Raw genomic sequence first — 72,089 nt, 5'->3', positions numbered from 1 at the left:
AGCAGCTCGAGGTAATGAGCTTTCTCTCCATCCTGAAGGCAGCCACTCCCAGTGGGCTTCTATAAACATTAGCCTGGTTTCTCCCATGAATGTCTGGAGGGATATGCAGAGACCAGTGGTTCGCATTTTCTTGCAAGGAAAAGGAAACAAACTCTTGACAGGTTCTGTTCCTGTCCAGAACAAGTCACTGGGAAAACCATTTTTTTTCCATCCCGCCCCAGCCTTCCAATCCATCTGATGGAAGCATTCTGTGTCCAAATGTTCTGGCTTGTTAAAGCGGGGGACAACCTGTCACATGGGGTCTCAAGTAAATGAATGGGTATAGATATCAGAGCACAGGATCAGTGAATGTAATTTTGGGAACAGCAACTACAACTCATGCATATATTTTATAGTTTGGGTGACACGAAGCACTTTCAGGACTTCTAAGCTAATCCCATGTGTGTCCTACCATGCACCTCCCAGGAAAACCCAACACTTTGCTTCTCTGGGAAGATTTCTCAACTTTCTATCCTACTTTGCATGGCAAAGGAAGTCTTAATCCCAGGTCAAAAACCCTATTTGGAAAACCAAGGCCCAGTGTCTCCTGAAGTGAATAAAAGAAGTACAAATATGGTAAGCCTGAGTTATATTTTATCAAAACTGAAATTAGGAGGTCTGTGGATGGAAACAGGTGCATGGACATGCGTGCAGCACAGGTGCATGTGATGATCAGTTATCATAGAGAAACTGCACCCAGATTTCCTACAATGCACCAAGGAGAACCAGAGAGGAAGAAGAGCAAGAGGAGAGATGGATTGAAAAATCGGTTTCCAGGCTCTTAGCAGTGGAACAGGATCCAACCTCAGTGAACAGGATCCAACCTTCATGCCTTCAGCATGAAACCCTGAGCAATCTGCCTTATTTGACCACACAAACAACTGTGTAGGGCAGGAAGAGCACCCCCATGTTACAGATAAGGAAACTGAGGAACTCAGAGAGGAAGTAACTGTATAATCCAGAGAGGTGATATGAGTTGCTGGGGGTTCAGTATTGGGTTAGGGGCCCAAGTGGACTCCAACCCAGGTCTTCTGACGCTGTTGAAGGGGCACTAGGCTCAATCGCATGCCAGGAGGACAAACATCCACCGCCTACTGATAGAGGTGAATGAGGAGGGGTGGAGGAGCCACCGTGGACTGACCACCTACTATGTGCTGAGGCCTTACATGATTTTAAGCAACAGCTCAAAGAGGGGGGCACGGACATTCCCCAGTTATTCAAGAGAAATGAGGAAAAGGAGGCTAGAGAAACTCCACTGAGAGCATGACGCATCACAGTCTGAAGCCGGATCTGGTCAAAGAGCAAGGCAGAAATAGCCGCCTGGAATCTCTGGGGGCTGAGCAAAACTGCCTTGGGACATATGTGCATGCACCCCCCCACACACAGCTTCACACTTACACAGACTCACCCATACACTCACACGCAGACACATTCACATAGCTTCACTCAGATTCACCCAGACACACCTACATGCACTCACATAGCTTCACACTCACACAGACTCACCCATACACTCACATGCAGACACATTCACAGCTTCACATTCACAGAACTTCTTCACATTCAGACTCACCTAGACACACATTCACACACACACACAGCTCACAGACTCACCCACACACACTCACACTCACCCACACACTCACACCCACACACAGACTCACCCAGACTCACACCCACACCCACATACACCCACACAGACTCACCCAGACACCCACACACACCCACACACACAGACTCACCCAGACACACACACACTCTCACACCCACTCACACACACACTCAGACACCCACTCACACCCACAGCCACTCACAGACTCACCCCCACACTCACACCCACATACACTCACACCCAGACTCTCACACACACCCACATACACACTCACAGACTCACCCATACACACTCACACTCACCCATACACCCACACACAGACTCACCCACTCACACCCAGAAACACACACTCAGACTCACACCCACACACAGACTCACCCAGACACACTCACACTCACCCATACACCCACAGACTCACCCACTCACACCCAGATACACACACTCAGACTCACACCCACACACTCACTCACCCAGACACCCACACACATAGACTCACCCACACACTCATATAGCTTCACACAGACTCCCACACACACTCACAGACTCACCCACACACAACACACAGACTCACCCACACACTCACATAGCTTCACACTTGCACAGCTTCATTCATGCAGACTCAGAGACATACATATACCCAGACACACTCATCACAGCTTCAGTCATACACTCACACACATCCAGATACTTGCACAGCTTCCCACTCACACAGCTTCACACTCACACAGACCTACACACACACAGACTCACACTCATACACACACAACCACACATTCATACACTCAGGCATACACTCACACAGACCTACACTCATATACACCCGCGCACACATACTCTGTCGCACTTCCACATACCCGTGTGTATACATAATTCACACAAGTACTCAAGCTCCCACACATCCACAAACACATTCACACCTCTGCACACACACATTCACAAACACATATACACCCCCACACACAGGCTCACTCACAATCCCCACACCTTTTCTCTCCTAGGTGTCTCTTAGCTCTGTCCTCAGGGTTTAAACTTTCTTAAGATCCCAGCACATCTCCACATGCATATTTTGGGGGGTAAGCAGTGAACAAATGCACCCTCTCTGGCGTTTGGGAAGCTGACCCCATGATGCTGCACATTGCCTGCCGACAAGATTTGCAAACACAGCCACTGCAGCACCCTGTCACCCCCATCCCCGGGGGGAAAAGCTCCGCCACCTGGCTTCACAGCTCCTTGACGAGGAACAGCCACGCCCAGCGCGGCAGGGAAGCTGGCAGGAAGCTGGCAGGAGGAGCCGGTGAGCAGCAGAGATCCGAAAATCATGAGACCAGACTGGGGATTGCCTGCAGCACATCAGGCCCCCATCGGGTCCAACTGACTGCCCAAGCCAACGCCGCAGTCCAGGCCTCCCCTCCCCTGTGTCTCACGCAGACCCGTCTACTTGGAGGCCTGCTGCCTGGGCTGCCCACATCCCCCCGCAGTCCTGCTCACCCACGCCGGCTCCTGTGACAGCCCTTCTGCCCCAGTGCCTCGCCAGGTCCCAGAGTCTCCTCTAGCTGTTCCCTCCGTGGTGCTCCACAGCCTTCCGCCTGTGCCTTGGCTAAAGCGCTTATCACCCAGGAGTTTTCAACCAGGTAAGATTCACCTGGGATGGTTTTAAAACATATTGAGACCCGGCCTCCCCTACCCTAGACCAGTTAAATCAGAATTCCTGGGAGGGGTCCAGGTCTTTAGGAGTTTTAAAAGCCACCCCAAATTTCTGAACCATGGGCCTCCAGATTTTGGGACCGAGAAGACCCATTTATTTAGTAAGTCGGAGGGATGAGGTTTGTGAAAGGCATTGAAGCCTAATGGTAGAGAGGAGTGACAGGGGCCCACAGACCTGGGCTCAGACTCCAGTCCTGCCCACTATGTGACGCTGGATAGGTTACTTACAGCTCCCACACGCTACCTCACTTTTTTCATCTGTAACAATGGGTTTAATTAACAAGCATATGTAAAGCACTTAATAATAAAGAGCCTCCCATGTGATAGCCATTCAACAAATAACAGCTGTCACTCATGGAACAGCTGTAGCGATGGGAATACTAGCAGTCTCAGTGGCTTTATGCCTCACAGCACCCTCTGCAGGTTATAAAAAAGGAGTATTTTTGAAAAATGACTCCATTCTGTACAAAGAGCAAGAGACGCCTGCCTAAAGCAGGATTCTGGCCTCTCAAGTTTTACATTTTCAACTTACGTAAAGACTTTTAGTTTCTCGTTATAGAAAGCTTCATCCTCAACCACACGTTCCCATGGACCTTCAGTAGACCGACGATTTACTACCTCTGTCTAGGCTGCACACAACCTCAGAGGGGAATAACAAATTGGCTGTGGGGTTCATTATTCAGCTTTTTTTTTTTTTTTTTTAATAGGAAGACAGTTCATAAACTGATTCCATGAAAAAGTTCTGAAAGCCAGAGGTTGAAATTGCTCACTCAGAATAAATGGGGGTGCTCTCGTCACCCGCCAATCCAAACCATGGCACACCCTCCTCACTATGTGGCTCTCACTTTGTGCATCTGCCTCATGTGTCCTTGAAGATTCTGTAGGTGTCTAGCCCCGCTAAAACTTGTTTCTGAGCACCCAGTATGTGCATGAGACTGGGCTAGGCACAGCCAGGAAAGGTAAAGGTGCTGCCCCAATAGAGCCCACAGTCCCTGGGAAGAAAACACTCTTTAGAGAGGGCTGGATGGGACCACAATGAACTACAGCCTAACCCTTCATTTTATGGTCAAGAAAACTGGGGTCCAGAGAGTAACATGACTTTTCAAAGGCACATGTAGAGCTAGTGGCAGAACTGTCCCCAGCACCCAGGGTTCCTGACATCTAGACTGTTTTCATAAATGTCTGCAAAAATGCCAGTTCTGACTGTCAAGTGCCAGAGGAGCATAAACATGGAGCTGGGAACCCGATTAAGGGGGAGATGAATCCCAGCCATGGGGAAAAGGTAAAGCTGGCTTCACAGGGAAGGTGCCATCGGCAATGGCCACAAAGACTAAAGAGGAGGAGAGTGTTTGATAGTCTGGAGGAAAGGGACAGATTAGGTACTCCAGGCAGAGGGCAGAAGGCATGAAGGTACAGGGCAGCAGGGAAGAGTCTGTGTGTCTGGTAGGGATGGAGAGAAGGAGGTGGAGCTGGACAAACAGTTAGAATTTAGATAGGGAGTGCTATGGTTTGATTGTGTCCCTTTAAGATTCAGGTGTTGCCAATGTGATAGTTTCAAGAAGTGGGAGCTTTAAGATCCCCTCCCAGGAATTCTGATTTAATTGGTCTAAGGTGGGGGAGGCCAGGTCTCAATATGTTTTAAAACCATCCCAGGTGATTGTGATTAGGCCATAAGGACTCCTCCCTCGTGAATGGGATTCATGCCCTTATAAAATGAGGCTTTGTGCAGTACTCTGCTAACTTGCCGTTTTGCTATGTGAGGATGCAGCAAAAATGCCCTCACCAGATACATCAGAAACTGGCACCTCGATCTTGGACTTCCCAGCCTCCAGAACCATGAGAATTAAATTTATGTTCCTTATAAATTACCTAGTCTCATGTATTCTGTTATAGCAGCACAAACATACTAAGATAGGGCAGTACACTAAACTCTGGGCTGGGAGTCTGAACTCAATTCTGTAGTAAATAAGAGCTGGGAACTGACAAAGTGGGTGTTAGAGCAGAGCAAGCCTGCGGTTAAGATGAGCACTGCAACCTACAGAATACACTGATGGGGATCCGCATTGTCTTAGCCCCTTTCAAAACCTCCTACCCATACACAGCGAGGGGAAGAACTCCAGGCTCCTCTAATTCCTAACCCATGGGTATTTCCACTAGAAATAGAAAGCTATAATAGTCTGTAGCTTTGGGAAAGGCCAGAACCAGATGCCTGATTTTTCTTCCCATTACCCTATGGCACCTTGTTCATTTCTCATGCCACATTCCAGACATGATAAATGTTATTGCTGTCCAGTCTACCGACCTAAAATGAATACCCACCCTTTCACAATCTTACGCATATTCAACTGCTCACACTCTTGGCATCTAATGTTAATCAAAGCAGAGCAAAAAGAGAGAGAGATGATTTAGGGATATAGTTTGTAGTATTGCTGCTTGAATCTTTGGACAAAAGACAAGCTCTCTGAATTTCATTTCCGCCAACTCCCTTAGAAATGTAATCTTCCCTTCTGCTACCAACAACCCCCAAATGAATGACATATACCTTGAACTGGATTAGCAAAACCCAGTTGTAAAGTATTCTTATTAAACCTTTCTAGTACACCAAAATACATTGATCTTTCAAAAACTGAAATAAAGTGCAGAGATATAACAGCCACAATGTTCTCATTTCACGCTCACGAAAAGCCCACTGCAAGAGAATTCATCTGCAGTATTCATGTAATTTCTGCCTTGGTGTTGTTGGCCTGCTTGTTTTGAATTTTGTCTTGTTTTTATTTTAGGATGGTGGTTGCTACTGTGATTTGGTAAAGCTCTAAAAAGAAGGTATCAATTTAGGAATCTAAAATTTGTGTTTAAGAATTTCTACATTGTTTGTGTCACCTCTAATAAAATTTCAAACTTAAGGAGGAACACTTTCTCTCCCAGAGATAGCCGTCTTCTACAAAAAAATTGCTAAAGAGGGCAGCAAGGAGTTGGGAAGGGGTTATACTTCTGTTTCTCAAGACGTATACCTGCAGAGCTCAACCCTAGTGCAAAGCCCTTGATTAAGAAGTCAAGTGATTATGAAGCAATTTCCAGATCTGGCAAGAAAGTAAGCTTAGAGAATATGAAAAACTCCCATTATGAACACCTCGAAATGCTGGATAAAATGCAATTTTTTTTCTTAACGTGCATAACTAAACTTGCGAGAGCAAGCTAAATGCCCAGATTCCAGAAATAGAGAAGAGATTGAAAATCACAGAAGTAGACAGGAGAGCTGGCACTGTGGCTGCCCTAAGAGTAAAGGGGATGTCCTTCTAAGGTAGAGTAGGATAGGCCTTCCATGAGATGGAGAGTAGAAACACAGATGTCTGCATAAAGCTGGGACCCTTGAAGGACTATCCTCTAGCTTTATGTCAAAGGATGAAAAAAAATCTGGTGCACAGTAAACAAGGACACTTGTCAGCCTCTGCCTAGGGTCTGGATTAAATAAAGAAAAAAATTAACCCTTTGAAATGGAAAACAAGGCCAATGTCTTAAATATTTGGGGGCCCAAATGTATGTTATCACAGTGTGCAAGAACTCTTGAGCTAAGAAATTAATGTAAAAAATCAGTTCCATGCTGATAATGTCCACGGGTGCAAGCAGAAACAAGAGTGAAAGTACTCAAGACAATCAAAGGTACATAGGAGCACCACAGAAAAAGGAATCCACACTAAGGTTGAATTATATTTTTAAAAATTACAACACACAGAAAATACTACTCAATGAGTAAGAATCAGCAGACACAAAATCACCAGCAGGATTAGAACTTCAAGAACTTAATAAAATGAATCCACAATCTTAAAGAAGATAGAAATACACTTAAAATAAGTAAAGGCTTAAAATTAATAGAAAATCCAAATAAAAGAAGACACTATGAAAAAAGAACATACAGATCTGGAAAAAAACTAAGTCGTACTTCTAGAAAAAGAATCATTAAAGTACAAAACATAATGGCATTAAATAGCCATTAAATAGCACATTAGATCTAAATGAAGAGAAAGTCTATGAACTGGAAGATAGGTCTAAAGGAATTTAGCTGAATGCAGCACAAAGAGACACAAAGATAAAAGACATGAAACCAGCCGGGCCTGGTGGCTCACATCTGTAATCTCAGAGCTTTGGAAGGCAGAGGTAGGTGGATCCTTTGAGGTCAGGAGTTCAAGACCAGCCTGGCCAACATGGTGAAACCCTGTCTCTACTAAAAATACAAAAAGTTAGCTGGGCATGGTGGCATGCACCTGTAATACCAGCTACTCGGGAGGCTGCAGCATAAGAATCTCTTGAACCCAGGAGGCAAAGGTTGTAGTGAGCTGAGATTGCATCACCATACTCTAGCCTGAGTGATAGAGTGAGACTGTCTCAAAAACCAAAACAGCAACAATGACAACAACAACAAAAACCATTAAATCAAGCTTAAGAGAAATGAGCATAGAAGGATAAGTTTCAGCAAATATCCATTTGAAATTCTAGGAGAGAGAAAAGAGAATGGCAGAAAGATGATAAAAGTGATAATATATAAGAATGTTCCAGAATTAGAAGCATGAATCTTCTAACTCAAGGAGTGATATAAATACTAAATATGACATATAAGTAATGAATTCACCCTTAGATACCTAAACACATCATATTGAAACTAAAGAATACCAGAAATGAAAAGAAACACTTGCCTAAAGAATTGAATTACCTAAAAAAGAATAAACTTAAAAGCAGATTTTTAAGAATACAGTTGTAGACTAAAAAATGGAAATAAAAACATTAAAATACCAAAGAAAAATAAGATACAGATCATAATTTTATCACCATGTAAACTATTATTCAGAAGTAAAGAAACAGTTTCAGAGTTTATAACTCATATTCCTTATTGTAAAAACTATAAAGAAGCTCCTTCAGAGGGAAAGAAAGTGCATCCAGAGGAAATAAGGTGATAAACATATAGTTAATTCTAATCATGTATCAACTCTATAAAACTATGTTAATAATTTAATGGGAGAGGGAGTGATGAGAATTAAAACTTTTAAAGTATTATATTATCTGGAAGAGGAAAGAGATGTTAAATAAATTTAAATGTTAAGTCAAATATGCATGTTAGAAAAAAATTATGAGTAATTATTAAAAGAGCAGGAAGGATTTGTACAAATTAATGCAGGACTTTTAAACCAGTGTAGAAAAAACAAGGGAACAAATAAAACCCAGTCAATTAAGATAAGGTAGGAAATAAGATAAATAAAGAAGCAAAGTATAACTAATTAATATCACAAATAAAATGACAGAAATATTTCAAAATACATCATATTATAATAAATGTAAATAGCTTAAACTTACCAGTTAAAAGACTATGACTCCCAAGCTGGATTTTTAAAAATTAAAGTAAAATGCAGTCAAAGACTACCTATAGGAGATATAGCTAAAAATACTGTCACAGGCCAGGCGCAGTGGCTCATGCCTGTAATCCCAGCACTTTGGGAGGCCAAGGTGGGTGGATCACCTGAGGTTGGGATTTCGAGACCAGCCTGACCAACATGGAGAAACCCTGTCTCTAGCAAAAAATACAAAATTACTTGGGGGGGGGGGGGGGTGCATGCCTGTAATCCCAGCTACTTAGGAGGCTGAGGCAGGAGAACTGCCTGAACCTGGGAGGCAGAGGTTGCAGTGAGCCGAGATCATGCCATTGCACTCCAGCCTGGGCAACAAGAGCAAAACTCTGTCTAAAAAAAAAAAAAAAAAAAAAAAAAAAAAAATACTGTCACAGAAAGATTGAAAGTATAAGGATGAGATAAGATTTATCAATCAAAACTGAATCAGAATATTGTTAGTGTTTGTTACAGGCAGAATGGCATCACAGTTAAAGATTCTAAACTCTGGAGCCAAATTGCCCAAATTTAAATACAAGTTCTTCTATTTATAAGCTATGTGATTTATTAGTTATTAGTTGGAGCACTTTTTACCCTGGGGCACATTATAGGTCTCTCTGTACTTTAGCTTCCTTATCTGCAAAATGGGTATGATAATAGTATCTACTTTACATGATTTGTTTTATGTAATAGTCCCTTACATACAATAAGCACTCTGTAAGTGTAAGCTATAACATTATTATTATTATATTAACATAAATAAGAAAGATATTAAGGTTAAAAAACATTATAAGGGAAACAAATAATTATTATAAAAATGATAAATAAAAACAACTCACCAGGAAAATAATCCTGAACATATGGACACCCAACAAACATATCCTTAAAAATACATGAAGCAAAAATTAACAAAATTTCTAGGAAACATATGAAACTCACAATAATGTACAGAGATTTTAACATATCTCTCAAGAAACTGAGTGATCAAAGAAAATAATATGTTTGATAGAAAAATACTAAAACAACACAATTAACAAACTTGATCTATACAGATAGAGAACCTGGACCCAAGAATACACATTCTTTTCAAGTAATGCTGGCCACGTATTATGATACAAATTTTTAAAAAATGAATTTATATCCTACAGTGAATTTTTTTTACTATAAAGTAATAAAATTAACCAATGTATACCCAAAGATATCACCTAAACACATGGAAATTTAAACATACAGGTCTCAATAATCCATAGGTCAAAAAATTAATCATAGTAAAAATTAGAATATGGTTGTAATGAAATGTAAAGAAAATATGACATGTCAAAACTGTAAACTATAGCTAAAGCTATCATTAGAGGAAAGTTTACAGTAATAAATACAAATATTGGAATAAAAGGTTGAAAATCAATGAGCTAAGCATCCTGCTCTAGAAGCAGGAAAAAAAATCAATATAGTAAATACAAAGGAAAACAGAAGAAGCAACTAATGTTATGAGAAAAATTAGTGAAGTAGAAAACAAATAAACATTACCATCAACAAAACCTAAATGATTTCTTTGAAATCATTGGAAATAAATAAAATTATAATCTCTTTACAAATTGGAAATAAATAAATAAAATTGGAAATCTCTGGTAAGAATGATAAAGAAATAAAGAAAAGAGACATGAATAAATAATGGAACAACATTATCATAGGTAACATTTATGGAGAACTTTACTATGTGCCAGAAAGTTTCTAAACACTTTATAATGATTAACTTATTTAATCCTCAAAATCACTTTACAAAATCGGAACTAATATGATCCTAATTTTATGGCTGAATTTTCTCCAGCATAGAGCAGGTCAGTAGCTTGTCAAAGGCCACACAGCCTAAGACATGTGTGAACCAGGGCCTGAACCATACACCCTAAGTCTAGAGCTCACGTTACACATCACATTATACAGTACTTCACAAAATTAGGGATGAAAACAGGGATAAAGCCACAAATTCAAGAGACAATTTTTTGGAAGTTTTATTTAATATAACACCAAGGATTGCTGAATATGCAGGCAAACAGTTTTCATATGCTACTGGTGGGGATGAATAATGGGAGAACCACTTTAGAGGGCAATTTGGCAATATAGAGAAAGCTCAAGATAATCAAAAACTATGGCCCCCAGATCCACCTTGAGGTATTTACCCTAGATAAACATGCACATAGGTTCACAAGGAGGCAAAACTGTTATCAAACACTTTTGAATAGTAAAATAATGTGGGGGAATAAATTAGTTTATCCACATAGTTTATATTATACAACAGCTAATATTAATGAATTTACTTACAATAAATTTGAAGATAAACCTCAAAAACTTAAGAACGCATGGAAAAAGTTGCAAATGGATCTATCATATCATTGATGTAATTGGGAAAAAAACCCTCAAATAGATTGTTTAGGGATGTATACATAAAAAGGAGAATGCAAAAATCTATATGGAAATGAAATATACCAGGTTTGGGATAGTGGTTTCTGGGAGGGGCAGGAAAGATGTGGTGTAGGGCCTATATTTAAGGCCCAATATGATGTGCTGCCGTGTCACCTGGTGAAACCAGGAGGACCTTGAATGGCCAAACTGCAAGTTTCTCTACTCCTGCAGATAAGGTACCCTAGCCAAACCACTCTTCTTATCAAGGGACCAGGCACAGATTCTACCTACCCCAAGTGGCAGCTTCTGCTTCCCTGCTAGCCCTCAGAAATATTCAAACAAATCCATCACATCCTCTTGTGGGAATCAGGGGTCACCTCACCATTTTGATAAAGCAAAGGCTGCCTCCCACAGCTCCTGCTTGTTCCCTCTGTTCCTAAGTGCAGCCCCCTGTGTGGCCCTGTGTGGCTCTGTGTGGCCTGTGGTGTCCTCCCCCTGCCTTCCTGTGAGTACAGGCAATTAATAAATCACTGTTCATCTCATCTGCTCAGTGTTAGTGTCAAGTGTTCGGTAGAAATCTCCTTAGAGTAGAAACCTTAGAGTAGAAATCCTCTCTCACCAATGTGAGGAGTAGCAGGTGATTAAAACAAAAGAAGTAGCACCTGGGACTTGGACTATATCATATTCTTTTCCTTAAAGACAAAAAACAAACACTGAAGCAAAAATAACAAAACATTAACATCCATTTAATTTCATTGGTATATGGAATGTCTACTGCGTTATTTTATGTACTTTTTAAAATTTTTTAAAATAAGTACTAATTTTAAAATAAGGTAAAAACACTAAACAAGTTCCAACTTATCTGCTTTTACCGAGACCTGCCAAAAAGAGAGCTAAAAGAAAATTTATATAAGTAAGGCTCTAAATGGGCAGTAACCACAAAGAAAATTCACAAGGCAGTTTTTTGCTATTGTTTATGTTTTGTTGGAAGTTTTTTTTTTTCATTTTTATGGGACAAGGCCATGCATGTTAAAGGTAACACTATGTAATTATTTGCTTTAAGTTAATTATCTAAGAATTCTGGTCAAAATAAAAATCTATTTGGATAGCCAAATATGAAAACTTACTACAAAGCTCCTATTATCATAGTTTGACAGATAAATCAATGGAACAGAATAGAAAGACAAGAAGCAGACCCAAATATAGATAAACAGTCAATATATTATAGAGGTGGCCTTTCAACTCAATGAGAAATAATGGTTTATTCAATAAACATAAATGTGTTACTTTATTAGTTAAATACTACTGGAATGATTGGTTAATCAACTGGTAAAAAGTTAGCCCCACTTCTTGCCATTTACAAAAGTAAATTACTAATTAAATATAAAGTAGAAAATCTGAGTCAAGATTTAGATAATTTGTGAAAGGGTTTTCCACACAAGATCCCAAAAGTTGAAGTAATTAAGATGAAGAGTGATAGGTTTGGATGGATAAAAATAGCTTACCATGTCAGTAAACATAAAAAACATAAACAGTAAAAAAAAAAAAAAGTAAAAAAAACTTGAAAAAACAGAATGCAGAAAATTCTTGCATCTCATTGAAAGCTCTTAAAAATGAATAAGAAATAATGAACGACTCAAAGAAAAAAACGGTTAATTTACAAAGAAAGGAAGGCAAAGAAAAATGTGCAACATCATAATAAATAAAGCAAAGTAAAACAGCAATTTGTTTGACCACTAAATTATTTATAAATCTAAAGAAAATAAAAATGTTTTCTTTCTAAGTGAAAAAGTACTAAAGACTAAGGGTTTTGACCATTATTAAGGGTTTTAAATATTATTTATAACCAATGTATAGTATATTTGTTATGGTATCTATAATCAGTATACCACTGTTGGGGAGAATGCGGGAAAATAGGCACTCCCATGTATTGCTGGAGAACTATATGACTTAGAGGAAGTAATCAACAATAAAACTTGAAAAATACGCATACCCTTTAAATGAAGCAAATCCACACTTCTAAGTATTTATCTAAAGAAAATAATCAGATATATGTAAACAAAGTTTATGAATATATTCTCTTTAATGTTGCTTAAAATAAGAAAAAATTAGCAATAATCTTTGTAGCCAACAATGGGTTCTATAAATTGCAGTGCATCTGTATGATAGAATACCATGTAGCCATTAGTAAGTCACGGTGCAGAAATACATTTATTGGCATGTTTAATTTTTAATGATGTATTCTTAAGTGAAAGAGTATACCACTAAATGGTGGGTTGTATCATGACAACATTTTCTACATACACTCACCCTTTGTATATATTAATACTAAAATGTTAATCATAATTGTCTCTGCGTGGTTTTCTCTTCCTTTCATTTCAGGGCTGTTTTACTTAAATGTTCTAAATATGTGATTTTATAATAAGAAATAAAGAAGAAAGGATTTGCAAGCAAATCCTGGCAAGGGGAATTTGAGGAAGTAAATTATCATCTCTAATCTTTGGTTTTCTTATCTATAAAAGGAAGATATCAATTCCTCCTCCTGGGATTACTAACAAGGTCAAATGAGGCATCCATATTATTCATTCAGAAATGTTTCTTTTGTAACTGGCATGTGTCAGGCACTGTCTTAGCTGGTGGCAATACAGCAGGGTATAAGCAGACAATAAAAAAAAACCCTGCCCTCATGTGCTTATAATCTAGTGGGGGAGACAGACAATAAGCAAAACAGAAAAGTAAAATTTATAGTGTATTAGATGGTAGGAAGTGCTATGGAGAAAAGCAGAAAAGGGGAGAACAAGGGGAGGTATTACAAATGTAAACAAGATGGTCAGAGGAGGCTTGGGGGAAAGATGCTTTTGAATGAGGTCCTGAAGGAGGCAATGGAGCAAACCACGTGCCTGCCTGGGTGGTGGGGAGGAGCGGGGTAAGGGGGAGGCAAAGCCCAGGCTGAGGGAACAGCAAGAGCAGATTTTATAAAGTACTTTTATGGCCAACCAAACATGCCAGTCCTGCTTCCAGCCCAGGGCCTTTGCTCTTGCCTGTCTGGGCATGATGGCTACTAAGACAGGGAACACACACAATTTCCCAAGGCAGCCTCTTCCACAGTTGCACCCCACTGGTCCTCATCCTGCCCCAAGGACATGCAGAAGCCAAATCTTTCGAAGGGCAGCTTTTCAAGTATTTAAGGATGGGTCTTACATCCCATTTCTCCCATTTGCTTCAGGACCTGGCTGCAGCTCCCTGCATCTTTTGGGTTGATGGAGAGGAAGCTACCAGGTACAGTCTCTGACTCAGAAAATCAAGTCAAAACCCAGATCTTCTCCTTATGCGGGAAACTCCCAACAGCCTTGTAAAATGTGGGGGATAAACCAAGTCGCTGGCCTCACCCCAGAGATTCTGACTCAGCAGATGAGGCCTGGAAATATGCATTTATAAGGTCCCCTAGAGGTTCTGGTATAGTGGATGCACTGATGGCTGCTGGGAAATTCTGGACTAGACACACCTTGGGGCCAATGATCCATGGTTCTTTAAATAATTTCCAATTGGCTCATGCACTTCTCACATTGTGTCTCCTTCTCTTAAAGCGCAGAAAAGTACAGGAGTCCCATTCCTCATTCTAGACACCATTATTTCAGCTAAGGATCTTTTTGGTGGCCATACTATACTGTTGACTCAGGCTGAGGTTATGGAAGACTAACTAATCGAATACTTTCTCCTTCCTGCTGCGACTACAGAGTCAGGCCTCTCCCATCCCTGCTGAGCATCTTCAGAATTACCCTGTTCTTTCCTTCTTTCACCCAGTAGCTCTAGGGAACACCCAACCTGAGCCAGACACTGTGCTCCTCACCAGGACAAAACTATAAATGAGACCCTGGCCATACCTGCAAGGGCAACAGGCTAGAGGAAGGGGAGCACCAGTAAACCATCTGTCATAGCACAGGGTGGTCAGCATTCCCAGGGCGTTGGCACAAACAGCGAGAGCCGACAGCCAACCACCCAGCCCACAGACTACCTACCTTAATCCACATCCAACACTACCTACCCACGTCTCAGTCCCACACAACACAGAGAACATTCCCTCACTGACTGCCACCATATCCAACATAGTCATGGCCTACTCTACCCACATCTCATCACTACCCACACATACTCACACACACACTGCCTACCCCAACCACATCTCATCACTATCCACACACAACCCCCCACACATGGCTTACCCTAACCACATCTCATCACTACCCCCCCACACACACACTGCCTACCCCAACCACATCTCATCACTACCCCCCCCCACACACACGGCCTACCCCAACCACATCTTATCACTACCCCCCCCCACACACACACACACACTGCCTACCCCAACCACATCTCATCACTACCCCCCCCACACACACACTGCCTACCCCAACCACATCTCATCACTACCCACACACACACACACACTGCCTACCCCAACCACATCTCATCACTACCCACACACACACACACACACACTGCCTACCCCAACCACATCTCATCACTACCCACACACACACACACACTGCCTACCCCAACCACATCTCATCACTACCCCCCCCACACACACACACTGCCTACCCCAACCACATCTCATCACTACCCACACACACACACACACACATACTGCCTACCCCACTCACATCTAATCACTACCCACCCCCCCACACACACATACTGCCTACCCCAACCACACACCACACACTACTCACACACACACTACCCACCGCACCCACACCCCACACACTACCCACCCCACCCCACTCACACCCCACACACTACCCACCCCACCCACACCCCACACACTATGCACCCCACCCCACACACTCACTACCCACCCCACCCACACCCCACACACTACCCACCCCACACACACCCCACACACTACCCACCCCACACACACCCCACACACTACCCACCCCACACACTACCCACCCCGCTCACACCCCACACACTACCCACCCCACACACACCCCACACACTACCCACCCCGCTCACACCCCACACACTCACTACCCACCCCCCCACACCCCACACACTACCCACCCCACCCCACTCACACCCCACACACTCACTACCCACCCCACCCACACCCCACACACTACCCACCCACACACACACCCCACACACTATGCACCCCACCCCACACACTCACTACCCACCCCGCCCACACCCCACACACTACCCACCCCACCCCACTCACACCCCACACACTCACTACCCACCCCACCCACACCCCACACACTACCCACCCACACACACACCCCACACACTACGCACCCCACCCCACACACTCACTACCCACCCTGCCCACACCCCACACACTACCCACCCACACCCCACACCCCACACACTACCCACCCCACCCACACCCCACACACTACACACCCCACCCACACCCCACACACTACCCACCCACACCACACACACTCACTCATTACCTATCCACACCTATACCCACTCACACCTACTCACTACCCACCCACACCCACTCACCAACCACTTATACCCACACTCACTTCCCACCCAAGTTCACACCCAGTCACTATCCACCCAAACCCACCCCCAATCATTGCCCACCCACATCCACTCAGTATCTATCCCACCCACACTCAACCACTACTCACACCCAATCACTACCCACTTATACCCACACCTACTCACTCCTCCCCATTTTGCACCCACGTAGCCAAAAGACTTCCATCTTTTTCAATTTCCATGCCTGAGATAGGCCTTCTTTTGTTGTTTCCCAAGATTTGCCTCCTCACCACTGTTCAGTCTTTTAGGCTACCAGGATACGCTAAAGCTTTCAGTTCCTAGTGACTGGTTGATCTTTGTTTGTTTTCTTAGTTACTTGAAGCCTCCTCTAGTAACCCTAAAACTTGCATGTTTAGCTTCCTGAATAAAACTTTTTCTCCTTAAGATCCCAGTGTTATCGAAGAGGGATCAATGGCGTAATCACATGAGCTACTGAAGGTCAAAATCGCTCACTAGGACACAAAGTAAATGGCAGGAAAAAGGGTGCAGGGAATTGGACACATATTGAGAAAGACACTGAAGTTGGGAACAGTGGAGGGTTCACTGGCTAAGAACTTTCACAGTATGAAGTTCTCACAGGCCACGTCAGTAGAAAACTCTGTTATGTGAGCTCCCATTGGCTAAGGGCATGGAACAATGCTCAGAGCATCAGAAAAATCGTACAGTTGTGTTTGATAAATCATGCTTTAAGGATAGTATTAAATGACATGCATGCATATGCATGGAGTCTATTGAGCAAGTAGTTCTCTAACTTGGACAATGAAGGATATGTTGGCATGTCACAGTCATATGACACAGTCATTCAATTCATTCCACTAACTCTCCTGGCTCTCATTCTTGGCTCACAAAGCACCTTCTGTTTATTATCTGGCTTTTAATGGATAATTCTCTCCGATCACTGAACACATTTATCAGATTCACTTGCTTCTCCCTAAACTATGAAATCAGCATATTATAGCTAGTGCATCAGGCTTTTGATTTTCATGTTCCTTCTCTAAAAGACTAACCTGAGTATATTACCAAATGAGCTCTCCGACCAGGCAAAATGACAGCCACATGCCACAATGTGGTGCTCATATACAGGTCCTGATCCGCATGAAGCCCTGTCTCAGCAAGGACTGGCCTTCCCGGATAACACTGCTATCCTGATCAGCAGCCAGTATGATCTCAAGTTCTTTACATGTTGCATCAGTCACAATATGCTTGGTTACGCTGCAGCAACAAATAATCCCCAGATTTCAGGGGTTTAAAGCACCAATCAGTTTGTTTATTATCAATGGTAAGAAGCTCTGCTCCACATCATCCTCAATCACAGACCCAGGCTGGGGGAGGAGCAGCCACTTTCTGGAGACTTAACTACCACTGAAACAGAGGAAAACGGAGAACATGGTGAGGCACCTACTGACTCTTAAAGGTTCATGTACTTTCTGGCCAAACAAGTCGCATGGCCATACCTAATTTCAAATTAACAGGAAAATGCAATCTTACCATGTGTCCAGAAGCAGAGAGAGCCAGAATATTTATGAACAAAATTAATAGCCACCATATATGTGTTTCTATCCCCTCTTGGAGCAATCCACTCCCAGTATTAACTTTAATTATTTTGAAGGACTTCCTACAATAAGCCAAAATCTGCCTGTGTCAGGCACTAGAGATATAGCAACAAACAAATCAAAGTCCCTGCTCTCCTAAGATTTCCACCATAGTGTATCATCCACCAGTCTTTGGTCTGCCAGAATAACTTTACTCCCTCTTCACTTCTTAATCCATTCAATAAGCATTTACTAAGCATTTACTTACATGCCAGGTACTGTGTTAGACCCAGAAGGTCCAGGGCTGAAAAAGTTATGGTCCTCCCAGAGCTCTCATTGTAGGGGTTTAACTAGCCATCCAGGAGGATCAGTTACAGGTACGTGACAATTTATTTATAACACTGAGCTAAGTGACCACAACATTTCATTGGAAACACTCAGAGAGGGAATATGCCATACTGCAGAGAGAAGCTTCCAGTGATTCTCAAACTGAATTCTGAAGAGCCCGTAGGGGTTCCAAAGGGTGCTTCAGACACCACACTGAGAGTGAACTGGCTATGTCCCTCCCTTGCTCTTAAATCTGTTTTGCACATTTAACTTTTTCTGTTTTGTTTTGAGATGGAGCTTTGTTCTTGTTGCCCAGGCTGGAGTGCAATGGAGTGATCTCGGCTCACTGCAACCTATGCCTCCCAGGTTCAAGTGATTCTCCTACCTCAGCCTCCCAAGTACCTGGGATTAGAGGCATGCGCCACCACACCTGGCTAACTTTTTTGTATTTTTAGTAAAGACAGGGTTTCTCCATGTTGGTCAGGCTGGTCTCAAACTCCCGACCTCAGGTGAGCCACCTGCTTTGGCCTCCCAAAGTGCTGGGATTACAAGCGTGGGCCACTGTGCCCGGCCACTTAACTTTTACAAAATATTTAATTTAAAGGATTCTACTCTTACGGAGAGAAGGGGGAAAAGGGGGAAAAATCCATGATCTAGTCTGATACTCTCTCATTTTATACACATGAAAACAAGCATGCATTAAAGTTAAATAATTTACCAAGGTCATACAGTGAGTTCGAAGCATGCCTAGGTAGGAAGCCAACTGTCTCTGCCTGTCTTAAGCTTCATAGCCTTCTTTTCTTTTTTTGAAATTTACACCAAGTCTGCAGAGGAAGCTCCAAAAATAAGGATTTGAATGTCTGTCAGTGGGAAAAGCTAATCAGTGGGATTAAACGACATATTCACAGAGGAATCTAGAACCTTTTCCTAGCTAGTTTAAGAATGTACATTACCACCTGGCTGGAGCAGAGAGCAGGGTCTTCCCCTGCCTTCCCCTGCCTTCCCCTGGCTATTAAATCCCTGGCCAGCAGGCACACAGCCATAACTGCAACAATGGCTTCTGCTGCACGTTTGTCAAGGTTTGAGAAAGGGCTCATTTTGGGAATCCTGAGTGAGAAAATTCCCAGACCAGGTCTGTGCGTCTGCTGTGAACAGAGGCAGGAGAGGGATTTCAACCTCAGAGGAGCATGACTGTTTCAGACAGAGTATCAGAGAGTTCATAAATATGATGGGTTTTAGAAACTGGAAGGCCATCAATTTTGCCTGGAGCATTGGCCAGAAAATAATGGCATCATGTATCTAAAATTCAAAAGGAACATAACACCAACAACAAAACCTTTTGTCTGCCTTCCAAATATTAAGTGCTATACACTTCCTCACCAAACTCATCAGAAATGCAAATAAACTGTTTGATCTATTCTTTCTCTGGCAACTGACATTTATTTTCACATACTCCCTGATCTATACAAGTCTCTCAGACACACACAATAAAAATCAGACTTTATTTACCAGACATTTAAGGTTTTCCCTCCAGGCTCCAGTAGCCTAAGAAAATCTCTAAGTTTGCTCTCTCTGCAGACTCACCACCCTCTCCTGCTCTACCCTCCTCTGATACACAAAAGGAAAGCCCATTAAAGGGTGTTGTACAACTCCAGGCATCCCACTCTCTCTAATCCACTTCTCTTATTTCAACAACACCCAATATATTGCTGCCGGTCTCTCAATGAGGCTCACTTCAAAAGACATCCTGTGACCACAGCAGTGGGCTAGCTTCCACCTGCAGGACAGGCCCAGTGATGCTGGTGTCTGAGAAATGACAAGGAAGGGCCATTAACCGACCCTCTCCATCAGAGAGAGAGAGCAGTGGCAGCTTGTTTGCTGGAATAAAGGGTGCATAACTGGCCACATAAGCTGCTGCCACACTCCTCCTAGCAACTCTTCATGCCATGCATAATATCACAGAGCATAAAATTGCAGAGCCCAGAAATGAAGCCTCCAACCACAGCCGCAGGGGTGGCTGCATGGCTCTACCACCTCCCAACCCAATGGCTCCATCCACAACAGAAATGCGTGAGCAGTCTTTAAGATAGGTGTATATTGTTTATAGCAGAAACTCTGGATTCCTTAGGTCTTCACCAAACGTAACTTAATTCCCACTGAAAAGAGCAGCTGAACACAATCTTACCTTACCCGCTGTATTATATACAGCCGCTTAACACAGTAACAATCTCCCAGCAAAACAATGCTGGAGTGCGCGCTATGAGAGTTAGGCTACTCAAATGTTACGCTCCCCGCACCGCCGGCGAGGAGACAAATGACTACTCTGATGGATTCGGTAGCCCAGGGAAATGATCGCTTTCCTAGGGATGGCGGCAGAGCAGGTCGGGCATGCTGCATTTGCCTGAGTTGGACGGCGTGTGAGCGAGCGTACACTCCCCACAGGCCAGGCCTGGCTCCAGTGCTTTCTGACCGGTGAAGTTGAGCATCCTTATCCCCTCGGGAAGAACAACGATCCCATTCCACGTCAACGTGACTGGAAATCTCAATTTAAGAACTGGATGCACTGGTCGGTCCATCTGAGGTTTGTCCAGCTTTCCATCTTACTTCGCGCCTCTGATGTGTCAGGCTTTTTGTACGGATAGCTAACATATTTAACCCTCAAAACACCGTTTCCTGAAGCGATTCTCAACCAGGAAAACTTGCCCAAACTGCATGATCTTCTTCTGTGGCTTCTCTTCCCGAATCCCTGCTCTGTCCACCAGGTGCGGCCCAGCCCGGCATTCGCACACACCTTTTCTGCCGCTGCCCTGAGCGCAGCAAAAAGGGCCCCCACGCCTCCGCGGCCCGCAATGCTGCCGGGCCAAGCCGAGGCAAGGAGGCGCGCCCGCAGCTCCTGACTTTACAACCTGCGCGCGTGTGCACCGAGCCGCGGGCACACAGCGAACGAACACACACACACACACACACACACACACACACACGCGGGCACACAGCGAACGAACACACACACACACACACACACACACACACACACACACACACACTTGCGCTCCCGCCCCCCGCCCGGCCCGGGCTCTCCGAAGTTACCTCCGAGGCGCCCCGGGCGCAGGGCCGACGCCTCTCTGTGGGTCTGGAGCGGCTGTTCGGCAGTGGTCGGCACGGCTTCCGATGCCGCGCCTCCGGGAGGCTCCAGAGTCAGCTGGTCACTGTCACCCGGCAGCCCAGATTCCGCGACGGGGTTGCACCCCGGGGATGTGGAGGCTTTTGCCTCCGCCGCCCGGGTCCGGGTCTGCGCTTACTTGCGCGGCGCCCACCTGGCTGCAGCCCGGGTCAGGGCCGGCGCGCCGCGACTGAGGCGGGCGCTCGGACTCCTCTGGGGCGGCGCGCAGCCGGGACAGGCTCGCATGTCGCCTGCGCTCCAGCGGCCCCGGGACGCGGCCTCACCCTCAACGCCTGGAGGTCTCAGCCTCGGTCTTTGTGTCTTAGCCGGCGTCGCCACGTCACGGGCTTGGAGGCTGGGAGCAGCGCGGGCCGGGGACGCGGCTGGGGAAAGCCGGGCTGGGTTTTCTCCACCGCCGCCCGCCCTGGGCACTCAAGCTGGCTGGGCGCACGGGCAGCAACTGCGCGCACCCTGGGGGACGAGGGGGCGGTCCCGGGGAGGGGCGCGGCGTCGCGCCAAGGGGGTCCCCTGCCAGAGGCTGCGGTGGAGGAAAGTGGGAGTCGGAGCGCCGCCGGGGCCCCGGAAAGGCGGTGTCCGTTCGGTCCCAGGTTGCGGCTGCAGCGCGGAGGGGAAAGCGAGCCGAAGCCGCGCGTTGGAGGGAGCCCAGCAGCCGGAGCCACCCGCGGGGTTCGAGTCTTCCCACTCCCCTATGCTGAAGGTTACTGCGGCCCCCAGTGGCAAGCAGGGGCGAACGGTGTCCTCGGCTCTCCTCTTCCCAGGGAGCACTGGGCTCACCCTGCTGGGGCTTCGGACTCTGCAGTGCTTTGCAAGGCCAGGGCCAAGTGGTCACTTCACTCATAGATTTCTTCTCTTGGCTGGTGTCGGCTTAATTGAGATCCAGATTGGAAAGACTGTCACGTGACCACCCCTCACCCCCACACCCCCACACGCACTCACTCATTCACACACCCCCAAACCCACGAAACCGGGATGGGTTTCCAAAAGTCTTACTGGATACATGGATCAGAAATGGAGGCCTTCCGTGTCACCCCCTGTGCTGCAGTGGGGCCAAAACGCAGCAGCTGCCTCTGGTGGCCCCATCTAGACAGATCCTGTCCCTGTGGCTGGGAAAGCTCACATTAACAGCACGTTGCATCCCCACAAGAACAACACAAACAAAAAGGGTAAGGGAGGGAAATATAGTTTCAAGTCCATGGAATCTCATTTCAAAAGGAAAGCAACACCCCCCCCCCCCCACCACCACCACCCCACCTCCTTCCCTGCCACCGAGTTACCCAGTTACCGAACACAGCTGCTAAGGAGCATACCTCCTCAGGGACAGAGCCCTCTCCGGGGGCTGTGGCGGCTTTTCCCTGGCCAGCTCCTCTCTGACATTTGCTACCTGTGATCAAAGCACAGATCTGATCAGGGGACGCAGATCTCAGTGTCAGCCTCCCTCAGCTGTCTGGATGTGGGTGGCAACAACACTTAAAAGTGAACTTGTTAATAAATGGATACTTTAAATAAATGCCCTATCAGGGTGATATGTGTTGACAACTAGATTTTCCCAGAGCTCCTCTATGCCCAAGTTTTTAAAATCCATTTGCCTTTATTAAGTTATTGTGAGGCGGGTTCAAATTGATTCTAGTAAGGGCAAATGGATTTGAAAATGTAAAGTAGGAGTGAAGTTTGTTTGATTCACTGTAACTTGCCTAGTGATTTTAAATTTGTAAGTAGTGCTGGCTCTGTCTTTGGGTCCCAATATTGTTTGTGGCAAAAGGGGGCATAAGCTTAAGGAGTAAAGAGGGTGCCCAGGGTAAGAAGCCTGTTTGGTGATAGCTAAAGGCTGTTCGGGGGCCTCATTGCCCTTTGAGTTCAGGGGCAGATTATTTGAGACCTGAAAAAATCTATATTTCTCCCAAAACTGAGAACAGTTGAATCCACATGGAACAATTAACACAGGAAATTGTGTGGGATCTGCCTTTTCTTTGGCTTTGAGTTCTTCTTTCTTGTTTTTTTCCTCCTATTTCTTCATGAAATACCACCACAGAGACCACATTCTAGAAGGAAAAACCATAGCTTCCTGAAACTCAGATTCAGTAAAAATCTACTTTTCACTACCTTGGTTCAGCTGAGGTCAGCTAGAGGTTTATTTAATTTCTTTCTGAAATAACCCTTTTGGAAAACAACTTTTAAAATTTGAAACAGCATAAAAGGAAAATGCAGAGTAGAATTCTCTGATCCTACAGTTACTCAGTTCTAGCCAGAATTTGGCTAGTGGTGTTTATAGACACAAAGGATTCAAGTGGTTACCGTTTTCCCCTCCTGGCTACTGATTTCTGTAAGCCTGCCCCAGAAGCCCTCATTCAAGCCTTGGGAGGTATTCCTCTCACTTGTCGCCACTTACCCCTCCCCAAGTGGACACAGATACAGTAATACCTCAGCCAGGTGCTCTCTCCGGTGCCCACCTCTCTGGGAAGAGGCTGGAACTCCGACTCTCTCTTCCGCTGTGCACACACACAGTGAACATCCTTATGTACACCCCATCTTGCCCACCTGGGGAAAAGTGAAGGTTATTTGTCTGCACTACTCACTCCACCAGAGTGATACTAAATTATATTCACCATTTATCTATGGACCCAAGGCATTCAGTTTGCAGGGGCTGGGGGATGATGGGAATTCATGGTACCACACCCCCAGGATAAGTAGTTTAAAAAAATGTTTTGGTCTGGGCAATAGAAATAGAGCGAAGATGAGATGGGAGACTGTGTACCAGGTCATGAAGACAAGAATAGAATCAGCATCCAGAAACTATCCAGCCTCCACATTTTCCTTTGTTTCTAGTGATGTCCCACTCAGATCCGAAATTTCACTTCATAATATCATTGGCAATGATGTGAAAACCCCATGTGGTGTAAAAGAAACAGCTTTGAATTTGGAATGTGAAGACATGGTTTTAGACATTTGTTAAGTGATATAAACCACCTATGTGAACTTGGACAAATCACTTGACCTGGTTTTGGTCCTCTAGCACTTTAAATAGAGGGTTCTACTTAAATTTAATATCTGAACCCAGAAACATGGATGGCTTCCATCTTGCAGGATCAGAGGTTGATTATGAAACCTAATAAATTGATGAGGTCCATGTGATCCAGTCTCAATAAGTGTCCTATTCAATGAAATATAGCCCAGCAGCCAAGAGAAATGTATCATTAATCAAATCCCTTATTTGAACTTCTCAGAGACTAACATCCTCCTCTCTCTCATCTCAGCTGCCTCAAAGCTCCTCTTTCTCCAGTGCCCCCCAAATTCTCTCTATATACATAACACATATCTTCATCTCTCCTCTCCTACCTCCTCTCTACTTTTCTGTATTATGTAGAGCTATGCATTTTCTCTCTCCTGTCTTTAGGGGAGGGAAGGGGAAAGGAAAACTGTGGGCAAAATCAGAATTCTCTTTAGTGATAGAGGTAGGGGAGAAGACTGTGGCCATTGACACATTAATACTTTTTAATCCATCATAATTAGATCTCCTTTGGTACATTTTAGATGTATTGAACTATTAGAAAGGGCACTGGATATAACATCATTATATAAAGATTTTGTCTCCAGCTCACCTACTGACTATCTAGGTAAACTTGAGATATTTTCTTAACCTCTCTTGAGCTTCAGTTTTATCATCTATAAAAGTGTAATAAGAAGTTTCATAGCGTTTTTGGGGAGATGAGATAAATGCAAAGTGGAAGCCTCATAATAGGTAATCAGCAAAAGTTTGTGACTCTGAAAATGGCAGGCTGAAAGAAAAAAACAAAAGGAAGTAAGAAAAGCGGGGAGGGAGGGAGGAAGGAGGGAGGGAGGGGGAGGAAAGGAAGGAAAGAGGGAAGCAAGGAGGGAAGGAAGGAGGGAGGTAGAGAGGGAGAGCAGGGAGGGGGAAGAAAGAAGAAAAGAAGGAGGCAAGGAGGGAGGGAGAGGGAGAGGAGAGAGGAAGGAAGGAAGGAAGGAAGGAAGGAAGGAAGGAAGGAAGGAAGGAAGGAAGGAAGGAAGGAAGGAAGGAAGGAAGGAAGGAAAAGGACTTTCATCTTGGCATCTAGGCATAAGCTTGGCTGTTCCAGTGAACAAGGAATTGGGCACAGAAAAACTGTTTCCTCCTCTAGGCTGAAAGGCTGAGCTGTAATCGCCTTTTGGATCCTGAGAGAAGACATTGCTTTGCTGGCTGACAAAATGGCAAGAAGTACAAATTTTTTAAATCATGTCATTGGCATGGGTACCCCGTGATTAGTGCTTAGCAGCTCACTCTGATTCTCCTCTGAGCTGCCCAAGAATCCTGTATCCTTATTTCTCCTGAGTAATCCAGGGTTGTCACCTGCCAGGACAGCACTTAATGACTTTACCCTGAACCCAGAGTTTTTTAGATCTCATTCTATTAAGCCTCACTTGTCCTGTGTCTTATATAAGCACTTAAAAGGATATACATCATGCAGAAATAAATCTCACAGATCATTTAAGACACCAATTTTCAGGCAGTAGAACAGTAGCTTCTAACCTCTACTTCACTTCCTAGGGAAAAACTTTTTGATATATTTGTTCCTAGAGGAATTTTACTAGTGGCAGGACTTTAGCTATAACAATAGGTTTATGAGATGCAAATTTGGAGTGAAGTGGAATATAGAGCCACTCACCAACTCTAACCCTTTGGTGTGAGTTAAATGGGTAGAGATTGATACTAGCAGATTGCCAATCATAAAAATGAGATCCAGAATGAATGGTAAACTTGTTTTTTAACTTTTATTTTAGGTTCAGGGGTACATATGCAGGTTTGTTATATAGGTAAACTCGTGTCATGAGGGTATTTTGTCATCCAGGTATTAGGCCTAGTACCCATTATTCTTCCTGATCCTCTCCCTCCTCCCATCCTCCACCCTCCAGTAGGCCCCAGTCTCTATTGTTCCCTTCTTTGTGTCCATGAGTTCTCATCACTTAGCTCCCATTTATAAGTGAGAACATGCAGTATTTGGTTTTCTGTTCCTGCATTAATTTGATAAGGATAATGACCTTCAGCTCCATCCATGTTCCTGCAAAGGACATGATCTTGTTTTTTCATGGCTGCATAGTATTCCACGGTGCATATGTACCACTTTTTTTTATATCCAGTCTACTATTGATGGGCATTTAGGTTGATTCCATTTCTTTGCTATCGTGAATAGTGCTGCATTGAACATATACACGCATGTGTCTTTATGGTAGAACTATTCATTTGCCTTCGGGTATATATCCAATAATGGGTTTGCTGGGTCAAATGGTAGGAATTGTAAACTTCTAAGTGATGCTGTGAATTATAAATGAATCTGAAACTAGAACTGAGTTCTTCTGAATGCAGTCCAGTGCTCCCAATGGGTTACTTCCTAAATTTCCTAAAATACAGCCTGGGGTTCAGAGCATCTCTATGCTGTCTAGGAGCTTCCCTGAGTCAGGTTGGAGACTAGGGGCCTCTCTAGACCAAGGTGAGTATAGCAGTACCCATGGTCCCTTTCAGAAGGCTGGGCCCAGGGAGCCAGGCTGAGCATACTACAGCTTGAGTTAATCCACGCTCCACTGAATTCTACTCTCCTGCTTTGCAAATGGCCTTTCCAAGCAGAGGCTGCTGTGGTGGCCTGTTTGGCGGGTGCAGAGGATATTTGTTTTTAGTTTTTGGCTGCCCAGATTCCAAATTCTCTCCCTATTTCAATGGAAGCTGCCATAATGAAATGTCAAGAGCCTCTCTTCTCCTGAGCCTTGACAGCACAGGCACGGGCAAGTGGCCCGAGCTTGGCCAACCCAGTGCTTTTGCCTGAGGCTGTGAATCTGAAGCCAGGGACGATGTGAAAGAATCTGGTGACAGTCTGAAAATCGTCCCACCTCTAATGGTAGTGGCATCCAGGGTACAATGGTCTGAGTCCAGTGGTGGGAGCAACAGAGCCTAAACAGCCTCTTCCTGTGGCACGAGCTTGGCAGTGATTCCAGCCCCCCAACTCTCGCAGTTTCCTTCAGTTCCTGCATGCATATTTTCCAATACTGATTATCTGGCCCCACCACTGATTCTGTCAGTTCCTGATATCCTTCCAATAGATTCCTTCACTTCCCAAGCACACCTGAGTCAGTGTCTGATATTGGCAACCCAGAGTCCTGACTGGTGCATGAGAGGTTGGCTTTCGACTCTTGGAAATAATCATGCCCTGGAAGTCCCAGACAGGACAGCTGCATTGAGATCCAGCTCCGAGTGTCCAGCCATGATGAAACAGAACTCACCAGACCACAAGAGCTTCCTGATGCTTCCCTCTCCTCTGCAGGATACAGGGCCATGTTGTTTAACACAGGGGCTAAAGTGTGTTGTACTGACCAAGGAGGCAGGAGGCTTGGGTTCCAGGCCCGGCTCTCTCATGTCTCACTCTGGTACCTTGGCCAAGGCTCTGCAGTCTCTGGACTTCTGTTTCCTCAGCTGTCGAAAGAGGAGGCTGCACCATGTGTTTCCTAGAGACCTTTGCCACTCCGATGTTCAAGGATGCCTGGATGTCTGGAGGAGAATCCCCAGTTGTCCTGGCTGCCAATTTTTACCTCCAAATGAGTGAGGCTTGTTGGTTGAGCTGCTGTGAATGAGAGATAAAGGAGGAAACAGTGGAGAGGGGAAAGGAGCTTTGTCCATGATTTGAGATCCTAATTTCATCATACGAGGTGAGGGAGGAGTGAGACGTGCTGTCCTGGTACAGGGGTGAGTGGGGAAATCAATACATTTTGGGCATCACCATTTAACTTACAGTCACCTGTTAACTCACAGTGTTCAAATGTGATGACAGTTATATACTTTGTTAAAGAAGAACCATGGGCTGGGCGCGGTGGCTAATGCCTGTAATATCAGCACCTTGACAGGCCGACGCAGGTGGATCACCTGAAGTCAGGAGTTCAAGACCAGCCTGGCCAACATGGTGAAACTCCGTCTCTAATAAAAATACAAAAATTAGCCGGGTGTGGTGGCACACACCTGTAGTCCCAGCTACTCAGAAGACTGAGGCGGGGAATAGCTTGAACCCAGGACGCAGATGTTGTAGTGAGCCGAGATGGTGCCCCTGCACTGTAGCCTGGGTGATAAAGTGAGACTGTGTCTCAAAAAAAAAAACAAAAAACAAAAAAAAAAAAAACGACGACTCCTCCTTTTTGAGACAATAATTACATACTAATCTAATGCTTATACAATTTATAGACGTCATTGCTTTTGTTGAAACATGAATGTTGAAACTTGCATCCTGGAAAGAAGTATCTAGGCCTTCCTTCTATTTTTTCTCCACAGCACCCAAGTATCCAATAACATTCAAGTGACTTGGAAAGCAAAAGAATGAATTTTTGTAGATTTGGGTCATTGATATATCCCAAGCATTAAAACAGTGCCTGAAATACAGTAGGGGCTCAGTAAATATTTGCCAAGTGAGTTCGATGTTCTTGTAAAAATTACCGAACATGAATCTCCTTCATTTTCAAGTCCCCACAACTAACTTCAAGACCCAGCACATCATAGGTGCTCAGCACATGTTTATAGAATCAACTCTGTACTTTCACGCAATTCTATCTGGGCACCTCCCAGCCCAAGCTTAACATTAACCTTGTAATATCCTCATGCTGCAGCAGGGATTTGGTTTGGTTTTTTTTTTATCATGACTTGACAGATGGGAGAAGAAAGCCACAGTGCTGTGAATGAAATGACTTCACCAGGTCATTCAGAGAGTGAGAGTTCTCTAATGCTGTCCTAACATTTTCTCCACTAGACTGAACTTCAAAAAGAATTGGATCTCAATTCAGCATACCTAAATAATATTGCCTGAAAAGGAAAGTTCAATGAAAGGAAACTCTATCGAAAAGGGTACTTAAGAAAAATCCATTAATGCTGTGCTTGGATTGCTGGTGCTTCAGGTGCTATTTTGTGATCAGATAAAGACCTGGCCTCTCTATCTGAATGTCTGGTAACTAAGCCTCACTCTGAGAGTCCCATTATTTCCATGGAGTTATCTGGATCCCTGAGATAAACAAAAATATTTTTAGGGTTGGCACTGATGGGCACGCCTTCAGGTTTCCACTGAAATAACTACCTCCTTCATGATGTCAGGGATGTCAGATTGGTGGACAGCTTGAATCATCCAAAATTATCTACCAGCTAAGCAGAAGAAAGAGAGCTCTGTTAGCACCAGATCACAGGGTGGCCTGCATCTTATTCATTCTGTGAAAACACCAGTGCTACCAATATGTCAGCCCCTCTGTTAGCTGCATCTGAATGAAGAGATGTCAACAGAAGCTAACAGTTAACTAGCACTTCTTGCATGCTAGGCATCTGTTCTGAGACTTACCTTACTTAATCCTTACAAAAATCCTATAAGGCAGGTCACGCCATTATTCCCACTTTACGGATGAAAAATTGAGGCAAGGAGAGGTTTAGTTATTTCCCTAAGGTTGCAAAGATAAGAAGAGCTGGAGCAGGAATTTCAGTCCAGGCAGTCTGGTTCCAGAATGTTTGTAACATTCTGAGATGGCCTTTGCCCTCAAAAGTCTCACTGTCCACTGGGAAAGGCAGATGCCAAGAAATTCCTTATAATTCAGCGTGACCAGGGAGTGTAGAATGGTGTGGGGACACTGAAGAGGGCGGGCCATAGAGGAGTCACAGGAGTGTCAGTTATTGTTAAATCAATTGCTTAATTTATTGTTTTGAATAGGTAATAATACAATGGTATAAAATGTTACAACATTCAAAAGAAACCAACTAGTTTCCTTGTCCAGAGACAACTGCTTTACCGGTTTCTTATACGTCCCTCCAGAGGCAGACTAACAAAATAAAAGCGGGTCAGCATAGTCTGTTATTTTTTATACAATGGTAACATCGTATACACATTAATTTTTTTCACCATCAACATAATATTTTGGAGATTAACAGTATTAATAAGGCTGCCTTATTCTTTTTGAATTAAGCTTTTTACTTTGAGATATATGTGGAGTCGCATGTAGTTTATGTTTTATGGTTGCATAATACTCCATTGTAGTGATAACCATAATTTATTTAATGAGTCTCTATGAGGAAATATACAGGCCATTTCAAAAGTTTTGCTGTTATAAATGTCGATGGAATTAACAGACTTGAACATATTATTTCACACATTTGTGAGGAAATGCCTGTAGGATAAACCCTTAAAAGTAGAACTGCTGAATCAAAGGGCATATGAAATTTTAATTTGTCAATATTGAAATTTTACCTTCCCTTGAGGTTACACCGATATACACTCTCCACCAATTGAGACTTCAGTTCTGCTATGGTTTTATTTCCTCTTGTTCTGCCTGCTCATGTTTTACCTTCCTCTGTGGTCTGTTCATACTTCCCTCACCTTCTATCATACCTGGTCTTTAAGCTTCAGTTATATATAAGTGGCAGCTTCATTACACGTTTTGAAACCATGCCATGTACTTGGCACAATTTTGTGACAACATTTTTCCAGGGAATGTTCTTCATTTGCCATTTGTTTTTTTCTTTTCCATTCCTCTTTTTCTGATCTTAGCACCATTCATGTATGGGTGCCTTGCTTATTTTTCATTTCAGATTGACATTGTCTTTGCATATCTGAAACCTTTTTTTTTTTTTTTAAATGAAGTTTTGCTCTTGTTGCCCAGGCTGGAGTGCAGTGGTACGATTGCGACTCACTGCAAGCTCCGCCTCCCGGGTTCAAGTGATTCTCCTGCCTCAGCCTCCCAAGTAGCTGGAATTACAGGTGTCCACCACCACGCCCAGCTAACTTTTTGTATTTTTAGTAGAGATGGGGTTTCACCATGTTGGCCAGGCTGGTCTCGAACTCCTGACTTCAGGTGATCCATCTGCCTTGACCTCCCAAAGTGTTGGGATTACAGGCATGAGACACGGTGCCCAGCCTGCATGTCTGAAGCCTTTAGCTTGGAAGGGATGTTTTACAGTGGTGCCTCCTGACTGTGAACAAATAAGAACTTATTCCTTGAGAAAAGTTATTCACTGAAGGTTTGAGAATGGGGGCTGGGGCCTCACTGGAGGTTGGCAGACCCCCCTCTCTTCACAAGGTCATATGAGGTGAGATGTTGGGGATGGGGGATGTTTCAGCGTTCATTTAGTTCCTTTCCTTTGCAGAGGCCAGCTCCTGCCAACTGCTCATAGTGTAGTCTCGGTCCTCACCCCACCTTGACAACAGTCTGCTGACTGCATATAGGATGTGTCTGCAGCCACTCAAACTCCCACTATTTCTCTCCACATCAAACTAACTTCAGGTAAGCTCCCACCACCAGGCGACCCACCCTTTTCCAGACAAGGCATTTCCAGGTTTTGGCCTGAGGATATGTTGCCTTCCCTGGAGAAGTGCTGGCTTTGCCTGGGATTTGTACAGGCAGGTGGGCAGGTGTCCCCTCTGGGGTCTTCCTTTACCCCTCGCATTCATATGACTTCCACTGCCTTTGGAAGCCCCTCCCTCATCACTTACTCCATGTTTCATCAAAGATGGATTCTGAACTGCTTTTGCCCCTTTGGAGCCCATTTCTAAGAGTAGGGGAAGGCAGAATGACCTCTTCATCCCTTTACCCTAGAACTTCAAATCTAAAAGGTGTTCAATTGGAGCTTGACTGCTGTGTCTGGAGAGATCTGCTGCCCACCTCAGGGACCACCTTCCTTCTGTGGCTGAAGGGAGAGAAACAGGTTTCAGGTAGATGCAGTGGCAAAGATGCAGGAGAAGCAAAAGCCTCCTGGACCTGGAGAGAGAAGACCTGAGATCAAGTCCTTCCTTTGCTGCTCACTCTGGGTAGATCTTCAGGCAGGTCACTGTGCCCTCCATAAGGAGGTCACTGTCATTATCCTAGGCCAGTGCTGACCCACAGACTGCTACCTGCCTACAACAGCAGAACTTCACAAATCAGAGTAAGTATTCAGAAACTTCCATAGCACTTTGACAGAGTAATTTTATGTATGTTGAATTTAATAATAGACAATGCTGGCTTATATTTTTGTGTGTCTGTTTTGTTACTGTACATTTTTTTTTTACTGCGTTACTTTTCTCCAATATTTTATTCAAGTTTTATTTTAACTGATGTTAACAGCATTTGAAGAGGAGGATTTAATTCCACACAAAATGGAAGACCCTAAAGTGTACCCATTAAACTGCTAAAAGGTAAATTGAGTAGTGAGAATACAACAGAAGTGTATTTCTAAGTGTCGTCGCCATGTGATTACAATCATATAGACTCTTCCAAGCTTAGAGCTGGAGCTCCTGGAATCTATTTCATACTCTAGTGCAAGAGCAAAAAACAGCAACATGAAAGGAATTAAGGCCTGAATTATTGGTTTCATTACATCCATAACTTCCCCCCACAAAATGACCAAAAGAAACAGTGACCACACCCTGTAGGCCTTTTGGTGTAAAAGAGGTGATGATGAACCAGGGCAAGAACAGGTCATGAAGATTTGTCTGTAAAAATCCTTTTCAGGTGAGTTTGTACACCACAGTCGAGCAATTAGCTCTTATTAATTAGGGTTAGGAAACCAAGTTTCAATTCTCAGGAAGTCACAATTTCATTCATTTACTCAGTATGAATTTACAAAGTTCCCACATACTACCAGCTTCCACTTGTAGTCATTTCTAGATGAAAAAGAAACCTGGTATCTCTAGAGGGAACACTAAGTTCCCCCCAAGTCTACAGCTGAATTATGTTTGCAATAATTTGTAATTACTGTAATTACTTTTCCAAAAATTTATTTTTATTTTACTGTATAAAAGTATTGATTTGAGTAAATTTGACATTTTTTTAAAAACCGGTATTTCACATCAGATAGTTTGAGAGTCACTGCTTGATAAAATACCCAACATTGCCTAATGATGTATGCAAATTATCTGAGCCCCTATTAAAAATTTGTATATTCAGTTCTCCCTGTAGAATGATAATCTAATGGATATAACATTCAAGCATCAAAAGTTTTCTTTTTCCCTCCCTCAGCATCTTAAAGATTTTTCCTCATTGTCTTCTTCCACCTAGTGTTACTGAGATAAATTTGATTTTCATTCATACACAAATCTTTATTCTCTGGAATTTTAAAGAATTTTCTTTGTCTTTGATGTTTTAAAAATTTCACTACAATTTGTTCAGGTGTTGTTTGTTGGATTGTTTTTTAATTCATCTTACTTGGTAAACAGTAGGCCTGTTCAAGCTTTTCTGTGGTGGTAGACAATTAAGCTTTTTTTTTTCTTCAGATCTTGTATTCTTCTCACCGTCATTCTTTCTATTCTCTTTCTCTAAAACTGTTATTAAGTAGATTTGGGGGCCTTTGGATTCATCCTGCATATCTCTGAACATTCCCTTTATGCTATGTGGTTTTTTTCCCTTTAACCATGATTTGAGAGAATGCCTCTGTTCAGTCATATACTTTATTAATTCACTCTTCGATTCTAATCATTCTATTCAGCTCGTTTATTGAACATTTTATTTTAGCATTCATGTTTTTATTTCCAAGATCTTCTTAGTTATAAAATATCTTCTATCTGAACTATGTGCTGTTTAGGGGAGGGAGAGAGGACATGAAGCTGTTACACATAGACAGCAAAGCCCTCTCTTCATAAAGGGTTATGTTACCAGCTTCCACTTGTAGTTATTTCTAGATAAAAAAAGAAACCTGGTATTTCTAGAGGGCATGCTGGGGGACACCTACGCAGCTGGCCAGCGGATAGTCACAGGCTGCAACTGCAAAGTCCAAGCCCATTCGGATCCCACTTAAAGTCTGGCGCCATCTAACACTGGTGGTGGTCCACTTCAGTTTAAATATCAGTGGTGACTATGTTGAGTCATGAGGCTCTGAGAGTTCCAGGACACCAGAAACTATTCCAGAACTCCTCTGATTAGTTAGTTCCCACTTTATCAGCTCAGTCTGAGAATAATCCCGGGGCAGGAAATACTCTGCCTCCCAGCTTCCCTGCTATCCCTTTTCCTACGTGGTCTTGCCCTCTCACCATGCCACCGCTCCCCATCCCCACAATAGCTAAGGGTAGCCTATGGCCAAGGCATGAACCAACACCCATCACATTATATCTGAAGTCCCAGTAGGGTCAATGTGTTTCTTTAGAATTAAACTCTTTCTTTGTTTGGATGAATTGACTCTTTTACATGGGGTTTGCTCTCTGCAAATGTTTGCTGACTTTAATTGCAGGCTCATTTTCTTAGCCAAGACTCAGTTAGCGGATCTCCTGCTGGGCTGGGAGAAGATGAAGGAATCACCCCTGCAGAATGCACTGTGCTCACGGAGTGAGGCCAGCTGGCTGGGCTCACAGGGCAGCTGTCCATCTGGGCATTAGTGTCCCCTTTTCTCCCAGGGCCCTGCCTGTCCTTTCGAGTTCAAGCATCTACACCCACTCTTCTGGCTGGAGGAAAACAGCATTCTTGCTGCTACTCTTGGGCTCCCTCCTGCCCCCAGCTTTTACCACCTTTTGACAAAGAGCATCCTCAGTGTTATCTCCATTTCTCTGTCCCAAGTTGTTCACCTATGGTGTCCCCAGCTGTCCTTCCATCTGCTATCTTAGGGCTTTCCTTGGTAGCTTTCTGCTGTCATCTTTCAAGGACCCATCCCAGATTCAACACTGAGAGTAACCAATGTGGTTTACAAGGGTGACTAGCTTATAAAACATTATTTTATATCATTTCTATGGAGTTTGTGGATAGGCAGAGTGGCTGCAGGGGACTGCGAAACCATGCTAAAGCCTTAGGACCAAAGCAATCTTCACAGCGGTGTTTTTAAAAGACAGTTTACACCTAAACATCTTACTTAAATCACTTTTATTTTTAGTTCTTAATAGCTTTGTTCTGTGACTTTGAACAAGCATTTCCCCTCTCTGATTTCATTTTTTTTTTTTTACCTATAAATGGAAGATCTGGGTAAGATCTTTAAATTTCTCTCTAGTCTACAATTCCACATTTCTGCCTTAAATGCAGCTGTGTGTGATCAAAGCAGTGGGGCTTTCTACTCTGATTCCCATAAACAACTCACAGCCTTACCATCCTTTATCTCCAAGGAGAATCACATGATTAATTCTACCTTTTCCCAGTCCTTGTATTTGCACTCCGCATTACAGTAAAACCTCATTAACTTGGATGACACTCATTTAGAATGCATGATAATTCCATAACTGGACCAAAGTTTATCTTCACTTAGTAAAAACGTGGCTTCATGGAAAGTGCAGATAAACAGTGTCAACAGCAGGGCCAAGTCAGTGTTCAAAATCCTTAAGCAGCAGCTATTTTTCAAGTCTCCGCAAGCATTTCCAACATGTGCTTTTGTATCCACCAGGATCCAGTTTTTAATCCAGAGCATCAAACCAAATAGCCTGATGGTCAGGCCTCTTGACGACTCTAAGGCTGGCTGCTTTCCCTTTGGCCCTGCTGCGTGTTTGCTCCATACTTTAAAAGATGGAAGAGTGAACAGCGCACACTGCAGAGGGGATCAAACAGTAAAACAGAGAAACTCTGGTCCTGCAGCAGCAAACAGATGATTTCTAACCACAGCTGCTGCAGCCTCATAAAAAGGGTGCAGGGAAGCTGATGGAAGACACAGGAGATGGCCAGGGAGGAGATCTCCAATTAATGAAGGAGGAAGCCCTTTCAAGTGGCATTTACCACACAAAGTCAGACACTAACAAACCATTTCAGCAGGAAGACCTGCAGCTTTGGAAGAGAAGCCTGTCTTCAGGATCCACATATTTTACAAGTGCCATAGATGATTTCTAAGCCCATCCCTAGGGGAAAAATACTGTGCTGATTAGAAAGGATTATTAACCTTGGTTAATAAGACTCATCCTGCAATGATGCCTGGAACTATCTGCAATTTAATAGACAGATGCTTACGTTAACAGCTTCCTAAACTGTGTATTCTACATTCTTGTGATTGTTAAGGAGATACAATTGAACTGTGTGAACCTGGCAAAATTTGCAACTCAAATCCCTACGTTTGAGTGGGCAGAAAAGATGAAAGCAGCCTCCTGCCAAGAAGTGAACTTGGACAGAGTACCTGCCTGTGTTGGAGCCTGTTGGCCCTCTCTGTGGGCGGACAAAGCCAGGTGAGCTCACGATACCTGTATTGCACTTGTGATGTCCAGCAGCTGTCTGCCTAAAGGAAAACTTTATAAATCCCTGGGAGGGTAGAGATTTTCCAGATCCCCTGGGGAAAGAGCTCATTGTCAGCTGGTGTCACAGGCCTCCCCTGTGTCCAAATGGATACAGTGAAGATGCTGAGAGGAGGGGCAGGGGTCGCATTGGATACTCATGGCCTCTTTTACCTTATGATGATTGGGAGTCAATGGTCCTAGAGACTGGGTATTCTTGCAAGCTAAGAAGGTAGAACCACAGTGTTCCTCAGCCAACCACCATGATCTCGGCCTGCCTCGCTGACTGCTGTGAATTTGTGGCACTCAGATTCAGGGGTTTATTGTTAGATTTAGTCTCACTTTTCCCATTTGCTGTTCTAACGCCCTTCAATATCTTAGATTATTTGCATAATGAGTTTTCCCCTCAACCCTGTATTTGCCTTGAAGAGATGGAACTCCACAAGATGTTTGAAGATCTATACACTATCATGAAGCTAAAGAAAATAGCCCGATCAGACTGGATTGCCATTATTAATGAAGTGGTTCTGTCCTGATAAGATGAGACTTACGACTCCTGGAAAGAGATCACAGAACTGGCAAGCTGGGAATTTCTCATAATGGGCCGTGGATCCTGGCTGGCCAATATTTTTGGCCAAGAAATCTGTTCGATCACAAACCAGCCCCTCTTTTCCAGATGTGCCAGGTGAGAAATTTCCATACCAGCTGCCAATTCAGGGCTGAACTGAGAATTTTAAGACTGATTCATAAAAAGGCAGCATAGGAAGCCAAGAGAGATATTTTCCGAAAGCTGTCCATAGTGATGTCTGTGGCAGCTTTAGCTATGATAGAAACAAGTTTCCAGTGTTAAGAAAAGAATTTTGAAAAGCATGCTATATTCACTAAGATGGTGTGTTCCTCGGCCACTAAAATGAAATTAATATCTGAAAGAGAAACAAATTTAAGATATGCTATGTGAACAAAAACTGCAAAGGAATCATATACTGTGTATTACCATTGCAACAAAGAAAATATCTACCTTGGTATATGAACAAGAATTGGAAGGTATGGAGCGGAAGGGAAAGTAATAGTTGATGATTTTTTCTATAATTTTTTAAAAGTATTACCTTACTACACACACACAAAAAAGTTTTCCTGCCACACCATGGGAATTTTGTTTGTTAAACCCCTGAGCTATCTCCAGGTCTCTATGTTCTCAGTATACAGGCCTGTAATTAAAATTTCTGTTTCATGCTTCTTGACCTTTTCTGGGAGTGCTGCTTTTGTTATGGCTTTGACAGACTTAGACGTGAGCCCCTAGAGTGATATGGAGGGAAAGATCCAGCCAGCCCTAAGGAACTTGGCCTGAATGCACCCTCTGTAAGTTGTCTCTGTTCACAATCCAATCAAGTAGAGTCCTCATCCAAATTCATCACATAATTTCCCAAAACTAGGTCCACGGTGCAAAGGTTTTGCCACGACTACTACCAATTTTGGTCTGCAACTTCAAAAGAATTCAGCCACCCTTGGCAGAAAAATAGTAACATCCTCCTGATATCAGATTAACAAATACGATCAAGAAATTGCAAATAAGATTATAAGGTCCAAGTTGGGTAATAGCTCCTTCCTGCTTTGGAGGATGTTGAGAAGGCACATTTATTGCCTTATTAGAAATGACACATCGTCTTATCCAGCCACTGACCTGTGGCTCCCTATGGCCAACATTGTTAATGCAGGACTCCTCAGCCCTGAAGTCACGACCTTCCCAGTAAGTGCCTGTCAATCTCTGGGTGTGCCTGTCCCTATTCCAGACTAACAGCAACTCTTGGTTCCCCGTGAGCACCCTGTGCTTTCACACTCTGTCCTACTCAACAGGGTCCCTCACTCTGGAGGCCTGTAGGGCTTTCCCCCATGTGAAGCTTGTCCTGACACCTCATTGGGTTTCCCACATCTGCATGAGGAACCCAACATGGCATCACTGTTTATTCCTTATCTTGACATGGGCAACCTCAAAGATTCAACCTATGGTCGCTGAACACGGGCCCATTGTTAAAATTTGTGACTGTCTTTTCTTAACCTTGCTGGAAAGTTCTGTATTTTGTCACAGATTGGACATGCTCAAGATGCAAACCCCTTGAGGACCCTAGGGTGCTGGTTTGTACCCATCTTGGAGTGCTCGCTGCATTATGCTTTGAGCTATAATTATCTGCATACTCCAGGTTAATTCCCCCATCCCACCCAGGTTTGATTGGGTTTTACTCATCTCTGAACCCGAGTGCCCCTCTAGGCACATTACAGGCACACAGTAGGTTCTTAATAATTATTTATGAAATTCAGGTGACTGGTCCAAGGAGGTCACCTATATATCTCCAACCACACTAAAACTGCCTTCTCTTTAGCTATACCATCCTCATTCTTATCCCCATACCTCAACCTCCCTGTCCGTCCATTCAAACCATATTTAGCCATCAAAACTGAGCTACAGCTACACTTCACCTTAGCATCTCCCCTGGTTTGCCTCTTACCTACAGTTTTCTGTCCTCTTCATAGTTTCAACTGTGACTACATCACATATCGTGAAACATCATTGCTTTTCTGTACTTGTGGTTTACTCATCCATTTACTCCGCAACAATCATTGAGCATTTTTTGTGTGCCATGTTCGTGGGAATAGAAAGATTGAAAACATGCATGTAAGTAGAAGGTTGCTTGGTAGGAGGAATTCAGTACACAGGGATCTTAACCTATATATTAGGGCTCTTTGCATGCACTCACAGAATCTGAAACTGGCTAGCTTGAATTAAAAGAGAAGTTATAGGAAGGATGTAGTGTTGCTTCCAGGAGAGAAAGGAAGGCAGGAAACCCCAGAATAGCATATGGCAAATATCTGACAGCAACAAATGCTGGGATCCCCGCATTTTCAGTCCCTTTGCTTCTTCCCTTATCATTAACATTCAGGGAATGGTGGATCAATAGCCTAGTGTGCACTATCTCACAACTAGACAAAGGCAAGATCTAATTAAATACATACCCCACCTCCCCCTAGACGGTATCCCATAGAAGAGAAGTAAATGGCTGCCATTTTCAGCAGAAGGCGGAATAGGTGCTAGACAGCCATAAACAATTAATATCCATCACAGCGTACAGTGATACGCTCAAATACTTAACAGCATAAAGTTAAAACAGTCTGATGTATCCAGTTCTATAACCAAATCAGACCTGCCACTTAGCACAGTCATGACAAGGTTGGTATGAGGGCATCCTTGCCCGTAGACAGTGCTGGGATACATACTGTCCATCCAAGACTCACAGATAATTCTTTATCCTAACTAGATTGTAAAGTTCCTGCTTGAACAAGAGCTACATAAAGTTTATTCTTATGCTCATCTCTGTATCCTCCCAGTACCTAGCACATGATCTATGTTCAAATGAACATACCTTCAGTGCTACTAAATTGAGACAAGGTCAGTGTTCCTTACCTGGATGGCAATGCCCCGTCTTCAAACCTCACTGTGTGTTTATTTTAAGAAGGTGATTATTTCAATCAATTAGTTCACTGAAGGAATCAACACAGGCTCTTCGATCAAAGCTTCTTGGTTGTTTCCATGGAGGAGTAACCCCTCCGTTGGGTTCTACAGAGCATCTGGCATGTGTCACACTCCTTGATGAGCCAATAATTGGGTGGATCACAGAGCTCTATATATAGCTGTCTGTGTTGCAAACGATTGACCTGCCAGTGCTTTGAAGGGAGCCTGGGTCCACAGCTACAGTCCTTCTCTGAATCCTTTTTTAAAAAACTTTTAAGTTTAAGGGTACATGTGCAGGTTCAGAACCCTGGCTGGAGAGCTAGTGTGGTCATTTGGAGAAAGAAGGTACTCTGTTTTTATGTGTGTTTTCAGAGTTCTTGCTCTAGGTCTTTCTATGTTTGTAGACTGATGTTCCTTCAGTCTTTGAAGTTGCTGTCCTTGGGATGTTTTGTTTATTTTTTTCTCTCTTGTATCCTGTTTGATGACCTTGAGGGTTTCCTTGTGTTATGAGTTCAAATGACTGGCTTCATTTCTGGAAAATTTCAGGGAGCCAAGGCTAGGCTTCCAACTCCTGGACTGCATACTCTAACCCTAGGGGATTGGTATCAGGCCCAACTTTGTTCTCTGGCTCCCCAAGTTAGGAACCCACTGTGCTGGGTGCAGCCAAGGTGCTCGCTGACTGCTGGTCACAACTCTCCAATGGGTAGTGCCAGCCAAAGTGTTTTGTAGGGCAGTGGCAGTGGGATCTGTCCTCATTCACATGTGCCAGTGGTAGTCGCAGTGGCAGTGCAGCAGGATGCATGCTCATTGGCTACAGTAGGGTGCTAGTGGGTACCCAGGTGCCAGCCTCCATGTGGCCATTGGCAGCAGCAGTGGAGGCAGCATGGCATGGGAAGGTGGGCCACCCACCCCCAATGGCAACTTTGCATGCTGTCCCACTGGTAGTGGTGTTAGCATGGGAGCAGGAGACTGGCAGGTGCTGGTCTGCGTACACCCTCTGTGTGAGTTCATGCAGGCAGGAGTGGCTGCTTAGGGTGTGGTAAGGTCCACTGTTCTCCCTGCCTAGTTTCACTCCAGCAGCAGTGTTAGTGCAGGGGCAAGGCACTGGTGGAGGTGAGGCTGGTGGGCTCTGTGCCTGCCAAGGCTTTGACTGCAATGATGGCATGGTGTGGGGAGGAGGAGGCTGAGTTCACTTACACCAGCAGCAGTGGTAGGGCAGGGCACATGCACACATGCACACTGGCAGGGCAGAGAAGGCAAGATCTGCCTGCTCACACATGCACCAGCAGTGACTGGGGGGGTGGTCGTGGGCCCAGTGGAAACTGCAGTAGAGGAAGGACGTGGGTGGGCTGGTGCATGTTCACAGGGGTTGCTCTGCTGGAGCTTTCTGCTTTGGGGAGCCCGGGGGGTCCACATCACAGCTTCTGCACTGGAAAACCACACCATGTTTGCCAGTGCAGGAGCTGTGATGCGGGCCCCCAGGGCTACCCAAGGCTGCACTGCAAGCAGGCATGGCCAGGCTGGGGCTCCAGGAGAGGCCAGAAAACCAGGGGGTGCTCAGGTTGTTGAACTGGCCTCAAATGCCAGGCAACACCACCCTGAAGAATTTAGTTTCACCAGTTTCCCTAGCGTTAAAGTCTGCTATGGCAGCAAGTCGAGCCTAAAGGGATGGCTATCCCTGGCTATGCTTCACTGCAAATGCTCCCACACCAAGCTCCACCCAGGCTGAAGTGCTGCCCCTACCACTTCTCCAAGCAGCTCTCCCTGCCACCTCAAGTGTCTGTGGTGGTCAAGGGGTCTCCTCTTGCCGGGATTCCAGAGGCCTGTGGTGAAAGCAGGTTGTTCCTTGCCAGTTTAACTCACCTGTTCCCCTGGAGTCATTGGGGGCCAGGAGCTAGTCCCAGTGCATGGTAGCCCCATGCAGCGGCTTCCTCCCACTTCAGTGTAGCTTCTGTGTCTTCCCTCCACCCACTCTCAGTGCCTCCTTGCTGAAAATCTGTTAGGAGGGTGCCAGTCGTCCCAGTCCCTCGGTGGCAGGTGTTCCACCTGGCTGCGTATAGTCGGCCATCTTGTCCAGCTCCTTCCAATAACCTCCTCTGAATCTCATCCTTGTTCAAAAAGATAAAAAGATTTAAAGGATAAAATTTGGAACCATGAACTGCCCAGGATAAAGCCTTCCATTTGCATTCTCTATTGCCTAGCCCCTTTGTGGAAGAATCTACCTTTATCGCTGGCCCTAATTATCCTCCCCTAGCCAGAAAGGTTACACATTCACATCCCAGAAATGGGGAACTCTTGGGAACCATAAGATATATTGAACAGGCTCCAGTTCCTGCTTTTCCCTTGGATGGCTGTGTGACCCCAGGTGAGTTACCTAATATCTCTGCAACTATTTCTTCCTGCATACCTTAAATAAAATAAGTGATTAAATAAAATGATCAGTTCCGGAATTCTGAAAGTTTCTTTGCTATTGCTAATTATGAGCAACCAACATGTCTCTTGTTCTCAGGTTACAAATCAGTAAGACAAATATAAAGAGAATGCTTTGACATCAGGGGTCAAAAGACACATAAAACACTATGGTATAGATGTGACATTCCGGTCAACATATTTTCATTAAAAAGGCAGGAAATGTTTCTGGAAATTTATTGTGATAGACTTGGGAAATTATAATTTAGATTGAAGAACTTACAAATCATTGCTTCTGAGAGGTTGCTGCCAACTTGCATAATTTTATTTTTCCTTTATCCTGGGCTATTATCCATATATATGCATCTATATATACATATATATATTTCACACATATATTTTTTTCCACAATTTAGAGCTTAAACACCTATGGGAAATCTTCAAGCAATATTTTGTAGGTCCCAAATAGCAGTCATTTCCTGTTAAATTAAGCTAGTGATGGAATTTATTGTATTAACTAAACCAATTTTCATCCAGTTGCAGTGAACATCCTGCATGGTGTGCTGGCTGTCTTTGTGATAGTTGTGCTCTTTTCCTGGCCACATCACAGTTGCCCCTCCAAGTGCTCTCCCCAGTTAGGAAGATGCAATTAGATGACAGCGTCACCCTCTCCTATACTGTCAGTAATAAGCAACGGATGCTTCATTCCGATGGGAAAAATTGAGTCTTTTCACAATTATTAATATCCTGAATTAGAATGTGTTGCTTTATTTGTCATTTTACCTAGTTTTCTATGAATCTGTAATATTTAAAGTCTTGTTTATTTAACCATGAGGCTGATAAAGAAAGGGAACACTATAAACCATTCTCAGCATATAGTATTATGGGCTATGTTTCTGGAAGGAAACATATAAACCTCCTAGGCCTATGAACTTATTTTCATTTTAAACAATTATTTACTTAATGAATAGGTGGTATATGTGTGCAGTGTAAAATTCATCAGGTATGAAAGGAGCATAGGGCATAGTGAAAAGTACCAATCCAATGGAGTATACCTCTTATCTAAACTCAGCACAAAATTTCCTAAAATGGAACTTCAGGTAATTAGTTTATCCCTCCATAGGGGCAACTAAGGTTACCAATTTCTTATGTATCCTCTAGCTTATTTTACAGTTCAGGAAAATTGGGCTCAGAACAGCAAAATGATTAATCTACAGTCACATGGCAAGTTGTTTGCTGCAGCCAAACTAGAAGCTTGGCCTCTTCACTATTAACAAAATTTCACCCATAATACATAGCTGTCAGCCAGCTCCAGACAAACCAAAGATATTCTTTTCTTACAATGCGAACCAAAACTTTCTAATAAGAGCAGAAGGCTGAGGACAACATTCAGACAAAGTGCTTTTGTTTGGTTGAATGCTCAATAAAGAACACAGAATATTCTTTTTAAAAGAGATGTATAAGAAATCTATTCCAACGACCTTATTTTACACATGAAGAATTTAAGGCTCACACTGGGAAACAATTGCCCAGCAAATTAATGTGAGTGAGCCTATTTGCATGAACTCTGAGCAGTGTTTGTGACTTTGCAAATGGAATACGGATCCTCCCTCGCCGTACCTCCAATCATTACCTCTTGGTTCCCCTGCCTATATCTGGGGCATTGCGGCTATGTTATAATGGAAAATGCAGGAGCACATTGATTTCCTATAATGGTTTTATCTATAGAAATTTGTGAGGACGTCCTTTGGTTGGAAGATGAGCGCTGAATATCTGAAAGTGCCAAATTGAACTGAGAAGGAGTGTTTCAAAGTAGTGCCTCAAATGAACCTCTGCTCACCAAGAAAAGTCTCCCTCTGCACTTGCAGACTGTAACTCCTTGACCTGTCCTTATAGGATGCATCGTGCAGTTGGAAATGTGTTGCCAGGCATTAACGACTTCTTTTTTTTTTTTTTTTTTTTTATTTGAGTCCTTTCTTTTCTTTTTTCTTTTATTTATTTATTTATTTATTTATTATTATTATACTTTAAGTTCTAGGGTACATGTGCACAATGTGCAGGTTTGTTACATATGTATACTTGTGCCATGTTGGTGTGCTGCACCCATCAACTCGTCAGCACCCATGAACTCATCATTTACATCAGGTATAACTCCCAATGCAATCCCTTCCCCCTCCCCCCTCCCCATGATAGGCCCCGGTGTGTGATGTTCCCCTTCCCGAGTCCAAGTGATCTCATTGTTCAGTTCCTACCTATGAGTGAGAACATTTAGCCATAAAAAAGGATGAGTTTGTGTCCTTTGTAGGGACATGGATGCAGCTGGAAACCATCATTCTCAGCAAACTATCACAAGAATTAACGACTTCTTGTTGCCTTCTTAGTAATGCAGGTTATAGGCTTTAGGAAAAAGCAATCACGGAATCAAGCTTTTGAGAGAAGTTCTGTACTTGAATTAACAAAGAAATCTATATTGAGTCAAGTTTTCTTGTATCTTTCTAATTTAAGTTGTATTAGGACAATGTGATTACAGAAACCAAAAGAGAGATTGACAGTGAGATAACAATGTGAATACAGAGAAGCCGTGGGCCCTTCTTCCCTGCCCTGGGAAAGATGCTATGCCTTTAAAATACTTCATGTGGTACTTCTATGCCCTTCCTCTTTTGAATCTCACAAACCTGGGAGGCAGGAATTCTCACCACTTGCATTTTAAAGGTGAGAAAAATGAAAGCCTAGAGGTCAAGTAATTTATGCAAAGCCACACAGCACAGAACTGACCATTCCAGATCTGGACCCTGGGTTTCTGACTTCCAGGGGCCATTCTCCCTGAATTCTCCCCACACCTCTCTTCCCACTCCTCTGTCTCTGTGGCTCAATTCTTTCCTCCTCTCATTTACTTACATTTAGGCACCCCTGAAGTTTCTCTCTGGGGCTGACTTCTCCTTTCTCCTTCAAATGATGTCATTAAAATTCCTCTTACAGCTTTAAAAATCACCTCTTTGCAGATGCCCTATGGCTCTGACCACCTCGGGAGTCAGTGTCTTAAGCTCAAAACTGCTCCTCAGCACTCAGGTCATAGAGGCTATAGGTCTCTGAAAAGCCCATGGGTGACTCGTGCATCCGATGGGAGGAACTGGGACTGGCAGAAGCAGAAGGTGCAACCCAGCCTGGCAAAGGGAACTGGGGGTTCCAGCCCTCTAAGCAGGGCCTGCAAACTAAACCTGCATAAGGAAGATCTCTGTAGAGTGATATGAGCACAGAGGGATTTCACACATAAACATTCTTACATCATTAAAGATGAAGAATTTTTCCCTTGCTGTGGGTTGGAAGGTCAGGATATTGAGGAGCGAACAATGACACCTCCCATTTTTATAGCACATTGTAGTTTGCCAGGTGGTTTTATGTCCATTGTCTTATTTGATCTTTCCAACAACTTTCTAAAGCAGGAAGGGTAGGAACTCGTACTCTGAATGACTTGCCCAAGATCTCACAGTTAGTAAACGACAGTGCTGGAAGGGTGAACAAAAACCAGTCTAGTTCTCTACCAGTGCATGCCCCACTTCCTTGCCCACCTAATTCCTCTCTTCTTTGTAAGTTTTCTTAGACAGATAGCATAAATCCTCAATGGACTACCACCCATTGGCTCTCAGACAAAGCAGGAGTGAGCAAACGTTTCCTGTCAGGAGCCAGGTAACAAATGTTTTAGACTTTGCAGACCATACAGCCTCTATCACAACTTTCCAGCTTCGTTGTTTTAGTCTGAAAGCAGCTCTAGGCAATACATAAACAAATGAGCATGGAGGTGTTCCAATAAAACTTTATTTCGAAAAACAGGCGGTGGGCCAGATTTGGTCCTCAGGCTGTAGTTGGCCAACCCTTGACATAAACCTTTGCAGAATGATTCTTGTCCTCTCCAAGATCTGCCTCCATCTTCCCTCATTGCCTCCAGAACAATAACCAGGGTCCAGCTTCAGTTTGAACAGAACAGGGATATAGAGTCCTTACTTTAGGAAGGAATAGTCTACATAACGCAAAGAATTTCAAGAACTGGCTAATATGTACTAATAGAAACTAGGGAGCAAATGCCCCAGTATCTCGAAGGTTTGGGGCAGGGAAAAGTGACAAGAAGAATATAAGGCTGCGTTGGGAGAGTTTATTGATGTAGAAGCACTCTCCCCTGACTCGGGGTTTAATATCCTGCTAAACTCAGGTACAGCCAGTTGTACTTACTCCTGGAATGGCTCCTCCAAACTTTCACTCAACAATAGCCTTCAGCAAATGAAGTTGAGACACTGGGTCTGCCTTGGCAGCATGTGGAGGAAGAGTCAGGAGAGCCAGGGAAGTGGGAATGTAAGAAGGACTCACTGTGTGAGACCAGAGAGCCCACCACAAGTGTGACAACTTCCCTGGAAATGCATGAAGGAGGCTTCTTTCCTAAGGCAATAAAAATCCACTGATGACAGAGGCATTAGCACTTTTAAGAAGCTTAGTGGCCACTGTCTCCCATTGGCCTGGATTGACACTAGAAAATGCTGCATAGAACTAGGCTCTCTAGTAAACAGATGTGACAGGATTCCCACAAAGCAAGAATCACTTTGGTCAGAGATGAGAAAGATGTGTTAACATAACAGGCAGCAACTGGCATGGCAACAAAGATGGCCTCAGAGGTTGATGGTAATGCCCGTTAGGCCATAGTACTCCTGGGGGGCGGGTAAGATAAATGGGTAGCTGGCTAGGGTGTAATCTGATTTCAAAACAGAAAAAGTAGAGATCTGATGAGCAGAGGCCAATGTCAACTGCTGCAACAGAAAATCACTGTTCCTCCTACAGTTTCCAGAGTTAAGTCAGTTCACAGACCCAGGAACTATTGCTTCCCTGGGAGAAATCAATATTCTTCCAGTCCTTCCCCAAAGGGATCTGTGGCTACTTCCCAGAATAACTGTATGTGTGCACTCTTAGATATGAGTTCTAGGCTAAAACTGATGATAAGGGACCCAGCATGCCATTGTGGCCCCCACCCTCCCAGTTAGAGTGAGGATGTGGAAGGTCATGTGATGCCCTGGCCCAAATTCTCTCACAGTGGGTCCATTGTATCCATAGACCTACCCTCTAGTTATTTGACCAGTTGTCAAGTATATAATTATTTCTAGCAGCTGACAAGACATCTCATTCATTTCCTGGTCTGTGGAGAAAGAGCTGTTAAAGCACAAAGGGTGAGTGGAAGTTCATGAAACAGTCCTTCGCCCTGGTGAAGACAGCAAATTATAATCCATTCTGCCTCCTGGTTGGAATGGCAAATATTACTGGCTCCCTCAAAGATGGAAAGAGTGCAAGTGTGATGATCCTCATCACATCTCTGTATTCAGTTCATCTACATGGCTTCTGCAAAAATGAAATAGATATAGTAGATGATGGTGAACTACTTTAAACTAAGCCAAACGATAGCCTCAGTTGCAACCGCTATGCCAGATATAGTATCTTTACTGAAAGAGATAAACACAGCCTCAGGCTCTAGGACTGTGGCTACTGAGCTGGTAAATAAGTTCTTTTCAAACCCCATCAGTAAGGAGAATAAAAAGCAGCTCAGCTCACCTTTCTGTGGGAAGGACAGGAGTACACATTGACTGCCTTGCTCTAGGGCAATGTTAATGCTTTTGCTCTCTTAGTAGAGTATGCAGGGATCTGATTGTCTTGACATTTACAAAGCATCACGATGGTCCACTATATGAATGACATCATGCTAACTGGACTGATGAGCCTGAAGTGGCAAGTATTTCAGATACCCAAGGAAAACACACACCGTCAGAATATTGGAGATAAAAGTCATGAAAATTCAGGGGCTGGTCACACTGGTGATGCTTCCAGGCAGTCAGTGGTCTAAGACTTGCCAGGTTATTCCCTGTAAGATTGGTTGCTGTACCCTGCAATCTCTACCACGAAGGTTTGGTAGGGTTTTTGGGATTTTGAAAGCAGTGTGTATAGTCCTTAGGAATATTACTCCAATTCATTTATCAGACATGCTGGAAGGCCTCCAGTTTTGAGCAGGACACAAGTGAGAGAGGATTCTCTAACAGGTCCAAGCTGGCATTCACACCAATTTATATTGAGCTCCTACCACTCAGGCCATGTGACTGGGAGATCTGATATAGCTAGAAGATTCTGAAGGGAGTGAGGATGCCCTGTGGATTCTCTGGTAATTACCACAGGGGCGTTTCAGCTTAAACCCCCAGAGTTCTAGATCAAAGCTATACCGTCTGCAGCAGGGAATAGCTTGCTGGGAATAGCTTGTCATGCTGCTGGGTGTGCCTGAGTTCCTGACCACAGAATCGCAAGTGACTATGAGACTGGAGCTGAGTATTATGAACTGATATTTTTCAGATGCACTAAGGCAGTTGAACGTTATATGTATATTCAGAATTGGGTCCAAGAGGGTTCAGAGGTAGCCTCAATGGGAAGCCCAAGCCTGCAATACTGCTACCTTTGACACACCAGTGCCACCTCCTCAACTTATACTCATGGCCTACGGCAGAACACAGAGGGGTCCCTATGATTAACAGATAGAGGAGGAAAAACTGAGGCCTACTTCACAGATGGATGGGCTCACTTATGCTGACGCTAAACAAAGCAGGAATGCTGCTGCCTGCATCCCCACTCACGGGTGGTCATGAAGGACATCTGGGAAGGTAAATCCTCCCAGTGAGCAGAGCTCACCACCCTAGATGGTCAAGTTTGAGTGGAAGAAGTGGGATGAGGTAAGACCACACATAAACTTCTGGGTAGTGGCAAACATTTTGGCTGATTGATAAAGAGGCCAAAAGGAGCAAGATTGGGAGATCAGAGGTCAGAAGGACAGAGGAAAGGCCTGAGGAAGGGCTGATGGGAGGAGGAAAAAGTGTGCAGAACTTCGTAGTTCACATGAATGCCCACCAAAGAATATGCATGGCAAAGGAAGCATTCACCTGCCATGTTTTAGTTTGAGGCAGCCAGCTTCTCTCTAGATGTTCTGGTGCTTGGGCAATGGGCCCATGAATGGAGAGGCTACAGAAACAAAGGAGGATGCTACAAATGGGCCCCATGGCATGGGGTCCCTCTCATCAGTGTGAATCTGACTACTGATGCAGCTAAATGTTTGTCCTGTCACCAGCAGAGGTTGATGCTAAGTCTTTGATGTGGTACCAGCCCTTAAGAAGACCAACCAGCCATGTGGTGGCAGGATGATTACAATGGACCCCTCCACCTAGCAGGGAATTGTCACCTAATTCATATAGGGGTTTGACTAACCTGCCTGTTGTGCTTCCTGCAGCTCTCCATGCAACGTCTTAAAGAATACCAGGTTTATTGGCACAGAATCTCGAACAATATTGATTCAGACCAAGGAATACCTTTTATAACAAAGAAGGGGTATGAATAGGTAACTACCATATACCACATAATCTGGAAGACACCAACATACAGAACAATGAAATTATTTTTAAAGACTTAGAGTAAGTGCCAGATTGGGGACAACACCTATATAACTGGGGCTCTTTCCTCCAGAATGCAATATATACAATGAGCCAAGGGTCATGCCTGATGTAGTGTCCCCAATATCTAGAATGCACATATTCAGGAACCAAGAGACAGAAATAGCAGTGGTCTCGCTCACCATTATTCTCAATGACTTTCTTGCAAAATGTGTACTTCCTGCCTCCATTACTCTAAATTCTGTTGGATCCTAGGTTGTGATTCCCAACAAAGGAGAGGTTCTAGCAAGATTACAACAAGTTTCCACTGAACTGAAGCTATCACTACCACCTGGTCATTTTGAGTTTCTCATGCCAGCAGGACCAGGAGGCAAGGAAAAAATTACCAGATTGGCAAAGATAATTGTCCCTATCATAGAAACTGGGATTGCTGTTATACAATGAGGTCTGAAAGGAGTATGTACAAAACACAGGGGACACTCTGGGAGGCTCTTAGTGCTTTTTCACCAAGAGATAATGGTAAAGGAGAAAAAGTAGCAACTACCACCATACAATGGTAAGAAAAGTTAGAGTTCAGATCCCTATGGATGGGTCCCTAAGGTCTGGGTTGCCCCACCAGCCAAGCAACCTAGACTAAATAAATCACTCACAGGGGATTCTGGAAGGGGAGATAAAAGAGAACACCAATTTCTGCCTCAGGCCCAGTTATAGCAGCAAGGACTATAGCTTGTTCTGCTAACCCTCCCGTATCAAATCAAGTCTTTTTTTTTTTTTTTTTTTTTTTTGAGACAGGGTCTCGCTGTCACCCAGGCTGGAGTGCAGTGATGTCATCTCAGCTCACTGCAATCTCTGTCTCCTGGGCTCAAACGATTCTCGTGCCTCAGCCTTCCCAAGTAGCTGGGATTACAGGCACGCACCACCACACCTGGCTTTTTTCTTTTTCTTTTGAGTAGAGACAGGGTTTCTCTGTGTTGGCCAGGCTGGTCTCCAACTCCTAGCTTCAAGTGTACATGCCTCGGCCTCCCAAAGCTCTAGGATTACAGGCATGAGCCACTGCACCTGGTCCTGTATCAAGTCTTGATGAGGCTCCTTCACAAGGTTCTCTGGCCCAAGCAGTGTGAGGACTGGGCTGTGTCAGACATCTCTTACGCTTTACTTCCTATTCCTTGTCCCGCCTTTTTATTTTTTTATTTTTATTTGAGACAGAGACTTTCCCTGTTGCCCAAGCTGGAGTGCAGTGACGCGATCTTGGCTCACTGCAACTTCCACCTCCCAGGTTCAAGCAATTCCCTGCCTCAGCCTCCCAAGTAGCTGGGATAACAGGCACCTGCCACCATGCCTGGCTAATTTTTTTTTTTTTTTTTTTTTTTTGTATTTTTAGTAAAGACGGGGTTTCACCATCTTGGCCAGGCTGGACTTGAACCCCTGACCTCATGATCCACCCTCCTCAGCCTCCCAGAGTGCTGGGATTAAAGGCATGAGCCACTGTGCCTGTCCTCCTTGGCCATCTTTTACCCCACCAAGTGCTAGGGCAATCAGCTTTGTGCTAGGATAAACTGGCAGTGCCAAGCCTTGGCTCTATTATGAATCTCTCACTTTCTGCTTCTGGGCTTCTCTAAAGCCTCAGCATGAGCCACCTGTGGGAACCCACGCAGCATTCACTCACACATGTATAACCTGGGGACTGGACAAAGTTAACCACCATGAGATAACCGGACCCATGGGGCACGGGAGTCCGCAGATAAATGCTCCACTCTTTGGTATCTGGGTGGACATCTATGAGGCATGTTCTCTTCTGCTCCTGAGGTCTCAATAGAATTGAGCCCTAGCCATCCGCAGCAGTGACCAGCTCGAGAATGCAATCTTGATCAGCTTTTCCTTCTTCCCCCTGCATGCTTCCTTTCCCCTCCTCCTGATCCCTGAGGTCTCAAAGTGAACCACCTTCCCAAAAGTGTTTGTCACAAGTTTTTCTTTCTGACAGACTCAGGCCAAGACAATGACCTCCTTTCCCTGCCCTCGCCTCCATCACTGCTCCTTTGCCAACCGAGAAGGGCCACTGAGGCTACTCTTCATGAAGAATGCCTCCTCCAAAGTAACGTTCTAACTGCCTAAAAACCTATTGATGGGATTTCAATCACTAGCCACATCTATTTGAAAATGGTGTTAAATATCCCCACACAACATACCGCGTTGTAAAAGTGATTTGAGAAGAAAATCTTTTTTCTAATTCTTCCACCCTCATTTCTCTTTTCCATTTGTCCTTCTTGCAGTTACTGGCACTCAGAGGCAAAAAGGTGAAGTAACTCTTTCGTACTGCTCCATGTCACTGTTACTCATTTTTCCTCACCAGGTGAAGACAGGGTTTCTCGATCTTGGCACTATTGACATTTGGGAACAGATAATTCTTTGTTGGGGGAGCTGTTCAGTTCATTGCAGGATGTTTAGCAACATCCCACCCTCTACCCACCAGATGCTAGTAGTAACTCCAATGTGGCAACCAAGAATGTCTCCAGACATTGCCAAATGTCCAAATGTCCCCTGGGGGCAAAGCCACTCCTGGTTGAGAATCGCTGGTCTAGGAAATCCTTCTGGTCCTCCTGTAGGCCCTCTGTTATCTACCTCATACTCCTGTAAAGAAAATTCTTATCTTTCCTTCTTTTCTAAATAAAAATACAAATTATTAAATATTCATCAAGCAGGTAGCTGCTACATGCCAGAGTATGTCCTAGGCATTATGCCATTAAGAAATGACACATTAATACTAGTCCTTAAGTGGTTGATTTCATTCATTCAATCATGCATGCAGTCCTTCAACTAATATTTATTGAGTGCCTAGTCTGTGTCAGGAAATATTCCAGGCACTGAAAATCTATTATTGAAGAAAGGAAATAAACATCCCAAGGCACATAGTATTCACTCCCCATGGTATGGTAAAATATAAGGGGTCTGGGGATAGCACAGGCCTGAGTTTAAGTCCTGTTTTTGTTATCTTCAGGCTGTTTGGTTGTGGGACGGTACTTAGTTTCTCTGAAACCCAGTTCCTGGTCTAGTAAATGGGGTGTTGTAATGCCCACCTTAGCGGGCCAGCTTAAAGAGTGGGGGTAATGTGTACCACATGCTCACAATAGCAGCTGTCACCACAGGACAATTATTATTCATTCTGACGGTTTGTTACATTGTTGTGGAAGATCAGACGTGGAAAGGTCCTTTGACATTAAATGATCCAACCCCCTCATTCTACAGAAGGAAATACTAGTACTTACAATGATGACAAAGTTAGGAAAACAACGTGGGTCTCCTGTTCATTCCTCATTAAATGAGATAATTTTTATATACCCAAAATTGTACTAAAATGATGGCATTGTAATGATCACTTACTCTCCTATTTTCCTGTCTGTTAGGTATGTTTAATAGTGAACATTCTAACAGTAATGATAACGAGAAGGCTCTCATCAGCTCTAGACCCTAGATGTCATTTTTGCATTGTTCATTTAATCAGCAAACGTTTACCAAAATGTCTATTGTGTGCTAAGCCGTCAGCATTCTAGGCATTGGGGATGTGAAGGTGAACAAGACAGCCGGTATCCCCGCCTCTATGGTGCCTATACTTTAGTAAGGGAGATGGACAAGAGATAATTAAATACATTAGTAGATTAAGTGATTACAGATCACCAAAGAAGCCAGGAAGAAAATAAACAGGTGCTATGACAAAGAATAAGAGAAGTGACTTATCTGGATAAGGGTTAAGGAAGAGCTTGTTTGTGGAAGCGACATTGAAGCTGAGAACTAAAATATTAGGAGGGACCAGTGCTGTGAGGAGTGACAGTAGAATGGTACAGCAAAGGAAAGACCAGATGCAAAGGCCCTGAGGTTGGGAGGAGCATGACAAGTTTGACGGGTCTTTTAGCTAGACCTCAGTGAGAAAAGTTGGAAAGAAAGGCAGAAGCTTTGCAGTGTTTAGACTTTATCCCCGGTACAATAGAAAGCCATTGATGTTGAGGACAGGGGTTGTGGACAGCAATTTCCTGACCTGGTATACCTTGTAAATTACCCTACTTGCAAAGTAGAGAGGGTCATTGGCTGTCAATGGACCTCACGGAGAGGAAGAGGCCCTGCCTCTGTGGAGACTGAAGCATGTACTAGTCTAGCTGGCTTAGATCCACGCCTCCTGATTTCAGCTGTCACTGCAGATAAGAGCAGGATTACACTTGACAATTCTCACAGATGCAATTTTTATTTAGCCTTTCCAGAGCCCATTTAGGTTGACATTTGAGTAATGAATCAGAGGAATGTTCTGCCCAGTATGGGAAGGCAGGTCAGAAACCTTTCTAAAATGCAAATCTGATTGTGTCTCTCCCTTGCTTAAAACCCTTCATTACATGCCGGATAAAGGACACATTTCCTGGCATGGAATTCAAATCCCTTCCACACATGGCTCCTGACCACCATTCCAGCTCATACCTGCTACACACCATCCTACTTCTCCAGACCCAAAACTTCCAATTCTCCTGGACACATTATGTGTCTCCATGCCTCAATTTCTCCTCTTTCCACTTTTTTGCATTTTTGGACTCACACAGACAAACGATGATCAACTCGTACCAGGATGTCCCCAGCTTTAACACTAGAAGTTGCACTTTGGGAAACCCTTCAGTCCTGGGCACACCAAGACAATTGAGGTGATGGTTAATTGTATGTGTCCACTGGAGTTGGCCTTGGGGAGCCCAGATATTTGGTCAAACACTATTTTGGGTGTTTCTGTGAGGGTGCTTTTGAATGAGATTAAGATTTTGCTGGGTGTGGTGGCTCATGCCTGTAATGCCAGCACTTTGGGAGGCCGAGGCAGGTGGATCACCTGAGGCCAGGAGTTTGAGAATAGCCTGGTCAACATGGTGAAACCCCACCTCTACTAAAATTACAAAAATTAGTTGGGCATGGTGGCACACGCCTGCAATCCCAGCTACTCGGGAGGCTGAGGCATGAGAATCACTTTAACCCAGGAGGCGGAGGTTGCAGTGAGCTGAGATCATGCTACTGCACTCCGGCCTGGGCAACAGAGCAAGACCGTGTCTCAAAAAACAAACAAACAAATAAAAAACATTTAAATTGGTAGACTGAGTAAAACAGATGGCCCTGGCCTTCCCTATTGTGTGTGGGCCTAGTTCCATCAGCTTGTGATGGGTAATTTTATGTGGAAACTTGACTGGGCCATGGGATGCTCAGACATCCGGATAAACACAATTTCTGGATGTGTCTGTGAGGGCATTTCTGGAAGAGACTGGCATTTGAATTGGTGGACTGAGTAAAGCAGATGGCCCTCCCCAATATGGGTGGGCCTCATCCAATCCCTTGAGGTCCTGAACAGAAGAAAAAGGTGGAGTAAGGGGACTAACTCTGCATGACTGATCAAGCTGGGACATCGATCTTCTTCTGTCCTTGCAGCTTCTGGTTCTCAGGCCTTTAGCCTTAAACTGGAATCTGCACCATGGTCTCTCTGTCTCATCAAACTACACCTCTGGCTTTCCTGAGTCTCCAACTTGCAGGCAGCAGATTGTAGGACTTCTCCAAGGGAGGCTGAGGCAGGCAGATCACTTGAGTCCAGGAGTTCAAGGGTGCAGTGAACTATGATTATGCCACTGCCTGGGCAACAAAGCAAGATCTTGTCTCTAAAATCAATAAAATAAAATAAAGGACATGAAGGACTCTTGAATGCATATTACTAAGTGAAAAAGCCAAGCTGAAAAGGCTACATACTGTATAATTCCAACTACATGTCATTCTGGAAAAAGAAAGCAAGGGAGACAGTAAAGAAATCAGTGTTTGTCAGGGGTTGGATGGAGGAGGAGGGATGAATAGGTAGAGCACAGAGGTTCTTAGGGCAGTGAAACTACTCTGTATGATACTATAATGATGGATACACATCATGATGCATTTGTCTGAAACCAAAGAATGTACTACACCAACAGTGAACTCTAATATAAACTGTGGACTTTAGGTGATGATGATGTATTAATGTATGTTCATCAGTTATAACAAATATACCACTCTGGTGCAGGACGTTGATAGTGAGACAGGGTGAGTATGGGGCCAGTGGGCAGGGAGCATATGGAAACTGTATTTTTCATTCAGTTTGCCATGAACCTAAAACGGCTCTAAAATATTGGCTCTGTTAAAAACTATACCCTTAATTCTGGTACAAAATGTCATCTGGATAGAACTCTTAATGCTGCCTCTCCTGACATCTTATTCAAATATAGGCAAATGCAAAAATGCATATCTATATTGACTGATTAATAATCTGATGCAGGTCTGGGAGAAGAGAAGCTGAAGCAAATTACAAAGCAGATTAACTAAATAGGGAAAAATGTATCCAGCTTCACCTCCTGGTGTACTTTGTTTACTTACCCTTCATGAAACAGACAACAATGATCAAAGATTGGCTTGCACTTTGAATCTGTCTGTTTTCATTTGTCCCAGCTCTGACTGAGTCCTTGCGCTGACCAGAAAATGGGCAGCCAGTTCTTTATCCTGTGCTGCTGCTCCATGAGGAGGGAAAGAGGCTATTCTGATCTGTTTGGCGTCTTTCCATGTCTAGGCAGAGAGTGCAAAACTCAAAACAACTAAGCAGATGAAAGAAAGGTGAGCAGACTGCTATGTGCACAATACTTTCTGAAAGGCATGGTTCTCAGAAGAAAACTTTCTTCCTTCTGAAAGAATTACTGAAGAAATAGCCTCTGTGAACCCGGAACGAAGTGCTAGAGAGAGAGCAGATTTAGATGAAAAGATAAAAGGATGAAGCAAACAGACAAGAAAAGGAAATAGGAAGATGAATGTAAAAAAGAAATGAGTGAGTTGAGAGGTGCTAAGCAGCAAATGAGAAACAGTGTCATGGTTTTAAAATCTGACCACAAATTTTTTTACACTCCTGCTTTCAAGAAGTGCAGAATGCATTCCTGCCTCTTATATCTGAATGGGTGCTTTGCCCAGCACTGTCCAACACAAACATAATGCAAGCCATGTGTGTCATTTTAAATTTTCTAGTGGCTGCCTAGAAACAGTAAAAAGAAACAGGTGAAATTCATGTTAATATATTTTATTTAACCAAACATATCCAAAATATTATTATTTCAACATGCAATAAATTTAAAAGTTAATAATAAAATATTTTACATTCTTTCTTGAATATTAAGTCCTTGAAACTCAGAATATGTCTTGAACTTACACTTGCCTGAAGTCTCACTTCAGGCTAACTACATTTCCAGTGACCACAGTCACATGTCACCAGTGTCAACCATTCTGTGCAGTGCACATTTTGACCAACCGAGTATGATGGAAGAGGTGCTATGTGACTTCCAAAGCTAGATCATAAATCACCATGCAGCATCTGCCTTGAATTAGGAACACTTACACTGGAGTCCAGAGGGAAGATGGAAGAAGTCCAGCTACCCTGAGGTTACCATGAATTGAGGAAACTCAAGCCACATGGATGGGCTACAAATAGGTGTTCTGATTGACATTTCTACTTAGGATGGCCAGTGAGCCATCCATGCCAGGTACTGCACAGGTGAATGAAGATTCTAGCCCCCAGCCATTTAAACCAGCCTTAGCCATTCAAGATGAGGCCCCCGACATAATGGAGTCATGACAAGTTTCTCTCTGTGTGCCCTTTAGAAATTCCTGACTCACACAATCTGCAAGCATAATTAAATGGTCATTGTTTTATACCACCAAATGTTGGCATGATTTGTTAGACAGTTATAACATAAAAATAAAAGTTACCACCTCACTGGAAGGAGTTAAAGAGTAGAACTGATGGAACCAGAAAGAAGATAATTGTTATGGAGGGCAAACTTTAGCATTTGTTCTGGAATTCAGAGGAAAAGAAAAATGAGATGAAGCAATAAAAAAGATGTGAGACATGGAAGTCAGAAGATGGAGAGACAATTTACTTTTGTCTCCTTGAGGAGTTGCCTGAATTGAAGCATTATCAAAGGAACACTAGAAAAAATGTTTCCCAAACAGATTGTCATTTAGACTGACCATGACTTATCAGCAACAACTGATCCAGATGAAAACTGAGTGATATATTCAAAGTATCCATCTAAAATGTTATTATTTGCCGTAGTATCAATTAGGAGAAAGAACAAAATAAGGACATTTAAAATGTTCAGACACTGGGTCTATTACACACAGACTTTTATTAAAAGGCCTGTAAAAGGATGTATTTAAATATAAATGGGAGATATGAAATAGAAGAAACAATAATGAAACACACAGGAATTCATAAAATATGTTGGGAAATTTAATTAAACATCTCCCTTTAAAATCTGATATTTTTGTGTTAAAGGGCAAACTAAAATTCTAAATAATAATAACAAAAAATAGTATAAGTATCTCGATGCATAAAGTCCTTATCCATGGTTGGGAGAAGAATAAAAATGTCTTTTTTTTTAAGTGTAGTTAAATATTTTTAAATTAAGTATGGGCACTTAAAAACCAGAAACATTGGCCAGGCGTGGTGGCTCATGCGTGTAATCCCAGCACTTTGGGAGGTCCATGCGGGTGGATCACCTGAGGTCAGGAGTTTGAGACCAGCCTGGCCAACATGATGAAACCCCGTCTCTACTGAAAATGCAAAAAATTAGCCAGATGTCGTGGTGGGCACCTGTAATCCCAGCTACTCGGGAGGCTGAGGCACGAGAATTGCTTGAACCCAGGAGGTGGAGGTTGCAGTGGGCTGAGATCGTGCCACTGTACTCCAGCCTGGGCAACAAGAATGGAACTCCTTCTCAAACAAACAAACAAAACAATAAAACCAGGAACATCATCTACAGTTTCCAAATCAGGAGAGTTGAGTAAAAAAACAAAAACAGAAAATATTATCAGGCCAATAGAAGGCAGAGAAGAAAAAAATGAAAAGATAGACAGAAATAAGTCCAACTATATCAGTAACATTTTTCCACTTATATAGCTTGATAGCCTATAACACAGTGCTTTATAATATTTACGGATACATAAATAATGTGTAACAAAAGTGTAAAACAACATGCATGGAAATGATGCTCTAATTCATGACAGTACTTACCTTTGGGGAAGAAGAGAGGGTACTAGTGTTAGGTACTATTACACAGGGGGTCTCAATTTCTCTGGAATGTGTAATTTCTTAAAACAAAGTCCAATAAAGTAGGACACTGTGTTAAAATTGGATAAAACTGGAGTAGTCAGTACATTGGTATGATATTATTCTCTATTCTTAGCTGTATGTTTGAAATAGTCTCTCTAAAATAAATGTAGAAGGAGAAAGAATGTAAGAACCTCTTCTCCATTTGTAGCTCCTTCTTTGAGCTCAGAGAAGGCTGAATGTATGGGACCTATAAATAGTGGGGAAAACCCATTTCGTGGGCATTTCACAGCAAGAATGAAAACTCAGACTGTAATGCCAGCCTATGGATATAAGAACTGCTGCTCCAGTAACAATTAGACTTCAAAATGCAAAATCTGTTTGCAAACTTCCCTCCCCATGTGTATTTTTTAGGAAACCTTGGGTTGCCAGCAGAAGGATGAGTCAGTCTCTCAGTCTTCCTAGCCAGAGACACAACCAGAGCCAAGAGAAACTTGTCACAGTAAACACATGGGAACGGTGGGCGTTCTGCAAAGTTAACATTCTATAAAGATCTGCAAAGCTGATTTTCTGACAGTCTATGGGGAAAATAAACCCTTTTAAAGTATGCCTTTTTGAATGAGCTTTTTAGAGACTTGAGACAGGCTCATTCATTTATTATGTAAATGTCATTTGGTCCTAAATGTGCACTGGTCCACCCACCCCCCTATGCCCCAACTATTCAGACCCTCTTCAGCTCTCAGCATTTTAACAGCACAGTCATATACATTTTGGTGTGAATTTTCCCTCACAACGAGGCCTACATCCATGACTTAAAAATTAGAGGCAGAAAGAAGAGTACGAAATGTCTAAATGGGCCAGGCACTGTGGCTCATGCATGTAATCCCAACATTTGGGGAGGTGGAGATGGGAGGATTGCTTGAGCTCAGGAGTTTGAGAACATCCTAGGCACCATGGCAAAACCCCATCTCTACAAAAAAGTTTAAAACCTAGTTGGGCATGGTGGCATGCACCTGCAGTCCCAGATACTCAGGAGGTTGAGGTGGGAGTATGGCTTGAGCCCAGGAAGCAGAGCTTGCAGTGGGCTGAGATCACACCACTGCATGCCAGCCTGGGCAACATAGTAAGACCCTGTCTTAAAAAACAAAATTTTAAAACATGCTTACATGAACCAAATGGGACTCCTCTGTATTTCTTCTAGGCATTTATCATTTGCTAACTACTGCCTTTGCAGTTTCTCCAATCTATAACATATCTATCTTATCTATCCTTTAAAAACCAGTTTAAAGAACACTTCTGCTTGAAGTTTTCCCAAGTGTCACCAGGCAGAAGTGAGCTTCCACAGAACTTTGTTCACATATATCTTTTATAACATCTTGCTTTTATGGGCAGCATAGTGCTCATGTGTCTACAATGTCTTTCTTTTTTTTTATTATTTATTAATTTTTATTATTATACTTTGAGTTCTAGGGTACATGTGCATAACGTGCAGGTTTGTTACATATGTATACTTGTGCCATGTTGGTGTGCTGCAGCCATCAACTCGTCAGCACCCATCAATTCGTCATTTACATCAGGTATAACTCCCAGTGCAATCCCTCCCCCCTCCCCATGATAGGCCCCGGTGTGTGATGTTCCCCTTCCCAAGTCCAAGTGATCTCATTGTTCAGTTCCCACCTATGAGTGAGAACATGCGGTGTTTGGTTTTCTGTTCTTGTGATAGTTTGCTAAGAATGATGGTTTCCAGCTGCATCCATGTCCCTACAAAGGACACAAACTCATCCTTTTTTATGGCTGCATAGTATTCCATGGTGTATATGTGCCACATTTTCTTAATCCAGTCTGTCACTGATGGACATTTGGGTTGATTCCAAGTCTTTGCTATTGTGAATAGTGCTACAATAAACATACGTGTGCATGTGTCTTTATAGCAGCATGATTTATAATCCTTTGGGTATATACCCAGTAATGGGATGGCTGGGTCATATGGTACATCTAGTTCTAGATCCTTGAGGAATCGCCATACTGTTTTCCATAATGGTTGAACTAGTTTACAATCCCACCAACAGTGTAAAAGTGTTCCTATTTCTCCACATCCTCTCCAGCACCTGTTGTTTCCTGACTTTTTAATGATCGTCATTCTAACTGCTGTGAGATGGTATCTCATTGTGGTTTTGATTTGCATTTCTCTGATGGCCAGTGATGATGAGCATTTTTTCATGTGTCTGTTGGCTGTATGAATGTCTTCTTTTGAGAAATGTCTGTTCATATCCTTTGCCCACTTTTTGATGGGGTTGTTTGTTTTTTTCTTGTAAATTTGTTTGAGTTCTTTGTAGGTTCTGGATATTAGCCCTTTGTCAGATGAGTAGATTGCAAAAATTTTCTCCCATTCTGTAGGTTGCCTGTTCACTCTGATGGTAGTTTCTTTTGCTGTGCAGAAGCTCTTTAGTTTGATGAGATCCCATTTGTCAATTTTGGCTTTTGCTGCTGTTGCTTTTGGTGTTTTAGACATGAAGTCTTTGCCCATGCCTATGTCCTGAATGGTACTACCTAGGTTTTCCTCTAGGATTTTTATGGTATTAGGTCTAACATTTAAGTCTCTAATCCATCTTGAATTAATTTTCGTATAAGGAGTAAGGAAAGGATCCAGTTTCAGCTTTCTACTTATGGCTAGCCAATTTTCCCAACACCATTTATTAAATAGGGAATCCTTTCCCCATTTCTTGTTTCTCTCAGGTTTGTCAAAGATCAGATGACTGTAGATGTGTGGTATTATTTCTGAGGACTCTGTTCTGTTCCATTGGTCTATATCTCTGTTTTGGTACCAGTACCATGCTGTTTTGGTTACTGTAGCCTTGTAGTATAGTTTGAAGTCAGGCAGCGTGATGCCTCCAGCTTTGTTCTTTTGACTTAGGATTGTCTTGGAGATGTGGGCTCTTTTTTGGTTCCATATGAACTTTAAAGCAGTTTTTTCCAATTCTGTGAAGAAACTCATTGGTAGCTTGATGGGGATGGCATTGAATCTATAAATAACCTTGGGCAGTATGGCCATTTTCATGATATTGATTCTTCCTATCCATGAGCATGGTATGTTCTTCCATTTGTTTGTGTCCTCTTTGATTTCACTGAGCAGTGGTTTGTAGTTCTCCTTGAAGAGGTCCTTTACATCCCTTGTAAGTTGGATTCCTAGGTATTTTATTCTCTTTGAAGCAATTGTGAATGGAAGTTGATTCATGATTTGGCTCTCTGTTTGTCTGTTACCGGTGTATAAGAATGCTTGTGATTTTTGCACATTAATTTTGTATCCTGAGACTTTGCTGAAGTTGCTTATCAGCTTAAGGAGATTTTGGGCTGAGACAATGGGGTTTTCTAAATATACAATCATGTCATCTGCAAACAGGGACAATTTGACTTCTTCTTTTCCTAACTGAATCCCCTTGATTTCTTTCTCTTGCCTGATTGCCCTAGCCAGAACTTCCAACACTATGTTGAATAGGAGTGGTGAGAGAGGGCATCCCTGTCTTGTGGCAGTTTTCAAAGGGAATTTTTCCAGTTTTTGCCCATTCAGTATGATATTGGCTGTGGGTTTGTCATAAATAGCTCTTATTATTTTGAGGTACGTTCCATCAATACCAAATTTATTGAGCGTTTATAGCATGAAGGGCTGTTGAATTTTGTCAAAAGCCTTTTCTGCATCTATTGAGATAATCATGTGGTTCTTGTCTTTGGTTCTGTTTATATGCTGGATTATGTTTATTGATTTGCGAATGTTGAACCAGCCTTGCATCCCAGGGATGAAGCCCACTTGATCATGGTGGATAAGCTTTTTGATGTGTTGCTGAATCCGGTTTGCCAGTATTTTATTGAGGATTTTTGCATCGATGTTCATCAGGGATATTGGTCTAAAATTCTCTGTTTTTGTTGTGTCTTTGCCAGGCTTTGGTATCGGGATGATGTTGGCCTCATAAAATGAGTTAGGGAGGATTCCCTCTTTTTCTGTTGTTTGAAATAGTTTCAGAAGGAATGGTACCAGCTCCTCCTTGTACCTCTGGTAGAATTCAGCTGTGAATCCATCTGGTCCTGGACTTTTTTTGGTTGGTAGGCTATTAATTATTGCCTCAATTTCAGAGCCTGCTATTGGTCTATTCAGGGATTCAACTTCTTCCTGGTTTAGTCTTGGAAGAGTATAAGTGTCCAGGAAATTATCCATTTCTTCTAGATTTCCAGTTTATTTGCATAGAGGTGTTTATAGTATTCTCTGATGGTAGTTTGTATTTCTGTGGGGTCGGTGGTGATATCCCCTTTATCATTTTTTATTGCATCAATTTGATTCTTCTCTCTTTTCTTCTTTATTAGTCTTGCTAGCGGCCTGTCAATTTTGTTGATCTTTTCAAAAAACCATCTCCTGGATTCATTGATTTTTTGGAGGGTTTTTTGTGTTTCTATCTCCTTCAGTTCTGCTCTGATCTTAGTTATTTCTTGCCTTCTGCTAGCTTTTGAATGTGTTTGCTCTTGCTTCTCTAGTTCTTTTAACTGCGATGTTAGAGTGTCAATTTTAGATCTTTCCTGCTTTCTCTTGTGGGCATTTAGTGCTATAAATTTCCCTCTACACACTGCTTTAAATGTGTCCCAGAGATTCTGGTATGTTGTATCTTTGTTCTCATTGGTTTCAAAGAACATCTTTATTTCTGCCTTCATTTCGTTATGTACCCAGTAGTCATTCAGGAGCAGGTTGTTCAGTTTCCATGTAGTTGAGCGGTTTTGATTGAGTTTCTTAGTCCTGAGTTCTAGTTTGATTGCACTGTGGTCTGAGAGACAGTTTGTTATAATTTCTGTTCTTGTACATTTGCTGAGGAGTGCTTTACTTCCAATTACGTGGTCAATTTTGGAGTAAGTGCGATGTGGTGCTGAGAAGAATGTATATTCTGTGGATTTGGGGTGGAGAGTTCTATAGATGTCTATTAGGTCTGCTTGCTGCAGAGATGAGTTCAATTCCTGGATATCCTTGTTAACTTTCTGTCTCGTTGATCTGTCTAATGTTGACAGTGGAGTGTTGAAGTCTCCCATTATTATTGTATGGGAGTCTAAGTCTCTTTGTACGTCTCTAAGGACTTGCTTTATGAATCTGGGTGCTCCTGTATTGGGTGCATATATATTTAGGATAGTTAGCTCTTCCTGTTGAATTGATCCCTTTACCATTATGTAATGGCCTTCTTTGTCTCTTTTGATCTTTGATGGTTTAAAGTCTGTTTTATCAAAGACTAGTATTGCTACCCCTGCTTTTTTTTGTTCTCCATTTGCTTGGTAAATCTTCCTCCATCCCTTTATTTTGAGCCTATGTATGTCTCTGCATGTGAGATGGGTCTCCTGAATACAGCAGACTGATGGGTCTTGACTCTTTATCCAGTTTGCCAGTCTGTGTCTTTTAATTGGAGCATTTAGTCCATTTACATTTAAGGTTAAGATTGTTATGTGTGAACTTGATCCTGCCATTATGATATTAACTGGTTATTTTGCTCGTTATTTGATGCAGTTTCTTCCTAGCCTTGATGGTCTTTACATTTTGGCATGTTTTTGCAATGGCTGGTACCAGTTCTTCCTTTCCATGTTTAGTGCATCCTTCAGGATCTCTTGTAAGGCAGGCCTAGTGGTGACAAAATCTCTAAGCATTTGCTTATCTGTAAAGGATTTTATTTCTCCTTCACTTATGAAACTTAGTTTGGCTGGATATGAAATTCTGGGTTTAAAATTCTTTTCTTTAAGAATGTTGAATATCGGCCCCCACTCTCTTCTGGCTTGTAGAGTTTCTGCCGAGAGATCTGCTGTTAGTCTGATGGGCTTCCCTTTGTGGGTAACCCGACCTTTCTCTCTGGCTGCCCTTAAGATTTTTTCCTTCATTTCAACTTTGGTGAATCTGGCAATTATGTGTCTTGGAGTTGCTCTTCTCGAGGAGTATCTTTGTGGCGTTCTCTGTATTTCCTGGATTTGAATGTTGGCCTGCCCTACTAGGTTGGGGAAGTTCTCCTGGATGATATCCTGAAGAGTGTTTTCCAGCTTGGTTCCATTTTCCCCCTCACTTTCAGGCACCCCAATCAGATGTAGATTTGGTCTTTTTACATAATCCCATACTTCTTGCAGGCTTTGTTCATTTCTTTTTCTTCTTTTTTCTTTTGGTTTCTCTTCTCGCTTCATTTCATTCATTTGATCCTCAATCGCTGATACTCTTTCTTCCAGTTGATCGAGTCGGTTACTGAAGCTTGTGCATTTGTCACGTATTTCTCGTGTCATGGTTTTCATCTCTTTCATTTTGTTTATGACCTTCTCTGCATTAATTACTCTAGCCATCAATTCTTCCACTTTTTTTTCAAGATTTTTAGTTTCTTTGCGCTGGGTACGTAATTCCTCCTTTAGCTCTGAGAAGTTTGATGGACTGAAGCCTTCTTCTCTCATCTCGTCAAAGTCATTGTCCATCCAGCTTTGATCCGTTGCTGGCGATGAGCTGCGCTCCTTTGCCGGGGGAAATGCGCTCTTATTTTTTGAATTTCCAGCTTTTCTGCCCTGCTTTTTCCCCATCTTTGTGGTTTTATCTGCCTCTGGTCTTTGATGATGGTGACGTACTGATGGGGTTCTGGTGTAGGTGTCCTTCCTGTTTGATAGTTTTCCTTCTAACAGCCAGGACCCTCAGCTGTAGGTCTGTTGGAGATTGCTTGAGGTCCACTCCAGACCCTGTTTGCCTGGGTATTAGCAGCAGAGGCTGCAGAAGATAGAATATTGCTGAACAGCGAGTGTACCTGTCTGATTCTTGCTTTGGAATCTTCCTCTCAGGGGTGTACTCCACCCTGTGAGGTGTGGGGTGTCAGACTGCCCCTAGTGGGGGATGTCTCCCAGTTAGGCTACTCTAGGGTCAGGCACCCACTTGAGCAGGGAGTCTGTCCCTTCTCAGATCTCAACCTCCGTGTTGGGAGATCCACTGCTCTCTTCAAAGCTGTCAGACAGAGTCGTTTGCGTCTGCAGAGGTTTCTGCTGCGTTTGTTATAGTTTATTGTGTCCTGTCCCCAGAGGTGGAGCCTACAGAGACAGGCAGGTTTCCTTGAGCTGCTGTGAGCTCCACCCAGTTCGAGCTTCCCAGCAGCTTTGTTTACCTACTTAAGCCTCAGCAATGGCAGGCACCCCTCCCCCAGCCTCACTGCTGCCTTGCCGGTAGATCACAGACTGCTGTGCTAGCAATGAGGGACGCTCCGTGGGCGTGGGACCCTCCCGGCCAGGTGTGGGATATAATCTCCTGGTGTGCCCTATTCCTTAAAGCGCAGTATTGGGGTGGGAGTTACCCGATTTTCCAGGCGTTGTGTGTCTCAGTTCCCCTGGCTAGGAAAAGGGATTCCCTTCCCCCTTGCGCTTCCCAGGTGAGGCGATGCCTCGCCCTGCTTCAGCTCTCGCTGGTCGGGCTGCAGCAGCTGACCAGCACCAATTGTCCAGCACTCCCTAGTGAGATGAACCCAGTACCTCAGTTGAAAATGCAGAAATCACCGGTCTTCTGTGTCGCTCGCGTTGGGAGTTCTACAATGTCTTTCAAATTCAGTCCCGAGTGCCTTGAGGAAAGGCACTCTGGTTGATTCATTTCTGTATCCTCTCCTGGCATTTAACAGAGGTACTTACAGATAGTAGCTACTCAGTTTTTATTGTCTTATTAACAAAACTCGGCTCTAGTTCCTGCAAGCCTACCACCAATTATGCTGTTTTATTTCCTGGAATCTAGACCTAGAAATACTAAGAGCTTCCAATTCAAATACTTGCAGACTAGATGTTTTTGACCTTACCCTCCCAAAATTTTGGATCCCAGCACTTTGGGAGGCCGAGACGGGCAGATCACGAGGTCAGGAGATCGAGACCACCCTGGCTAACACGGTGAAACCCTGTCTCTACTAAAAAAATACAAAAAACTAGTCGGGCGAGGTGGCGGGTGCCTGTGGTCCCAGCTACTCAGGGAGGCTGAGGCAGGAGAATGGCGTAAACCCGGGAGGCGGAGCTTGCAGTGAGCCGAGATCTGACCACTGCACTCCATCCTGGGCGACAGAGCGAGACTCCGTCTCAAAAAAAAACAAAAAACAAACAAACAAAAAAACTCCCAAAAAGTTGTTCAAATTCCAAATAGCTTCTCTTTAAAGGGATCAAAGAATAAAGAAGAAATGAAAAATTACTTAACTAAAACCTTGGGTAAAAATAAAAAGCCAGAGAGGTAAGTCTAGCTTTTTTCTAGTGATAAAGGGGAAGGAAGGAAAATGCTTCAAAACTGAGATTCACTTTTGGAGATGCCCTGAAGCCAGAAGGATAAAGATTCCAATTTAAGTTGGGATGCCAAAGATCTGCAACCTCAGAGAAGGATGAATCAGAAGTGAACCAACTCTTGTACAGCCTTTAGCTTTGTGTCACTGGAAGGCTCAAGCTTTGCAGCCAGATAAGGGTGGTACTGAATGTGTAGTGTCATGTACCTTTTAGAAGAAAAGAAAATGTTACCTGAAGGCCTCAAATTACTTCTTCAAATAATTTTTCAAATACGAAGTCCAGAACAAAAATTAACTCAGCACACTATCAGACAAGACCACATGAGCAAAAAATCAGCTAAAATAATAAACAGTAGAAAGATCTGCACAATTATTTGAAATATTGGAATTAACACTAGCCTACAGTATTCAAAAAGTAGAAGCCTAGGCACATTGTCATCAGGTTATCTAAAGTTAAGGTGAAGGAAAGAATCTTAAGAGCTGTGAGACAAAAGCACCAGGTAACCTATAAGGGAAAACCTGTAACAGCAGATTTCTCAGCAGAAACCCTACAAGCTAGAAGGGACTGGGGCCCTATCCTCAGCTTCCTCAAACAAAACAATTACCTGCCAAGAATTTTGTATCCAGCAAAACTAAGCATCATATATAAAGGAAAGATACAGTCTTTTTTAGATGAACAAATGCTGAGAGAATTTGCCACTACCAGGCCACCACTACAAGAACTGCTAAAAGGAGCTGTAAGTCTTGAAAAAAATCCTGGAAACACATCAAAACAGAACCTCTTTAAAGCATAAATCTCACAGGACTTATAAAACAAAAATACAATTTAAAAAGCAAAAACAAACTAAGTAAAAAACAAGGTACACAGGCAACAAATAGCATGATGAGTGGAATGGTACCTCACATCTCAATAATAACATTGCATGTAAATGGTCTAAATGCTCCAATTAAAAGATACAGAACTGCAGAATGGATAAGAACTCACCAACCATCTGCTGCCTTCAAGAGACTCACCTAACACATAAGGACACACATAAACTTAAACTAAAAGGGTAGAAAAAGGCATTTCATGCAAATGGACACCAAAAGTAAGCAGGGGTAGCAATTCTTACATCAGACAAAACAAACCTTAAAGCAACAGCAGTTAAAAAAGACGAGGAGGGACATTATATGATGGTAAAAAGCCTTGTCCAACAGGAAAATATCACAATCCTAAACATATATGCACCAAACACTGGATCTCCCAAATTTATAAAACAATTACAAATAGACCCAAGAAATGAGATAGAAAGCAACACAATAATAGTGGGGGGCTTTAATACTCCACTGACAGCACTAGATGTCATCAAGACAGAAAATCAACAAAGAAACAATGGATTTAAACTATACCCTGGAACAAATGGGCTTGACAGATATATGCAGAACATTTCATTCAACAACCACGGAATACATATTCTATTCAACAGCACATGGAACTTTCTCCAAGGTAGACTATATGACAGACCACAAAATGAGCCTCAGTAAATTTAAGAAAATTGAAATTATATCAAGCACACTCTTGGACCACAGTGGAATAAAACTGGAAATCAACTCCAAAAGGAACCTTCAAAACTATGCAAATACATGGAAATCAGATAACCTGCTCCTGAATGATCACTGGGTCAAAAACAAAATCAAGATGGAAATTTAAAAATTCTTCAAACTGAACAACAATAATGACACAACCTATCAAAGGCGTGGCTAAGAAGAAAGGTTGTGGCCCTAAACACCTACATCAAAAAGACTGAAGGAGCACAAACTGACATTCTAACTGACATCCACACCTCAAGAAGCTAGAGGAACAAGAACAAACCAAACTCAAATCCAGCAGAAGAAAGGAAATAACCAGAACTAAATGAAATTGAAATGAAAAAATACAAAAGATAAATGAAACAAAAAGCTGGTTCTTTGAAAAGATAAATAGAATTGATAGACCATTAGCAAGATTAACCAAGAAAAGAAGAGAGAAAATCCAAACAACCTCAATAATAAATAAATGGGAGACATTAGGAATGACACCACAGAAATACAAAAGATGGTTCAAGGCTACTATGAACACCTTTACACATATAAACTAGAAAACTTAGAAGATATAGATAAATTCCTAGACAAATACAACCCTCCTAACTTAAATTAGGAAGAAATAGATACCTTGAACAGACCAATAACAAGCAGTGAGACTGAAATGGTAACTTAAAAATTACAAACAAAAGTCCACAACCACATGAATTCACAGCAGAATTCTACCAGACATTCAAAGAAGTGTTGATACCAATCCTTTTGACACTATTCCACAACACAGAGAAAGAGGGAACCCTCCCTAATTCATTCTGTGGAGCCGGCATCACCCTAACGCCAAAACAAGGAACGCACATAACCAAAAAAGATAGCTACAGACTGATGATGAACACAGATGCTAAAATCCTTAACAAAATACTAGCTAATGAATCCAACAACATATCAAAAAGATAATCCACCATGATCAAGTGGGTTTCATGCCAGGGATGCAGGGATGGTTTAACATCTGCAAGTCAATAAAAGTGATATACCAGATAAACAGAATTAAAAACAAAAATCACATGATCATCTCAATAGATGCAGAAAAAAGCATTTGACAAAATCCATCATTGCTTTATGATTAAAACTTTCAGCAAAATCTGCATACAAGTGACATACCTCAATGTAATAAAAGCCATCTATGACAAACCCACAGCCAACATAATACTGAATAGGGAAAAGTTGAAAGCATTCCCTCTGAGAACTGGAACAAGATAGGGATGCCCACTCTCACCACTCCTCTTCAACATAGTACTGGAAGTCCTAGCCAGAGTAATCAGATAAGAGAAAGAAATAAAGGGCACCCAAATCGATAAAGAGGAAGTCAAATTGTCACTGTTTGTTGATTATATGATCATTTACCTCGAAAACCCTAAAGACGCCTCCAGAAAATTCCTAGAATGGATAAAGGAATTCAACAAAGTTTCTGGATACAAGATTAATGTATACAAATCAGTAGCTCTTCTATACACCAACAGCAACCAAGTGGAGAATCAAATCAAGAACTCAACCCCTTTTACAATAGCTGCAAAAACAAAATAAAACAAAACTTAGGAATATACCTAACCAAGGAGGCGAAAGAGCTCTACAAGAAAAACTACAAAACACTGCTGAAAGATATCATAGATGACACAAAAAAATGGAAACACACCCCATGCTCATGGATGGGTAGAATCAATATTGTGAAAATGACCACACTGCCAAAAACAATCTACAAATTCAACACAATCCCTATCAAAATACCACCATCATTCTTCATGGAATTAGAGAACACAATTCTAAACTTCATATGGAACCAAACAAGAGGCCACATGGCCAACGCAAGACTTAGCAAAAAGAAAAAATCTGGAGGCATCACACTACCTGATTTCAACTATACTATAAGGCCATTATCACCAAAATAACATGGCACCGGTATAAAAATAGGCACATAGGCCAATGGAACAGAACAGAGAACCCAGAAATAAACCCAAATACTTACAGCCAACTGATCTTCGACAAAGCAAACAAAAACATAAAGTGGGGAAAGGACATCCTTTTCAACAAATGTTGCTGGGATAATTGGCTAGCCATATGTAGGAGAATGAAACTGGATCCTCACTTCTCACCTTATACAAAAATTGACTCAAGATGGATTAAGGACTTAAATCTAAGACCTGAAACTATAAAAATTCTAGAAGACAACATTGGAAAAACCCTTCCAGACATTGACTTAGGCAAGGATTTTATGACCAAGAACCCAAAAGCAAATGCAATAAAAACAAAGACAAATAGCTGGGACTTAATTAAACTAAATAGCTTTTGCACAGCAAAAGGAACAGTCAGCAGAGTAAATAGACAACCCACAGAGTGAGAGAAATTCTTCACAGTCTATATATCTAACAAAGGACTAATATCCAGAATCTACACCGAACTCAAACAAATCAGTAAGAAAAAAAAAAAAAAATCTCATCAAAAAGTGAGCTAAGGACATGAATAGATAATTCTCAAAAGAAAATATACAAATGGCTGACAAACATACGAAAAAATGCTCAACATCACTAATTATCAGGAAAATGCAAATCAAAACCCAATGTGATACTATCTTATTCCTGCAAGAATGGCCATAATCAAAACATCGAAAAACAGTATATGTTGGTGTGGATGTGGTGATTAGGGAACACTTTTACACTGCTGGTAGGAAGGTAAACTCGTACAACCACTATGGAAAACAGGGTGAAGATTCCTTAAAGAACTAAAACTAGAATTACCATTTGATCCAGCAATCCTACTACTGAGTATCCACCCAGAGGAAAGAAGTCATTATACAAAAAAGATACTTGTACATGCATATTTATAGCAGAA

Source organism: Chlorocebus sabaeus, chromosome 26 (genome assembly GCF_047675955.1).
Source record: "Chlorocebus sabaeus isolate Y175 chromosome 26, mChlSab1.0.hap1, whole genome shotgun sequence".
Classification (NCBI taxonomy): Eukaryota; Metazoa; Chordata; class Mammalia; order Primates; family Cercopithecidae; genus Chlorocebus; species Chlorocebus sabaeus.
This window is presented reverse-complemented; position numbering follows the sequence as displayed.